Source organism: Miscanthus floridulus, chromosome 8 (assembly GCF_019320115.1).
Source record: "Miscanthus floridulus cultivar M001 chromosome 8, ASM1932011v1, whole genome shotgun sequence".
NCBI lineage: Eukaryota > Viridiplantae > Streptophyta > Magnoliopsida > Poales > Poaceae > Miscanthus > Miscanthus floridulus.
In genome coordinates, this window is record NC_089587.1 from 84,268,045 (window position 1) to 84,340,133 (window position 72,089).

Below are 72,089 nucleotides of genomic sequence, written 5' to 3' on the forward strand. Positions count from 1 at the left end.
ACTCATCGGTTGTCAGAGTTGACCGCTTCTTGGGGAGAGTTCACGACCTTTGCGACTTCTTTTGGAGAAAAACTCCGAGTAAGTTTTCTGAAGTTCTTTCTTTGGATGTCCATCTTTCTCCTATTCTTATGTCTTCTTTCTCTCTTTCTTTTTTGTTCAGTCCTTCTCTCAGGACCATACCAGCTTCTTCTTCTCGTCGGAAACCGAGAAGAAGTTGTCTTCTGAGTTGAGCACCCTGAAGGCAGAGCTGGATCTCTGCTAGGCTGAGATGGAGGCTGGGCGTAAAATGCATCAGAAGGAGGAATAAGGTCTCCATGCCCGGGTTGTTGAGGCTAAGAAATAGAGGGATGCCGCTATCTAGGAGGCTCTAAAGAATTCGGAGGCCATGAAGAACTTGGAGGCCATGAAGGAGTGCAACGGTATTGCAGGTTCTTTTTGTTTCCTTCTACATTCAAACTCTCCTTTCTGTTGACTTGTTGTTTGTTGTCTTGTCTAGCTCTTTGGGTTGAAAAGCAGAAGCTCTTGGAGGGCGTTGATGAAATAAAGACTCTTGTTCATACGAGTCACAACAAGGCTGAGGAGGTAATTACTCATGCTGAGGAGGAACTTGCGCTTGCTAAGTTGATTAGGTGTGGAGCTGATAGAGATCTTGTGCAGGCCCAAAAAACTATTGAAGACTTGTCTAGCAAGTTGGCAATGACTACTGAAAACTGGAAAGCTTTATGGAAATCCTTTCGTTCAGTAGCCGACGTTCTCCGAACTCTAGCGGATGATGGGCAATCTTGGGCTTAGTTAATTCCTCGAATTCCGACTCATTTCCAAGAGTTCATGAAGAGGTGTGCCTAACTGTGCACCAAGAATGTCCTGGCCTAGGTCCGGGTTCTTGCTCCGGTGGCTCCTTTGTCCAAGATAGCAGAGGAAGCTGATAGTCAAGAATACATTGATGTCGTTGAGAGGATGGAGCCTGAGGTTGAAGACTTAGCTAGTAGAATTGTGGATAATCTTAATATTGTTATCTCTTCTCCTGATGATGACGCTTGATGTATTTGACCTTTATGCCCGTGCCTTGTAATATGACATTATACTTCTTTTTGAATGAAGATTTTTGTTGATGTCTTCTTTGCTTGGATGCCTTGTTTATTCCTTGGATGATTTGTCCAATTGGTCAGAGTTACTTGACTTGCCGAGTACTTTGTCTTGCTTTCATCTTTGCCTTGTAAACAACTCTGCGCGCTATCTTGACAAACTTTCTTGATTTGTCGAGTACTTTTCTATCCCATGTAAACAACTTGTTATACATAGATCTTTGTGTTGACAACTTTTCTTGATCTGTCGAGTGCCTGTCTGGCCTTCTTTTGTTCCATGTAAACAACTCATTATATGTAGATTTTTGTGTTGACAACCTTTCTTGATCCGTTGAGTGCTTGTTTGGCTGCTTGTCTGGCCTAGCCTTCTTTTGTGCCATGTAAACAACTCATTATATGTAGATCTTTGTGTTCTTGGGTATCTCCAGTGTAGCCCCTGAGCCTCTTGCTATTTGGAACAAGTAGCTGGAGAGTCTTGTCTTGAAATTGATGGGTCTATGCTCAGACATATTTTTAGCCATTTTGCTTTTTATTTTGGGTGTTAGCTTGTTAGCTACCCTCATCGACAGGCTCAAGCGTCTTTTCAGCTATTTTGCTCTCGGTCGGGATGCTCAGGCGTCTTTTTCAGCCATTTTGCTTTTTATTTCGGGTGTTAGCTTGTTAGCTACCCTCATCGATGGGCTCAAACGTCTTTTCAGCTATTTTGCTCTTGGCCGGGATGCTCAGGCGTCTTTTCAGCCATTTTGCTTTTTATTTCGGGTGTTAGCTTGTTAGCTACCCTCATCGGTGGACTCAAGCATCTTTTCAGCTATTTTGCTCGCGGCCGGGATGCTTAGGCGTCTTTTTAGCCATTTTGCTTTTTAGAAACAACTCGGGATGAGACATATGTTTGTCGAGAAAGAATCATCTTTATTGATCATTAATATTGATATGTCATAATGATACATATGTTTTTGGTGGGCGCTATCTTTGTTGATCATGAACGTTGATCTCTCGTGTCTTGTATACATATTTTCCCTTGAGTTGTTTTCATGCATAGAATCTTCGTAGCTGACTGATGTGCCATGTATTGTTGACTTCTTTTCCGTCTTCAGTTATGAGCTTGTATGTGCCCGGTCTGATGACTTTTTTTTATGATAAAAGGACCTTCCCATGGACTGAGTAGTTTGTGGCGTCCGTCAGCTTTTTGTATTCTTCTTAGTACTAGGTCTCCGACTTATAATGATTGAGACTGGGTATTCTTGTTGTAGTGGCGCCTTAGTCCTTGGAGGTATCTTTCTAATTGCAGGGTAGCATTTATTCTAACTTCTTCTATACTATCGAGTTCTAATCTTCTGGTGTGTTCTGCTTCTCCTTCGTCATACTGTTCTATCCTTGGTGACATCTAGATTAAGTCAGCAGGTAGTACGGCTTCTGATCCGTAAACTAGGAAGAAGGGCGAGTATCCGGTGGCTCTACTTATTTGAGTTCGTAGCCCCCATACTACTTTGGGTAATTCTTCAATCCATTTTGATCCATAGTCTGCTAGCTCTTTATACAGTCTTAGTTTTAATCTGGCTAGTATGAGTCCATTAGCCCTTTCTACCTGTCCGTTGGCTTCTGGATGTGCGACTGATGCATAATCTATGCTAAAGCCACAATCATGTGCCCAACTTTTGAATTCTGTAGCTGTGAAGGGAGAACCCAAGTCTGTGATGATTCGATTGGGCATGCCGAAGCGGTGCATAATGTCTTGGATGAACTCGACTGCATTGGCTGCGCTGTATTTTGTGAGTGGTTTGTATTCGATCCACTTGGTGAACTTGTCAATTGCTACAAAGATGTACTCGAAACCGCCCTTTGCTTTCTTGAGAGGTCCTACTTGATCCAGCCCCCAGCAGGAGAAAGGCCAAGCGGGTGGGATCCAGATGAGGTTGTGGGCTGGCACATGAGCCTGTCTTGCAAACATCTAACAACTTTTGCATCTTCTAATGAGTTCTTCTGCGTCTTTCAAAGTGGTTGGCCAGTAGAAACCAGTGCGAAATGCTTTGCCAACTAGTGTCCTTGAAGTGGCGTGATTTCCACAGCAACCTGAGTGTATTTCGTCTAGGATTTGTTTGCCTTCTTCAAACGAGATGTATTTTAGGAGTACTCCTGATGATGCAGCTCTTCTATATAGCTTGTCTCCTGCTAGGACGTAATTCTTGCTTCTGCAAATGACTCGTGTGGCTTCCTGTTTTTCCGCTGGCAACTTATTCTCTTTGATGTAATCAATAAAACCTGAGTCCATGAAGTGGTGATTACCAACATCTGGGTGCCTTTTGCTGAGATTTGAGGGGTTATTTCACTGGGTTGTTTGATAGAGGGGGCTGATAACTCCTCTATGAACACACCGGGTGGGACCTCTGCCCTGTCTGATCCAAGCTTGGCAAGGACATCTGCTATAATGTTGGAATCCCATAGGACATGTAGTATTTCTAATCCTTGGAAATGTTTTTTGAGTTTTTGAATTTCAGCACAGTAAGCACCCATGTTTTCTTTGGTGCAATCCCAATCTTTATTGACTTGGTTGATGACTATTACCGAATCACCGTATATGAGTAATCGCTTGATTCCGAGAGTAATTGCCACTCATAGCCCGTGGATAAGAGCTTCGTATTCTGCTTCATTATTGGTAGCTTGCCATAATATCTAAAGGACATACTTGAGTTGTTTTTCGTCTGGAGAAATTAGGAGGATGCCTACACCGGCTCCACCTAGCTTGAGTGATCCATCAAAGTACATCTTCCAATGATCAAGGATGGTGCTTGACATGGGTTGTTGAATTTCTGTCCATTCGGCAACAAAATCAGCAAGGGCTTGAGATTTAATTGCTTTCCGCAGGGTGAAATTGATGTTGAGAGCACCGAGTTCAACCGCCCACTTGGATATGCGCCCTGTTGCGTCTTTGTTGTGTAAGATGTCTCCTAGTGGGAAATCTGTCACCACGGTAATCTTGTGGCTTTCAAAATAGTGACAAAGCTTACGTGAAGTGATCAGTAGGGCGTAGAGTAGTTTTTGCACATGTGGGTACCAGATTTTTTATTCTGACAGTACTTCGCTGATGTAGTATACTAGGCATTATACTTTATACACGTGCCCTTCTTCTTCTCTTTCCACTACTATCGCCGTGCTGACTATAGTAGAAGTTGTTGCAATGTATAGCATCATGTCTTCGTCTTTCTTTGGAGGTGTGAGGATTGGTAAGGATGTGAGGTATGCCTTAAGTTTCTTGAAAGCTTCATTGGCTTCTTCCGTCCACTTGAACTTATCTGTCTTCTTTAGTAGTTTAAAGAAAGGTAATCCTTTTTCGCCGAGTCTTGAAATGAAATGATTGAGTGCCACCATGCAGCCTGTTAGTTTTTGTACATCTTTGACGCTTTGAGGAGGGCCCATCTCTGTTATGGCTCAAATTTGTTTGGCACTTGCTTCGATTCCACGATGACTGACCAAGAATCCGAGTAGTTGTCCTGAAGGAACTCCGAATACACACTTGTTTGGGTTCAATTTCCACCTCCACCTTTTCAGATTCTCGAAGGTTTGTTTTAAGTCTTCAATCAGTGCATCCAGGTTCTTTGTTTTTACAACCACGTCATCCACGTATGCTTCTACGTTTTCGTCGATCTGATCACCAAGGTATGTTTGGATAGCTCTTTGGTAAGTGGCTCTAGCATTCTTGAGTCCAAATGACATGGTCTTGTAGCAGTAGGCACCGAACGGAGTGATGAAAGATGTCTTACTTTGGTCCTGTTCTTTTAATGCGATCTAGTGATATCCGGAATAGCAGTCCAGAAAAGATAATAGGGCAGATCCTACTGTTGAATCAACTATCTAATCAATGCGTGGTAGCCCGAATAGATTTTTCGGGCAGTGTTTATTGAGATATGTGTAGTCGACACACATGTGCCACTCGTCCGTATTCTTTTTCTGTACTAGAACTGGGTTTGCTAGCCAATCTAGATGAAGGATTTCTCTGATGAATCTGGCTGCCATTAGTTTTGTAATTTCCTTTTTAATTGCTGCCTTCTTGTCGGGAGAGAATCGTCGTAGTCATTGTTTCACAGGCTTGGAGCCTTCATTGATATCAATTCTGTGCTCAGCCAACTCTCTTGGGACCCCTGGCATGTCGATTAGCTTCTAAGCGAAGATATCTTTGTTGTCCCGAAGAAAGTTGGTGAGCGCGAGTTCCTATTTTGCTGATAGGTGTGCACTTATGGTTGTTGTTTTTGAGGGATCATCAGTGCCTAGGTCGATTTGCTTGACGTCGGCTTCTTTTGGTGGTGCTAGGATGCTTGGCTTTTTAGCCAGTATCTCTAGTTCTTCTTGGCTTATTTCTACAGCAATAGTGGCTTTTTTTCTTCCATCGTTTGCCTGTGCTCTTGCTGCAATTTGAATAGCCTAAACATCACAGTCAAATGCGCGCTTTAAATCACTCTGAAGAGAAAGAACACCGTTAGGCCCTGGCATCTGAAGCAACAGGTACGGATAATGCGGTATTGTCATGAATTTTGCTAGTGCCGAGTGCCTGAGGATCACGTGATATGATGAATCGAAGTCTGCGACTTCAAACTTGATGAGCTCTGTACGGTAGTTCAAGGGAGTTCTAAAGGTAACCGGTAGAGTGATTTGTCCAAGTGGCATTGCTGCCTTGCTGGGTACTATGCCATAAAAAGGTGTGCTTGTTGGTGTGATCATCCTGGCGAGTTGTAGTCCCATCTTCCTTAGAGTTTCTAAAAAAATAATGTTGAGTCCATCTCCTCCGTCGATTAGTACTTTTGTAACAGTCATATCGGCAATGGTTGGATCTAGAACCAATGGGTAATGGCCTGCGTTTCCTACGCTGGTCCATTGGTCTTCTCTTGAAAATTGGATTGAATACTCTAACCAATTGAGATATCTTGGTGTAGCAGGTTCTGCTATCATGATGGTTCGTAACGCTAGTTTTTCTTGATGTCTGCTTCTGGAATCTAGAACCCTGGCAAAGATTACTGCCACTGTCCCTCTAGATTTTTGGAATCCCTTGTCTTCAAGGTTGTCTCCTTCTTTTTTCTGATTGTCTTCTTTATTGTTTCCCTTGCTATCTTTTCTAGTGTATCTTTCATTGAAGGTGTAGCAATTTCCGATGGTGTGCTTTCCATTGGGGTGCAAGGGGCAACGTATGTTCTCAATGTCATCATATCTTCTGGGCTTGGTAAATTTCTTTGATTTGTCAGCCATTGCTACTATGTTGTCTAGACCACACTTTCTCTCCTGATGTCTGCTGTTTCGAGGAATTTGCCTATCCAGGTTGTCTCTGTTGTTTCTATCCAGGAATCTTTCTCATGTCTTCTCTTCTACAATAATCATCTTTTCCACTGTTCTTCTGAATTTTTCATTGTTTCTTAGGTTTTCTTTGCAAAAGTCTTGAAATTGCCACCTAGCCATGATTTCATGAGAGAAGGCTTCGATTACTTCTCATTGTGTGATGTCATGTACTTGAGCTCGTAGTTCACCAAATCGTCGATAGTAGTTTCTGAGACTTTCACCTCCTTTCTGCTTGAGGCCTTTTAACTCTGCGTAGGTGATTGGATGTGTAATAATTCCTACGAAATTTTCATAGAAAGCCCTTTGCAAGTCTTCCCAATTTCTGATTGATCCTGGATTCAATTTGTCAAACCATTGAAGTGGCATGGTTTCTAGGGCCATGGGAAAGAACAAGGTTTTGATGTCATTGTCTCCTCTGGGCAATTCAATCGATTGTGAGTAAATCCTGAGCCATTGCTTTGGTTCGGTCTTGCCATCATACTTGGAGTGGTTGGACAGCTTGAACTTGTGAGGTAGTCGTATTGAAGCAAGTCTATTTGCAAAACAGGGGAATCTATCGTGCGTTCTGGCTTCTGTATATTCTGATTCTATGCCCCCTTCTTGCCAACTATCATCTTGGTGAGAGTAGTTCTACGTGGCCGTCCAAGTAGGTGCTCTACTTCTGGCCTTTCTTGGTTGTTCGACTCGGTTGTTTTGACTATGATTTCTTTGGCTCTCTCCATTGTGACTTCCACTTGGTCCAAGTCTTTTGAAAGAGGACTTCCTTTGATTTTGATCTTCCTATTCATGAGATGTTGCCCTTCCATTGTGTGTTCTAAGGACTGTTGATTGGAGGAAGTCTCGGACCTGTTCTTATTTTTCATTGGGATATGAAGTCGCCCTGAGTTCTTCTAATGCTTCTCGGATCTTGTCGTAGGGTGTATTCACCGCTCGTCCTTCTTTGACCTCTCGCTCTGATTTTCTTCTATTGTACTCGGCTAGATCTAACTCATATTTGATCCAAGTGTCCTTTCACTGCTTAGCACGGTGTTGACGTCCTTGTTTTAATTTGTTCTTTCTTTCTCTTGCTTGCCTTTGACCCTCAGTCTCACCATCATGCCCCTAGATAAATGGTGATATATTGGATTCAAATTCATCTGAAGACCTCACGTCGGGTACTTCTAGAGGGATCAATGGTGATCGAGGATGGTGAATCATGAATACTTCTCTAGCGTGAGTTGTTCTATCATCGTTGTTGATTTCCGTACTGCCAGAGCTATTGATAACTTTAGTAGAGGTTTCAAGGTCATAGATCGAATATCCTTCTTGGTAGGGTAGAGTTGCTGTTGTCGTATTGTCGACTAGTTGGGTGCCATCATCTTTAGGAACGGTACCTGGCCAGTGAATGATGCAGTCTTGAGATGTTATAGTTAAAACAGGGCCTTCCTGGGCTCCCTTCAGTGGCATTCTAAGCACTGGATCGAGGAATCCTTCGGGCCATGTCTGATAAGGTGTTGCCATGTTGTGGAGTCCGAATGGAAGAGGGTCCGACTTCTTTGAAGTACTCTGAGTGTACTCTGAGTAGTATTCTTGATAGGTTGATGTCATGTTCCGGAGCCTTGTTAGAAAAGAACTCGGTTTTTCGAAAGAACTCGGAAAAGACTTTGTCTCAGAAGCAGAACTTGAGTTTGAATCGGATGCGTGAAGTCATGGAATCTGAGTTGGATTGGATATTACGAGCTGCATGAATCTTCTAGCAAGCTGATCTGTCGTTGTCACCGAAATGGAAAAGTCCTGATGATGATCTAAATCTTTGAGGAGATGGCCTTAGAGCTTGCCCTCATCGTTCGCCTCGTAGATCCATGAGCCAAAGATGAAAGTTGATCCCGTCGAGAAGATCATGCTGTCGAGGTCCATCAAGCTCTCGGATGCAAATTCACTGAAAGCCCTACCTAGCGTGCTAGCTGTCGATGTTTGACCACCGATAGCCTGCCACGCGGGTACCCAGGGCAGTATGTTCGGGCTTTAGCGTATGCAAAACTCGATGGTAAACGCAAGGGATAGTCGATTTATCCTGGTTCGGACCCTCGATCTTTGATCGAGTAATAGCCCTATGTCCAGTCAGCGTTAGCCTTTACGTTGGATTGATTGTAAAGTGTTGTGTTGTACAATTGTTATCCAAACTCCCGATCTAAGGAGCTCTGCCCTCCTTTATATAGTCAGGAGGCTAGAGTCCTAGTTGGTTTACAATGAGAGTTCCTAGTAGGATTACAGAATAATACTACTACTAAGATTATAGGGGAAGAATCCTAGTTAGGCTAGTTCTTCTCCCTTCCTTGCGGGGTATCCTGTGGGTCCCGCACCGACAACTGCTCCGCTAATTCTAATAAGCATTATAGAAGTCCTCCTGCAGGGGTGTATAGAATCCCTCTGATGCTCTCTCATCCCTCCTAGGTGGAAACCACACCTCAAAGTCAACAAACCTCAGCTGTTGCACCTGCTTTGTCGTGGTGGCCCTCAGGTCAAGATGGGTCACTAGAGGCGGACCCTGTGGTCGAGGCGGTGGACGAGAACCCCTCCGCTGAGTGACTGGCCATGGTGAAACTAGGACACGAGTATGACCAGAGCGGCGTAACTATGGCTATGGTGCCTACTCTGTCTCCTCGACCTGCTAAATCTGCTCACCCTCCTGAGACTGCTGTGTTTGTTGTGCCTCCTATGTCTACTGAGCTGGCTAAGGCTTCTGAGTCTACTGTGTGGGCTGAGGCTGCTATTGTGGCTCCCCCTAAGGCTAAACCTCGTCAATGGAAACTTGCCATCCTCCAATCATGAGGGTCCCAGCTGGACCACCATGAAGACGCTCAACACGTTGAAGTGTAGCCATAGCCTCTGGTGAAAGCAGATTGGCAATCCGAACTCCATTGTGAGCGCCTCCTCTCTCGGCATGCTTGGTGGCCTCTGCAACTGCAGCGGCTCTCATTGTATCTGCATCTGGATACTTGCGCTTCCTAATTGCCAGATTCTTGGTCGCCTTGCCTTTAGGTTCTGTAGGCTGGTGAGGTGGGGGCCTCGGATCCTCGTCACTGGGACCACCTTCGGCATTCTTCACATGAGCCATATGACAAGAGCTGCTGCCTCTGACAAAGACCAACTGTCAATCTATCGCTTCCGAGGCTTGACCTCGATCCATACTCATAAGCTTGGCTCTGAGTTAACTGACAACTGTCGCTGACACCTCAATGGAACTAGCTCGCTGCACGATGGAATAGATAGGCTATACAAATAAATACAATATATCTAAAGATGCGAAACCCTAGGAAGCAAGAAATTTAGATACGAAATTAAAATGCGGGGCTTGCTACCTATCGAAACGGCAAAACGGCGAGAGGAGGAATGGATTGGGGGACACCAAATCGGCTAGGGTTGCTGATCGGTGAGGATCGGCAATGCGACATGGTGAATCGATGGCCGAGGGTAGCAGTAGCTAGGGCACAGGAATAGGGGCTCAGCGGTGGCATTAGGGTTATGCGGCAGTGGCGAGCAGAGAGGCATGGGGAGGCACTGTAGGCGGCGGCGAGGCACACGGCGGCTCTGGTGGCATAGCAAGGAGGCGCTGCAGGCGGCGATGGCGGTGGTGGCATGTGGGCTGTGGTGATGGCGCGCGGGTGAGCGGCGGCGACGCATGGGCTACGGTGACGGCGTGCGGGCGAGCAGTGGTGGCGTGCGGACGAGCGGCGATGGATACAAAGACTTGGCGGCTATTGTGACTCAGCAGCATAGGGAAGAGCAGCGGTGGCGACAAGGGCAAGGAGCTTGATGGATTAGGGCTCGATTAGGATGCGCACGTGGATTATATGAGGGTCCCCCAGTGGATCAGAAAAGGAAACGGGAAAAGGGATCGTAAGCCACACGAAATCTATTGACCAGACGCTCCGGTGGCAGCGACCGAACACTGCCACCCAGCGTCCTGTCAATTCCAGAGAGGTCCAATTCCTCTGGATTCATGACCGGACGCGTCCGGTGGACACCGACTAGACGTAGCCAAAGTCTGGTCACCTAGCCTTGATGTCTTCATGATCGACCGGACGTTGAAGCTCCTCCTGACTGGATGTTGGGAAAACATAGTTTCAGTGTCTGGTCACTCCTACTCGGCAGCTGTTCACCTCCTATGAACTGATCGGACGCTGGACATCAGAGTCCGGTGCAGCGTCCGGTCACTCTTTCTTCAACGAATCTTCAAAGTCCTTCGCGCTTCCTGTTCCCAATCAAGTCCCAACTCGAATAAGATCCAAATAAACACCAATTGGGACTAATATGAGTGACCTCTCTCAAACCCTTAAGTTTTTCAAAATATTTTGCCTTAGGCTATAATTCTTTTTAAGAAATTAGACAATAAGAGGGCAATTTGAAGACAAACGACAAACAACAATCATGCATATGCAATGCAATACTTGAAAGTAAATCTAGTTGCTTGTCAAGTTTGATCCAAGGTTAAGCTTCTTCACACACTTTTCAGCGGTTATTTTAACCATGTTAGACAAGCCCTATATACATTATAAAACATTAAACATGTTGTATATTACAATGCAATGCAAGGGATAACACAAGCTCAATTTTTAGTGAAGTTGCTAAAATCAAGCACATTGAGTTCATTCCGCAATCTACAAAATGTTGCCTCATCTAGCGGTTTAGTGAAGATATCCGCCAATTGATCCTCGGTCCTTACACCTTCTAATGAAATATCATTTTTAGCAACATGATCTCTAAGAAAGTGATGGCGAATATCTATGTGCTTGGTGCGAGAGTGTTGAACCGGATTATTTGCAAGTTTTACCGCACTTTTATTGTCGCACAAAAGAGGTACTTTATCTAGAACTACACCATAGTCTAGCAAAGTTTGTTTCATATAAAGTATTTGTGCACAACAAACACCCACGGCAATATATTCTGCTTCGGCGGTGGACAAAACCACACTATTTTGTTTCTTAGAGGACCAAGACACAAGTGATCTACTAAGCAAATAGCACCCTCCGGATGTGTTTTTTCTATTAACTTTGCAACCGGCATAATCCGAGTCGGAATAGCCAACTAACTCAAATATAGCTCCTTTAGGATACCAAAGGCCAATGCTTGGTGTGTGCTTAAGATACCTAAGGATTCTTTTTACGGCAATTAAATGAGTTTCTTTAGGATTAGCTTGAAACCTAGCACACATATATACACTAAACATGATGTCGGGCCTAGATGCGGTCAAATATAATAAGCTACTAATCATAGAGCGGTAGAGAGTTTGATCAACCGGGTTACCTCCCTCATCTAGGTCGAGATGTTCATTAGTTAGCATTGGAGTCTTGATTGGCTTACATTTATCCATCTTGAATCTCTTGAGAAGATCATTAGTATATTTCTCTTAAGAGATGAAAATCCCTTCTCTCATTTGCTTGATTTGAAAACCAAGAAAGAATGTAAGCTCTCCAATCATTGACATCTCGAACTCCTTCGACATCAATTCACCAAATTCTTTGCATGAATCTTCATTTGATGATCCAAAGATGATATCATCAACATACACTTGACAAATGAAGATATGCCCATCAAGCTTCTTGGTGAATAGTGTGGTGTTGACCTTCCCAATGGTGAAGCCCTTCTCAATGAGGAAGTCACGAAGGCGCTCATACCAAGCTCTTAGGGCTTGCTTGAGCCCATATAGTGCCTTGGACAACCTATAAACATGATTAGGATATCTAAGGTCTTTAAACCCAGGAGGTTGATCAACATAGACTGGTTCATTAATAAAGCCATTTAAAATACACTTTTCACATCCATTTGATAAAGTTTTATTTCATGATATAATGCATATGCAAGGAGGATACGAATGGCTTCTAATCTTGCAACCGGGGCAAAGGTCTCTCCAAAATCCAAACCTTCAACTTGAGAGAACCCCTTTGAAACTAGTCTTGCCTTGTTCCTCACAACAACACCTTGATCATCTTGCTTGTTTCAGAACACCCACTTTGTTCCAATGACTCTTGTACCTTTTAGCCACTCTTCAAGAGTCCAAACTTCATTGTGGGTGAAGTTGTTTAACTCTTTATGCATGGCATTTATCCAATCTAGATGTTGAAGAGCTTCTTCTACCTTAGTAGGCTCAAAGCAAGAGACAAAAGAGTGATGAGCAATAAATGAAGCAAGTTTTTGAGATCGAGTCATTACACCCTTTAATGGACTCCCTATGATGAGATCTTGTGGATAATCTTGAAGTAGAGGTGTATTTCTTCTATGGACCACTTAAGGGGGAGGTTGTGGAGCATCAATATCTTGTGCTTGTACCACCATTTGTTCATGGAAGACATGAGTATCTTTATTTTCTACTCTCCCATCTTTTTCACCATCTTATGGCACACTTGATGAAGAAGGTGGATCAATCACTTATACATCATCTTTAGGCTTGATGTCTCCAACCGGAATGTTCTTCATAGCCTCCCTCAATGGTTCATCACCTACATCATCAAGATTCTCATATGCTCCTTAGGAGCCATTAGATTTATCAAATTCTACATCATATGTTTCTTCAACCAAGCCCGTGGCATGATTAAATACTCTATATGCTTTAGACTTTGATGAGTAACCAACAAGAAAACCAATATCATAACATCTTTGGAACTTTCCTAGGTGTTGCCACTTCTTGTAGATGTAGCATTTGCAACCAAACACCCTAAAGAAGGAGACGTCCGACTTCTTCCCATTGAGCAACTCATAAGGTGTCTTGCCAAAGAACTTTTGAAGGAATAGGCGGTTGGATGCATAGCATGTAGTGTTGATTGCTTCCGCCCATAGAGCTTTGGGGGTGTTGTACTCATCAAGTATTATTCTTGCAAGAGTGATCAATGTCCAGTTCTTCCTCTCAACTATACCATTTTGTTGAGAAGTATATGTTGCGGAGACTTTATGTTTGATTCCAACTTCATCACAATAAGCTTCTATGTTTGTGTTGTTAAATTCTTTCCCATTGTCACTTCTTATCTTCTTGAGTTTCACTTCAAATTCATTTTGTGCTCTCTTGGCAAACTTCTTGAAGCAAGATGCAACTTCAGATTTGTCATGAAGGAAGAATACTCATGTATACCTTGAATAATCATCAACAATCACAAGCCAATAAAGATTTCCTCTCAAACTCTTGTATGTTGTTGGTCCAAATAAATCCATGTGAAGGAGTTCTAGTACTCTTACGGTTGACATAAAAGCTTTTGTTGGATGGGTATTTGCAACTTGCTTGCCGGTTTGACATGCACTACAAAGTTTGTCCTTCTCAAACTTCACATCCTTCAACCCTCTCACCAAATCATTCTTTATAAACTTCTTGAGTGAGCTCATTCCAACATGAGCAAGTCTTCTATGCCATAGCCACCCAAGTGTTGTTTTGGTGAATAGGCATGTCTTCAAGTGTGCATCTTTGGAGGTGAAGTCCACTAGATATAGGTTGTTGTATCTAAACCCTTTGAATATCACATGATCATCATCCTTCTTGGATACAACAACCTCCTTCTCGGTAAACAAGCATTGGAAGCCAAGGTCACACAATTGTCCAACGGATAGCAAGTTGAAGCTCAAAGAAGCAATATATAGCACATTGGAGATGGAATGATCATTTGATATTGCCACTTTGCCCAATCCTTTGACCTTGCATTTTGAGTTATCTCCAAATGTGATTCTTTCTTGCCCATCTACTTCTTCATCTAGTGAGGTGAACATACGAGGATCACCGGTCATATGTTGTGTGCAACCACTATCAATAACCCAATGACTTCCACCGGTCTTGTAGTTCACCTACACACAAGAGATCAAGCTTTAGGAACCCAAACTTGTTGAGGGCCACTCACCTTCTCAACAAGTGACTTTGCAACCTAAATTTTCTTAGGCCTATTCTTGTTGAGAGGACCTAAGAACATCACTTTCATCTTTCCACTAGAATCCTTTCTAAGCATGTAGTAAGCATTGAAGGCAAATGGTCTAGCATGCTTGGGCAAGATTGCGGTGGTGGAGTTTGGCACTCATGAGCAAAGTGGCCTTCTTGTCCACACTCAAAGCATCTCTTTAGCTTTGGCTTTGGCTTTGGCTTTGATTGTTGTTGTTGAGCTTGAGCCTTCTTCTCTTTGTTTGCCATGTATCCAATGCCATTTCTATTCATCTTCATGATGGTGTTCATTAGAAGTTCACTTTGAAGATACTTGCCTCTAGTGAACTTGCTCAATCCAATCTTGAGATGCTCTTTTTCCAACTTGAGCTTCTTGTTCTCTTCCTTGAGTGCATCACTACTTTTATCTTCCTTGAGTGCAACATTGTTTCTCTCTTCCTTGAGTTTCTTGTTTTCTTCTTTTAGCTTCTCATTCTCAAGAATCAAGTCACCATCATGATCAAGAGTTTCTAGCACAATGGTGTTGTTGATTTTGAACTCTTCAAACTCTTTCTTTAGCTTTTCATTATCATGCTTGAGCTTGACATACTCATCATAGTCATTGCACTCAACCACTTGCTTGCCTTTGCCACTAGATCCTTGCTCAATGCTCTCATCAATTAAATCATCACATGATGTAGCTATATCAATCTTAACAACATCGTTAGTAGCATCATGTGGCTCATTGGGTAAAAATTCTTGAGGAATAACAAGATTGTCATGATTAATCTTGAGAGTAGTGTATTCATCTTTTAGCTTGTAATGGCTAGTGACAAGCTCTTTGTGCACCCACTCAAGTTTATCATGTTTATCTTTAAGCTCTTTCTTAGAAGATTTGAGCTCCTTGAGTTTGGATGACATAGCATCATTTGCTTCTCTAAGCTCAACGCTAGCCTTTTTGGCTATCTCACGTTTAGGTAAAAGAGAATCATTCTTAATCTCAAGCTTTTATTTTTAGCTCTAGTCTTTATAATGATCTTAGTGTATTTCTTTAGTAATTTAGCAAGATCATCATAAGTAGGTGACTCATATTCATCATCGCTATCACTATCACTATCATCATTATGAGCATGATCATCACCACTACTATCATCATCATGTGATACCTTGCGTTTACCCTTGGCCATAAGACAGGTGTGTAGAGGATGATGGCAGTGGTGGCGGTGAAGATGATGAGTCAATAGCAATGGTGGCCACCTTCTCGTTGTCATTTTCATCATCGGATGATCCACTAGATGAATCAATGTCCATGAGCCAATCACCGACGATGTAAGCCTTTCCACTCTTCTTTTTATGGAAATCCTTCTTCTTGCAATCTCTCTTCTTGTATGGCTTGTTCTTTTTCTTCTCATCTTCATCTTCATTGCTTGAGTCATCTTTCTTGCCCTTGTTCTTGTTCTTGAACTTGTCTTTCTTGGGCTTTGTGCATTGGTGAGCTAGATGACCAGGTTCTCCACAATTGTAGCAATCCATCTCAGAGATTGGCTTCCTTCTAGAGCTAGTAAAGAACTTCTTCTTTTTGCCATCAAACTTGATGCCACTCTTGTTGAGCTTCTTTAGCATCTTGGTGGTCTTCTTCACTATGAGAGCAAGACTTTCATCATCAACTTCATCATCACTTGAGCTCTCATACTCAAGTCTTGTCTTGCCCTTCTCTTGACTAGCTTTGAATGCTAAGTCCTTATCTTTCTTCTTGGTAGAGGATGAGCCATCTTGTGGCATGATGTGCATGTACATCTCATGAGCATTGATCTTCCCCAAGATTTGTATCGGTGTAGCGGTGGAAAGATCACCTTGATGTAGCACAGTCACAATATGCCCATATTTGTTAATGGGGAGGACACTCAAGATCTTTCTTACAATATCAAATGATTGCATTTGAGTAAGTCCAAGCCCATTGACTTCCTCTACAAGAACATTCAAACGTGAATACATTTTATTAGCACATTCTTTAGGAAGCATTTCAAAAGAGTTGAGCTTCTTCATGACAACATGATAGCATTCCTCACTCTCACTCTTAGTTCCCTCATGGAGCGCACAAACGTCCGACCATAGTGCATGGGCGTCTTTGTGGTTCCTCACCCGATTGAACACATCTTTGCAAAGGCCTCTAAAGATGGTGTTTCGAGCCTTTGCATTCCACTTCTCATAATTCACCACATCGCCTTGTAGGTTAGTAACATCCTGAGGTTTTGGGAAGCCTTGAGAGGTGGTTCTAAGTATACCAACATCTAGAGCCTCTAGATACGCCTCCATACGAATTTTCTAATAAGGAAAGTCATCTCCCTTAAAGATAGGAGGAGGTCCATTCCCATGAGACATCTTGCTCTAGGCGGTTAAGCCTAAATACATGAGCACAAGGCTCTGATACTAATTGAAAGGATCAAGATGCCCAAGAGAGGGTGAATTGGGCTAATTCTAAATTAATTTACAATAATTAAATCCTATGGTTAGCCCAATTAACCCCTTGTGCCTAGAAAGTGTTCCTAATTGTTCTACCACACAAAAGACTTGCAACCTAAGTTCTAATCCTACTCTAGCATGGTAATTCTATGAATGTAAAGACATGAATTGAATTGCACAAAGTAAATGCTCAAAGTAAATACTCAAGGTAAATAGAGAGGAAAGAACGCGACGATGTTTTGCCGAGGTATCAGAGAGTCACCACTCCCCACTAGTCCTCGTTGGAGCACCCGTGCAAGGGTGTAGCTCCCCCTTGATCCGTGCAAGGATCAAGTGCTCTCTATGGGTTGATTCTTTGACACTCCGTCGCGGTGAATCACCCACAACCGCTCACAACATAAGTTGGGTCACCCACAAGCTCCGTCGGGTGATCACCAAACTCCCAATCACCACCAAGCCGTCTAGGTGATGGCGATCACCAAGAGTAATAAGCACGAACTCTCACTTGACCACGACAAGCCTAATGAGAAGGTGGATGCATACTTTGCTACTCTTGATCTTCACTAATGAGGGCTCTCTTTGGGATTCTCAAATCTTAATCACCTCACTAGGACCTTGCTCTTCTTGGCACTCTCTAAGGTGTTTCTCAGCTGTTGGAATGAGCAAAAGTACCCCCACACATGAGTGAAGGTTGTATTTATAACACCGGCTGAAAAACGAACCGTTATGTGCCTCTGTGGGGTGATCGGACGGTCTGATCAGTATACCCCGAACTCCAGTGTTTACAGTGTGACCGAACACTGGCCAGCGTCCGGTCAACACTTACCAGATGTGTCCGGTCATGATTTTCCCTCTCTGGAACCTTACTGGGGTCGACCGGACGCTGGCCCTCAACGTTCGATACCATGAACTCGCAGCGTCCGATCACTTCCAGACGCTTTCACCTTGGTCAAATGAACTGACCAGACTCTGAGCCAGCGTCTAGTCATACCGAAGCCAGCGTCCGGTTAGTATTTGACCCTCCATTCACTTCCAACTCTCGAACATATGTGAATGAAGTTTGCTCCATTGAATCAAAGGGTTGTTATGGAGCTACCTAGTGCTAGTTTTAACAAGTGTGCACCACACCTAACTCACTAGTCTCACCTAGGTCAAGCTACCCGTTCATAACCCCCTTAATAGTACGGCCAAAGTAAAAACAAAGTCCTAAACTACTCTAAGTGTCTCTCCAACTTCAATCGACACTTAGAACTAGTCCATCCTTAACCTTGTCGTCCATCCTTTGAAAACTGAAACGATTTCCATCATAGGGGAATGACAACCTTGATTGCTCAATCGATCTCTATTACCGTGACCTAACTCAATTGTTTCTGCAAAAACACACGTTAGTCACAGTAATCACGTATTGTCATTAATCACCGAAACCCAACTAGAGGCCTAGATGCTTTCACTCATGTCCTCTAGCTTGGTGAGGACCGGCTTCGTCTTCCTGACGTGGCCGATGTAGCCGAATGTTCGAAGGAAGGACATGCTTGGCTTGCGCCCATACCAAGCTTCGAACGATGTCTTGCTCTTCTGGGCCTTGGTGGATCCACAGTTGAGGATGAACACTGCCGTGGTCACCGCCTCACCCCAGAACCTTACCGCCATGCTCTTGGCCTTCATCATAGATCGAGCCATGCCGACCACCGTCTGGTTCCACTGCTCCACCACGTCATTCTGTTGTGGTGAATACGGCGCGGTGTGGTGTCGCACCACACCCTGATCTACGCAGAACGCAGCGAACTCCACCAAAGTGAATTCACCGCCGCAATCTATCCTCAGCACGTGCAGCTTCTTGCCGCTCTCGGCCTCTGCGCGCATCTTGAACTTCTTGATCGCCGTCACCGCTTCGTCCTTGCTCGTTAGGAGTTGCAGCCACATGTAGCGACTACAATCATCCACGAGCAGGAGGAAGTACTGCCGACCACAATTTGTGGCTGGCGTGATTAGCCCGCAGAAATCGCCATGGACGAGCTCGAGAGCGTCCATCGCGCGATATTTGGCCGCCTTTTGAAATGGCAGCCTCCTCTGCTTTTCTAGCTAGGTAGCTATCACACAGCTCATCTTCGTTCTCGATGTGGGGTAGCCCTCAGATGATCTTCTCCAGCCGACCAAGTGCGTCGAAGCTGAGATGTCCAAACCGGGGATGCCACAGCCATGGCTCCTCGTTGTGCCGTGCTGTCAGGCACACTGGCTGCTCCACCTTAAAGTCGAGCAGGTACAATCGGTTCCGGGACCTCTTCACCTTGGCAAGAAGTCGCTGCTCCTGGTCCTTGGTCCTTAGGACTCTGTCCTTGATCAGTACCTTGTTACCGCGCTCATCCAACTAGCTAATGCTGATGATGCTTGAACGCAGCTGTGGGATGTAATATATATCCGTTAGCGCGTGGTGCTCGCCGTTCTGGCATCGGAAGATGATGGTGTCGTGTCCTCGGATAGCCACCCTTAAGCCGTCACCGAACTTCACCGTGTCGGTCACGTTGTCGTCGAGCTCGGAGAAGGCTGCCTTGGAGCCCGTCATGTGGTTGCTGGCGCCGGAGTCCAGATACCACCGCTGCTCCTGCTCGCCGCCCACATGTCCGAGGTGGACTTGGATGCGTGTTTCGTCGATGTTTATAGCCTTCAAGGACTTCCCAAGCCCTGCCACCGCCATCACCTCTCCATTCTCCTCGGTCTCAACGTCGTGCAGTGCACAGAACGTTGCCATCAGAATAATGGCCTCATCATCATCATTAGCTTGCGCCAGATGAGCCTCAGCCTTCTTCTCCTATTTACGATTTGGGCACTCTCATGCCTAATGGCCCGTCTTCCCACAGCGTCGGCCGACGTTGGGGTCGACCTTCTTCTTCTTCAAAGAAAAAGCCTTGCCGCGGCACTTGCCATCGCCACCGCGGCTAGAGGAGACTACTCCGGAGTTCCTCCGAGCAGCACACTCTTGCTCTATCAGCAGCAGCTTGCTACTGTCCTTTGTTGCTATCGCCTGCTCCATGCGCTTGTCCACCGCTCACAGACAGCCTGTCACATCCTCAATGGTGAGGATGGACAAGTCCAGCATCGTCTCTATGGAGAGAGCGATCTGGATGTACTTCGCCGGCACGGAGTGAAGGTACTTGGAGACCACCTCCTCTTCGTCGATGATGACGCTGTGGCTCCTCAACTTGCTGATGAGCGTCTACAGACGGAGGGAGAAGTCCTCCACTGATCACCATTCTTGAACTTGAGGTTGACGTACTCCTGCTTCAGAAGTTGGGTCGTCGCCTTCTTTGCGCGGTCGAAACAGACGCGCATCGCCGCAATGGTCTCCCATGCCTCCTTAGCAGAGCTCTTCGCCCCCAACGGCTCTCTGTACTCCGCCGGTACAGCAGCGAGGATAGCCTCCAACGCTGACATATCGTCTTCTTCGTTGTCGGTGCCCTTGTTAACTGCATTCCAGAGCCGTCGGGGTCTGAGCTTAACCTTCATGGTCACCGCCCACTCTCCATAGTTGGTGCGAGTCAGCGTCGGCCAACTGGTGTCGCTGACCTCCCGTACCATGCACACAACGACCTCCTGTCGCGGCTGAGCAGCTACAGCAGCTCTGCTGCTGTCGCCCATCTCCAAACCGTCCGTCATCGCCAGCAGTTAATCCGGTGACGATGCTTGTACGACTCTGATACCACTTGTTAGTCTCTAGATCTCTGGCACGGAGTTATCCGACCACTCACTAGTGTTGCCGAAGCACACACTAGCGATATCGACCACGAACTGTCGTTGGTGACCACACACTATGGCTAGAGGTAGAAGACGGGAGGGAGAACAAAGTACACACACAGTACAAGCACCAGCGTTGGCCGAAGCTAAGATGGTAAACCGAACTCGCTCTGTGTACTAAGTTGCAGTGGCAAACTATTGATACAACTCTATCCATCTACTGTGCTCTGTCATGCTGCTACAGTGACTAGATATGACATCAGGACTGACTTTGACGCCTGTCTCTGCTATGGCTACAGTACGGTAGGAGAGCCGTTCGGCGCTTGCCCCTGCTATGGTTACAATACTACATTAGGGTACCTTTTCGACGTCACCTTCCCTTATCTGTTCAAAGAAAAAAAAAGCGATAGATTATTCAACACTACTCACAAGCACTCGCAATTCAGATCATGATGGCTACGCTGCTCTTCATAATTCCAAGCGGTAAGAACGAGGGCGAGAAACTGATGGACTGGAACAAGTGTAGGAAGCTCCATTGGGACATTATCCTCCTCCTGGGGGCAGGGTTCGCCATTGCCGAAGGCTTCAGGTCAAGCGGCCTGACTGATATCCTCTCCGACGGGCTCCGGTTCCTGAAGGGTGCAGAGACGGCGGTCATTGTACCTGTGGCCTGCATCGTCAGTGGTGTCATCACGTTGTTCACGTCTGACGATGCGACCACAACGCTGGTGCTCCCTCTGTTCGTTGAATTAGCGAAGGCGATCAATGTGCACCCAGCGTTGCTTATGGTTTCTGGAGCAGTTGGGGCTCAGCTTTCGTACTTGTTACCTACTGGATCGCCGTCAAATGTAATTGGGTTCAGTACTGGCCACATTACCATCAAGGATCATGTGATCACAGGACTGCCCCTGAAAGTTGTCGGAATCGCAGCGCTGACAATCTTGATGCCAACTCTAGGTAACAGCTGCACAAATCACGACTAAGAGCTAGTCAGTAAATTCAGAACTGGTTTCATCTGATACTCTTCTTTCTTGAATGATTATATGCAGGATCACAGGTTTTTAGCACAGACAGCAAGTTCTAGGAGTGGAATGCAAATTTTGGACCGTTCATTCCTCCAATCCAGTTGTATATCTGCACAGTACTTTCCTTCTCTCGTATCTATGCCCTAGGCAAGGCTATGTTGTTATACTCTTTGATCTGTACAAGGTTAAACAGTGAGATTTGTATGCAATCTCTGTGTGAAAAATAGCTATAGAAATGCACCTTGAGAGCTGAGAGCAATTTAAAATTCAAGATGAACTTGTCAGCCCATCCTAACATGGAAGCTCAATCCTATTCCAAAACTTCAGCACACAAAGGACAATGGATTTAAAAGGGAGGAATTTTCAGATCAAATGTTGGAAATATCAATATCCTACTAGTTCTTCTCTACACGATATATATGAGTAAATACTTTGTAAAGCTAGCGGGTTTCACACTTTTGTAGCAGCTCCAGGGATATGTAAGTCCTGTCTTAAGCTGAAATTTCTGTATTCTGAAACGTGACTCATGGTGACTGCTGTTGACCTATCAAATCCAGTAGACCATCCTACAGAGATTGTGTTGACATTTGCGGAGATTTTAGTTCTCTCGCCATAAAATTCACCAAACACAGGATGTCCCAAACATCCCATTCATACGTGTTCTTCAGGCTTCAGCCGTGCAAGCAAATGAAAATTGTTTCTCTTCCCTTTTCTGCAAGCAGCAGAAAACTCTATGCAACTTGAGTAAAAATACACTGAGGAGCAGTGGAGTTGGCACTAACACACGAACTGGAGGTGACTCACCGCCGGCCCACTGGGGCTACTAGTTGAACGACCAATGCGGCGGCTCGGGCGATAGAGAATTAGAGATGGCCGGCCGGCACCGTGGCTTGACTCGCACCCTTGACCAGGTCAGGTACGCCCGCCGCGCTGCAACTGCTGCCAATTGCGAGCACCATCCCGCCTCGATCGTCAAGCGGATGCCAGCGATCCCATCCCACCCACAACGTGACGATTCCACCGGCGGGCGGCGGCCACCTCGGCGAGATCGGCGACGACTCCCTCGCTTTGCAGTTGCAGGGGAGAAGAAGACGAGGAGTGAGGGTCAGGGACAGAGCATCTGAGCCGTCCACAGTACAACAACCCGAGATGCCAACCGTCCGATCCGACCAACCAAGCACACCGGCTACTTTCCCAATCCGACCAACCAAGCACACCGGCTACTTTCCCCGCCGCGACCTCTGCCCAGTGAGAGGCCCACGCGGCGACGCCCCCTCGATCTGCGCGAGAGCCCCAGCGGCTCGCCGGTCGCCGGCGATGATGGTGGGCCCAGGCCGAGCTCATGGCCACAGAAACCGCCTCCGCCGCCTCATGCCGCGGCTCCTCCTCCTCGTCTTCGCCGTCTACGCCGCCTCCTTCGCGATCTACCTCCTCCAGTCCCAGTCCCACCACGAGTCGCCGCCCGACCCCACCCCGAGGACTGAAGCCCGTGACGGCGTCGGGATGCCGCCGTCCTCGCAAAAGCCGTGGCCGCGCCTCCCCTCCTTCCTACCCTGGGTGTCCAGCCGAGCGCCGCCGCCGCACACCTGCGAGGCCTACTTCGGCAACGGCTTCTCCCGCCGCGTGGACGTCCTCCCCGCGGGCCGCGGGGGCGGCGGCGGCTGGTTCCGATGCCACCACAGCGAGACGCTGGGAAGCTCGATCTGCGAGGGCGCCAGGGTGCGGCTTGACCCGGCGCTCATCGCGATGTCCCGCGGCGGGGAGCCGCTGGAGCAGGTGATGGGCCGCGCCGAGGAGGAGGAGCTGCCCAAGTACGAGCCCGGCGCGCTGCAGGTTGAGGGGCCGGCGGCGGGTAGGACGGCGCCCCTGGTGGACGCGGGGTTCCTCAACGACTACGTGCCCACCGGCGGGATCGGGATGCACACTATGAGGGCGCTGCTCGAGTCGGCGCGCGTTGTGCCTCCCGGTGAGCTGCACTGCTCCCAGGTATTCTTTGCCTTGCTATCTACTAGTAGTAGTTGATTTGCTCATTGATGACAAGTAGTTTGTTAATTAATTTCTGAAATCCAATAATTAGGAAGAGTAGAGTCAGCTCAGTTTTTGATATAGGAGTATTTAATGAAAGTCTGTTTGATCCAGCCCTCATGCTGGATATACTGAGCAGTCGTATAAATATTTATTTGTGTAAAGAAGACGAGGAGCAGAAATAGGATCTTCGAATGAAGTCTGCATCCAATTTATATCCAAAATAGAACATCATGGGAGTATAGCACTAGTATATAGATTCTGCTTTTGGTGATTTGGTTTAGTTTGAATTTGTTCAATTAATGCTGTGCGGTTTTCTGATGATTCTATCATATAACTTATGCTTATTATTTCAGTTGCTTTGGAATGTGAGTTGATTGCAATGTAGCAGTTTCATAATATAATAGATAGATTTCAGTTACTTTGGAATGTGAGTTGATTGCAATGTAGCAGTTTCATAATATAATAGATAGATATATTCTAACTGTCATTGAACAAAATGAGTGGCCTTGATTATACCTTTTGAACACTCAAAAGAGTAGCTTTGTTAGGCTCTTATTGGATTAGAGTTTTTTTTTATTCAATTTTGAATCGATGTTTTCTTCTAACATTCCTTTATAACTGGAATTCAGCAGTCCCTTCTTAACTGTATTATCACACTTGTTATTGCAGTGGGTTGAAGAACCGACACTTTTGGTCACTCGTTTTGAATATGCGAACCTTTTCCACACAATTACGGACTGGTACAGTGCATATGTTAGTTCCAGAGTCACGAATTTACCAAACCGTCCTAATGTTATATTCGTGGATGGGCATTGCAAGGTATGTGATGCACTGTGTATTTTGTTATTGGTTCAGTTCATTCTATTTGTTGCTTGAGTTATGACCAACAAGTCTGTTTCTTCAGCTACTACTGTGGTAAACAACATTAGTCACATTTTGTATGCTTGATCTTGGTTTGTATCGTGCAATGATAACACACCATGGTGATCTTCCTGTTTTTTCCTCATTTATTCTGCCATGTCTGTTGCTCATGTCTGGAGGACAATTGCAATCAGAGGCAGTTCTCAATTGTATCCCAATCTGTCAGTTTGTTTGTTCTACATTTGAGGCAAATAGCACCCATGCTATATTTTTGGCAGCTTGCCCTGATGCCTCATCCAAAACTTTCGCCAGTAGTACCCATGCTTCCATGTATGCCTAGCTTCCAGATTATATTGTTCCTCTATTATGCCATTTTCTTTCAGATTTAGCATGACTTAATATGACATTCTATTGCTAGGTAGCAACCAACTTATTTGTCTACACAATGATTTATGTTTCTTTTCCCTCTCTTGTGTATTCTTGTCAAGTGACAGATGTGACCTGATTTCCACAGGCACAATTGGAGGAAACATGGGAAGCACTTTTCTCAAGTGTGACATATGCTAAGAACTTCTCTGGTCCTGTTTGTTTCCGACATGCCATTCTTTCACCATTGGGCTATGAGACTGCCATGTTTAAGGGCCTTAGCGAGAGCTTCAGCTGTGGAGGTGCCTCCGCAGAGTCCCTCCGAGAAAAACCAGACTATGAGAAAACTGCACGGTTATCTGAATTCGGGGAAATGATTGTAGCTTCTTTTGGTCTTCTGCAGGATGACATCATGTCATCCAAAAAATCAAATGGACTCAATGTTCTCTTTGTTCGGCGAGAAGACTACCTGGCCCACCCACGCCACAGTGGTAAGGTTGAATCGAGACTAAGCAATGAGCGGGAGGTGTATGATGCAATTGACAAGTGGGCACAAGGCCTGAAATGCAAAGTGAATGTCGTGAACGGTCTTTTCGCCCACATGAGCATGAAGGAGCAACTCCGTGCTATCCTGGAAGCTTCAGTGGTAATAGGTGCTCATGGGGCCGGTCTAACACACTTAGTTTCAGCAACTCCTGATACAAAGGTTCTTGAGATTATCAGCAGCATGTACCGGCGCCCACATTTTGCACTGATCTCACACTGGAAGTCTTTAGAGTACCATGCCATAAATCTCCCTGGGTCATATGCAAGCATCACAGATGTCATCAGTAAGTTGAGAAAAATACTGGAAGGTCTCGGATGCTGACACCACAAGCCATGCAGAATGGATAACGTGTCTACTTCATCATACATACCTGGTTACATTAACTTCACCGATGCATATGAGTTTTAATTCGAGGGGAGTGTTTCACAGATTATTTCGACCACTGTGCCAATAACCGAATCATTCCCAGTTCCCAGCCAAGAATTTTATTATGCTGCCAAATGCAGAAAGCCAAGAAAGCAATCCGCTGTCTGGTTTCTGACAGCAAATGTTAACACGTAATCCAACCTTAGGTTGTCCACTCTATTCTTGGACATGATTCTAGGACCACAATCTTCACCAAACTGTATTCTTTTCTGGTTTATAGATTAGCATATCTTTTGTATGTTACGTGTTGAGTACTTTCGCATTGTTCAGCTGTTGAGAACTGCCTGATAGAAATAGGTTCTTCCTTTGTGCATGCTGTATGATTTACTCAGTTTTGTGAACCCACGGAAGCGAGGTCGCCAAGTCCAAGGGCAGCAACATTATGCCGCCGGCCTGATCACTCTGTAACATGAATGAAATAGTATTGGAGGGGGAAAATGAAATGAAATGCCGCGTGCACTTTGCACTAGCGTACTATGCATCTTTTGTCTCCTATATATGAGTATTACCGTACGTAGCCATAATAACTATGTTTCTTTTGTCTCTTATACATGGGAAGTAATGAAGTATTACCGTAGCCATATAACACTTTGACGTGCAACAGATCAAACTTCGTACATATGGCAATGATGCGAAAGGGAGAAAACAAACTGTCATCAGTCTCTCAACACAACAGGGTGTGAACACTTCGACGTGTTACAGTTATAGATCAAACTTTGTACATATGGCTCGCCTACTGCGCTGAATAATTGTGCTTCCAGCTAAGCACACACATCACAACAACGCCTATGATGCGAGAGGAAGAAAACAAATTGTCATCTGCCTCTATAAAGAGAGGCATCAGAGGGCGTGAACTTTGATGTGCTATAGATCAATATTTGTATATATGGCTCACCGACTGGCTACTGCGCTGAGTAATTCCGCTTCCAGCTAAGCGCACACATCACAACAGGTTTATGTTGCGAAAGTAGGAAAGCAATTTGTCATCAGTCTATGAACAGAGGCATCAGAAGTCTATTTACTTGGACCTTTTCCTACCAAAACTTGAACAGCAAAAGTAACCTAATGCCTTTTCCGTTTCCTCGAACTCGATTCTGGTTCCATCTCATTCTGAATATCCTGCGCAATAAAGTTTTCTATAAGTACATTGTTCTCAGAAGTTAACACTATTCTCAAAAGTGATAGCACATCACGATTTAACTTTATTGCAGACACAACTTCATCCATGGATGGACGCTCATTAGGGTCCCCTTTGATGTATCTATCTGAGAGAAGAGTTCTAGGACACTTTGTCGGGCTCCACCGATCCTTTTCTCTTAGCACTAGTTCAGGGGCCTGCACTAGTTGTCTCAGGATGTTTCCAAAACAGAAAACATCGAACTTCTCCTTCGCCTCCTCTGTTAAGTTGCATAATCCATTTATTATTAATGATAAAACGATTTGGGCAAACTGAAGGTAAAAAAAAAAATGTACTTGGAGATAGGCGTACGTGGAAGCATGGGTAATCAAACTAGCGTGGCGGGGTACGGTGCCAAATGGTCATACAAAACCATCCTGAGGTGGTTTGTATACGTTTATGTAGACTTAGGTTGTGCTGCCTAATGCAGGCTAAGACTAGTGCAAGTAACCAAAGTATATGTAATTAAGTACCTGCTACCTGTTTCTCCTAACGACGTTTAAGTTTTTTTCCTGTTAGCGCTATTACTCCACTCTCATGCTATTCTGCCATTATACCATTACCTTACTATAAATTTGACGGACATGTGTCCAATTTCACACTAGGAAAGATTGGTCTAGTGGTGATCATGATCAAAAGGTGTTTGACACAATGTCTGCCAGCGCATTACGTGCTAATAGGTTTGAGAAAGCGTTTGGTTATGGGCCAACTTCATTTCATAATTGCAGCATGCTATCAAATACCAGGGTCGTATAGGCTGCAGAATCTGGATGACCACTGCATAATACTTGCTGATGGCACCAATCTCATAGTACCTATAGACTGGGCACCATAGTACCTATAGTCTGGGCACTGCTTGTATGAATGGATGTTCATGGAGTATGATCATTTTTGTCAATTGCTCGATATAACTGATGATGTTCACTGTTATCTATTCTACAACAAACTATGAGAGTTTTGAGTTAGTGACTGTTGTAGAAAAGTTTGGGGATGAAACTTGTTGGTTTAACCAACAAAAGAGGGGGCAAAGAGTGAGAGAGAGAGCTGATTTAGTGATTCTGCCAAAGGGTGCGTCTCCACCTCCCCTTTCCTCTTTTTATAGGGGAGGTGGGAAAGGAGATTCTCTTTATGCCCTTTGGTGGGGTTTGTATTTATAGAAATGCCACTAGGGCTACAAATGGACCCTGGTGCGGTTTGTATTTACAAAATAACACTAAAGGTCACAAATAGCCCCCCCCCCCCCCCCCCCCAAATATTATTTTGTAAGCCCTAAGCTATATAATTGGGCCCTAAACATGATAGTGGGGTTCCCCAACATATAATGTACCCCCCAATAGTAGCCCCACGGCTATTCGGTTTTGATTAAAAGTTCAAAACCCAATAACTGAATATAACAAGGTGTGGTCTGAATTACAACTCAGATTCAATACACAATTTTCATCTATACATAGATACTCTAGGGACTAGCTAGTCTTCAACTAGTCTTTGATTGTGCCCCTTGCTCGCACCTCCGTGGCTAGGTCTTCGGCGGCTTGCTCCTCGCAACGTAGTTGAAGAAGGCGAAGCGGCTGACGCAGGCAAAATAGTCGTAGATGACCACGACATGCCTTCAAATCTCCACTCACGGGCGCGAGGCAAAGCTTCTGTCTTCGGGCAAATTGCTTGTCCAATGCTCTCCGCGCCAACCCGTCTTGGCTGGCGCTTGTGAGAAGTTCTTTCGAAGATGGCAATGGCAATCGCTTCGCTCCAACTTACATAGATGAAAATGGCTCCATTTGTTCTGTGCTGAAAGGTGATCCTGCAATGGTAAGCAATCTATCTGGTCCATAAAAAAAAGAAACAGATGTAGAAACCTCGCCTCTTATACCACATCACCAGTTTACATTGTCTCGCTCTAGCTTACATGACCTGCTGATCCAAATCATAGCACCTCCCAGTTTGTTCTCTAAACAAAAGTGTAAGTAGGTTCCTATGCATGCGTGGGCCCATAATTAGGCTGTTACTCTCTATGAGAATTTTGATCTATGCCGTATTTACAGCATCGTATGGATGGATTTTTTCAGTTATCTTCTTTTCTTGGCGCAGTTTCTCGGTAGCGGAGAAGCCACATAGCATATACTCACACAAATTGACAAGCTTGGTCTTGACGGGTATAAATGTATTGCTGTTGGGCGTTCTGTTAACTGTCGTTTGGACATCGTTGGTCTTCTACCTTTCATAGATGAACTCAGAAGTGATAGCGCAAAAACTGTTGATAATCTTATTGATATGGGTCAAAAGCTGTTGATAATCTTATCGATGTCTGAGTGTAATAGTACTCACAGGTGATCTCAGTCATCACCCCCATCCTCCCATCTAGTTTGATTTTCATATCAACTTTTTTTTTTAAAGAACGGCAAAAGCTTTGCCGCATTTTGTATTAGACGATGAAAAGGAAAAAAAAAAAACTGTACAAAAAGATTTACAGATAAAGCAGTCCAAAAAGGACTACCGAAGCCACACCACCCCCCAACTCAACCTGTACAGAGAAATAAAAATGCAGAACCAGAACGACTCCAAGAGACAAATGAGAGAAGCACAACTGTAGGGGTGGGGCATAAAACTGGACAGCAAACACAACTGAAGAAAACTATTGAGAGCAGCTAGGTCTTTAGTCGACTTCAGAAAACTGTTGCCTTGGCGCCATTGCAATTCTATACTGCATGATGTCATCTTTGCATAGTGAAGCCACTATATGCATGTTATCTTACTGTATTCAGAAAGTCCAATGGCAATTACAAAGCACTTATGTAGAAGACCTGGGAAACTGGGATCGAATATGTTACATGCCAATTCGATGCGTGAATTGGTATGCAACAAAAATGAGACTTTCTTGAATATCAATGGTATTTCCAATCTCTTCATAGGTATGCTTCTTGTCTTGAGAGCTATGTCATAGGTACTGTGTCTGTCTCATGCAGGGATATCTTTTTGTAAATTGTTTGTTTATTACTGAGTTTCTCTTTCACTTTATTATTTCAGAGCGCAATCGTCATGTCATAAACAGTCTCAGAAACAAGTTTGGGCGTCGTTGTGCAATGGTTGGGTATGAATTCTTGGATGGTGAGTCTATCTGTGAAAGCAACATTGGAATTTCAGTCGCTGATGCCACTGATAGCACCAAAAGTGAATCTGATCTTGTTTTGACTGAGCATGGCTTGCTGTCTCTTTCTTCTGCTGTTCAAATCTGTCTTGAAATTTGCCAGATGATGAAAGGATGCATGGTAAGTCGTGCTTGGCCATTAACAATTCCTGTCCCCTGAGATTTCCAGGTTGTGCATGGGGCTAATCTGTTCATCTATTGCAGATTTATGTTGTTTCATCTACTCTCCATACTGTGAGTAGAAATTCAGTTTTCTTTTTTCCACACAGATTGTTTTAATCTTTTGATACTAATAAATCTGTTTATCTGTAGGAGTTTGCTGACCGTCTTATTTTACTTCTATGGAGAGTGGAGTTATCCTGTTTTGCAGTGCTGGTGATTGCTGCTTCACTACTGTGAGTTTGTAGCTTCATAATGTTGTCGTAGCCTTAGCTTTTCAACTTCTCAATATGTTATACTCCATTCCAAACTGTAAGTCGTTGTGGCTTTTCTAGGTACATAGCTTTTGCTACGTACCTAGATTATATTATGTCTAGATACGTAGTAAAAACATATATCTAGAAAAGCCAGAACGACTTACAATTTAGAATGGAGGGAGTACTCCATTACACTTTCATGATTTACTATCTTCCTTTTTTTTTAATTCCCATGCACATCAATTGTGATATTGTTTGAAGGGGCTAAATCATCCAAGTCACCGAATAGTTTGAAAGCAAAAAAGATTATAGCAATTGGTGCTGCTTCTGGAAGCTATATGGCCCTGAGCACAATTATTTTTTTTATAATCTCAACTAGGACCGACCCCATACCTGTGAGTACTTGTTGCCTTGAACTTTTAGTTGTGATTTTCTAGCACCAAATCTAATTGTAAGTATTTGACAGCACATATTCAAAGTACGGTCGCTGATGAGCCATGACGAGGAGATAAATCTGCCCTGTTCCTTCAAATGAGCATGGTTAACCATGCTATTGGACTTTTTGCACGTTCATTTGATGGCCACTTAATAGATTGCCCTGGATCTCTTGTAACGACTTCTTTTGTTGTATCTCAACTGGTCTGTTTCTACCGCTCTGTTATATGCATAGTTTTCTTCTGCATCCTTTTCAGTATATAAACAGTGATTTTCGTGTTGATTCTCAATCTCAAGTATACGCCTGTTCATTTGGCTGTGGCTTGTCGTAAACGATCTTAAATTTCCAGCCGAAACAATATTTTTCTCTCACACAAACCAGCCAGTAATACTTCTTCACGAACCAGCAACGGTACGAAACAGCCAACCGAACAGGCTGATGCATATTCTCTTTTTGGATTGTGGGCAAGGGAAATTGACAGGGAAGAGATAGGGAAATGCGGACCTCATTTGCCAGAGTGTTTGGATAGGGATGGGGATGGGGATGGGGATAGGGATAGGAGATATTCAATGCTAGCAATCCATTCTTACGCCTCGTTTAATCCTAGTCGTTCTTTCATTTCCATATCCCAATATCCAACCGCCTGTAGAGATCCTATCCCATCGAGAGAGGTGGGTTATGACCTGGATAGAAGCTTGCGCCGCCGCCGATGCCGTCGCGGACCTCCAGGAGCTGTAGCGCGGCTCCCTCGGTGGGACTAGGAGCCACCGCTCGCCTCAGTAGCACGGTCGCTGACAGCCGCCTCATCGCAGGCCTCCAGGAGCTGCTGCTCGCCTCGTCGCGCGGGCCTGCAGAGCCTCCCTCGCCTCGTTGCGCCTGCAGAGCCGCCGCTGAAGGCGCAACTCGCATCGCACCTAGAGAAGGCTGAGCGGAGCTTGTCCCGCCGCCGTGCCCAAGCCACGGGCCTCTGCTCGGCCCGGCCGCCCGCACAAGTGCCTACTCGCGTGCTGCTCCGGTGAAGCAGATCTGAAGCTACGGTGGACTACTCGTTCAAGGTCGATTTGGATTTTGGAACTAGCGTATTCCATTTTAAGCGAGATTGAGCACACGGTGGCAAGCAAGCAAGCAGCAGATGGGAGCATATGGATGACGAGTAAGTAGCATGGATGAGCAAAGAAACAACACGAGCAAGCAGGAAGAGAAAATATGCTCTGTTTTTTTTTTGACGTATCCCAAACCAATTGTCCAAACATGGGAATGGGATAAAAACTCTATAACCCTAACCCTAACCTACCCCATCATAACCCATCTCATTTCCTCAACCCAAACCCAGCAGCTTTCCAAACGCCACCAATAGGATATTGAAAGTTGTATTCTGTTAAACTTCTGATGTTTGTGCTCGTTGTTAATGTCTCAGACTTATATCATAATAATGTTGCGATGTTTTGGACATTAGATTGAATATTTAAGTCTTCTGTAATTAAAACCTACTGAGAGTCATTGTTACTGGGCCGGTGGCAGCCCTTGCTTTTTTATGCATATGAACAAATGACCAATACTCTTTATGTACAAAGCCAGTAAGTTATCATATCAAGTATAAATTTTAAGTTCAGTGCATGCATGGCTTACAAATTGTACTTCTTTTTAGGCAGCAACAGGAGTTGTTGTTTATGGTGACATGAATGCCGCTCCAAGGGGCATAGGTTGGGGTTGGGCTGGGTTCACCTGGCTCGACAACGTTATGCTTCTTTTTGCCCTTGCATTGATCTGTAAGTATTGGAGGGTCCATTTATTAATTTTTCTTCCTTCTCTTTTTGAGTAGGTGCATCACTGCGTAAAGCTATGGAGCCAACTATTTGGCTTTCATGTTACTCCCTGTGCATTTGACAACTTCAGTGTTTTCCTGTACAGTAGTTTCCACTTGCCCTCAAACGTGCTCACTTTTTACAATCACAATTCTGAAACATATAAGATGCACTTAAGATACTCGGCCAATCTAGCATAGCATTAGTAAGAAGAAATAGACATCCAATTGGAATATGGAGATGCATTTTTCAGAGTTTAATCAACACTATCTGATTAACTTTTGTTCTTTGGCAGGTGACAGTTCCAACCTTGCAAAGTTCATCTCACCTGAGACAACCTGCAAGAGGCTGTTCGCTACTTGGACCGAGTGGATGGAGAGGTGCAGAATGCTGCTCAACCGGTGTAAAATGGCCCCGTTCGCTTGAGGAATTCCGGAGAAATCTGGATGAATCTGGAGGAATTTGTGAGAAGAAAACACTATTCCGGATGAAAAAAGAAGCGGATCAAGCCGGGTTTAAGCAGATCAAGCCGGATGGAGATGTCCATGGTTTCTGCTATCTCATTCCTGATTCTTATCTGGGATTCAGCAGCAGTAGGTCCGAGGCAGCCTTGGGATTCGGCACTAATTTAGTTGTATATACTATATAGCATCTAGCAATATGTCTAGGATTAGCAGCTAAGCAAATGTATTTATTACTAATCTCCAATGTAAAAACGGGGACAAACCTGTTTTTTTCGTCGATGCGCTCCCTCTGTTCAATGTCCCTACCGAATCAGAGAAACTTTTGTTGCGGTGTTGGGTGCTTTTGCCTTTGCTCTCCTTGATATTTAGTAGTGGTAACATCTACTGGCTATCTTAAGGTCTCAATTTAGTGGCTAACCACTAACTAGTGATATATCTTTTTAACATGTACAGTGAATTTCGAACCAGTCACTTTTTTCCCATGTTCATCCTCTGCTCAGTTCTTATTATTATATTTAGAGAATCTCAGTTCTCCTTATTAGATTCAGAAAAGAATCCTTTTATTTGCTGAGTGTTGTATTTTTACCCGTTTGAGCTGTTGTAAACTGCCTCATGAAACACGGTTTATTCTCTCTCCTTTTTTTTTTCTTTGGTCATGATGCCTAAGCCAGTTCATGGATTCTGTTCGTTTGGGCTTGTTTTTGGCTTATTTCCAGCCAACGGACAGTATTTTTCTCTCACACCAAATCAGCCAAAAGTATTTTCAGTCATGGCTTATAAGCCAAACACGACCAAGCAAACAGGCTGATTCCAGGGTACAAGCGTACTTGTTCATTGCCTGTTGTCATTGTAGACCTTATATTATTGATGTACTTCCTATCCTAAAAAATGCATGTCTCAAAATGACTAGACTTATAAAAAATAGTATTAATTTTGGATCTCGAAATATATTTATAACAAATATATGTATCGTAATTAATAATATGATAATATTTATTATGTATCACAAATATTAGTACTTATATATATATATATATATATATATATATATATATTATCAGCTTTTTTAAGAAAATAGATTATCTCATAAAGTAAGATATATATATTTTTTTGAAGCGGAGTCAGATTGTAGCTTATTTTTTTGTCGGTGTAGTTTGTTGTGGGGAATATAATTCGCTGTGGTTCAATGTGTGAATGGCTCACCATCTAGTACTGCGCCTGCATCCTGGATTCCTGGAGAGGAGGAACAAAGCTTTGAATGTATTGGGCCGTGTTGTTCGTGGGCCCTCCTGTTTATGGGCGTGAGAATGGGCATAGCTGAAAGCAGCTCTCTCTCCCTTCACTAAAAAAAAAAATTGAAAGCAGCGCTCCCGGCCGATATCAAACTACAGTTGTTCGCAGATTGATTGAGACCGCCACTAGGAACTTCGGTGGCATTATATTTTGAGTCCTTTTACCATTCTTAGAACAGGAGCTTGCAAGATTTCACAGTAAATAAATATTTGAAATCACAAACGAATTATTATCCGGTCCACTGCATTAGTACCATTATGGATTTATGGTCTTATTTGATATAGTCGGATTCGCATCACTCCATATATGGTGGGGTGGACTGGAGTAGAACTTAAACTAAATTTTATCCCAATCCACACCAACCCATGTGAATTAAGGTGAATTCGACAACATCCAAACAAGACCTATAGTGGATCAGGATCCCCGTCGCACATTGTAAACTTTTGGCCAGCACATTAATAGTTGCGTCTTTTGCGGTTTTGCCTCACCAAGTTGGACTAGTGTATCATGCCCTCAGTGTTTAGTGGTGGGGAATGTAGAGCAAATTAGAGGAGGCGTATTTGCTTTGTGAATACATAGGCATGTGCCTCAGAAATGTATATAAACACTGAAATTTCAATTAGGGACTCAGTGTCATTGTTATACATATTTAAGAGGTGCATTTGCACCTCTAAGAGCATCTCCAGCGGTATCTAATATCTCTCTCTATCTCCATAAAAATCGTCATATTAGAGATAACTAATTTTTTTCTTGCTCTGATAATTTATTTCGAGTAACTCTTCCTTTTATTGGTGGCCACCAGTATTTTCTACATCTCGCCTCAAATAAAGGGGGAGTTGTACCTCCTCCAATAACATGGGATCATCCGACTACCACTTTTAGCCACCTTTTCTTCTACATATATAATGAAAATAGATTATTGAAAAATTGGTGGAGATGCTCTAACTAATATATAGCTTCATCTCGTGGTGTCGACATGTTAATTGGTTTCGGTCATTGGGCTCAGTTTGCTTTTTTTTGCGAATTACACAAGTATAGACGTAGACGCTCAACATGCATGCACACTCACCCGGTACGCACACACACATCCTGTCCATATAAGCACATTTAAAAGACTGAAATGATAAATCTATAAAATTGACAAAATTACTATAGGAGTTTTGTCGTCGACGGCATGTCACGACGTTACAAACGAGACATGCATGTCACGACGTGCACTAGGAAGGCCGGGTGGTCCGGTACTCGGGTGAACATGGCATGAATGAACCTTTTGCAGACCAGAAGAAATGGCAGGAACTATACAGCTCGCTGTTGGTTTCTGGACTGATAAGCTCGGCTGATACTGGTTTATTGTGAGAGAAAAATACTTTTGGTTAGCTGATAAACCCTATCTAAAACCAACAAACGAACAGGCTGATAGTTTGATGAACCTTTTGCAGACTAGAAACGGTAGTATGAAGATTTTGCAGACTAGAATCGATAGTATGAACCTTTTGCAGAATAGGAACGTTCTACGTAAAAACGATTTTTAGCAACGGTTCGATTTTTTTTAGGGGCAGCGGGTGATGGAGCCGCCCCTACAGTGGCGTGCTCGGGTGCCCAGACACCAGCCGTCCCTACAAATGGAATAGTAGAGGCGGCTGGTGTTACGAGCCGCCCCTACAAATGGGGTCTGATTTGTAGGGCGGCTCAATCACCAGCTGCCCCTGGAAATGGTATTTGTAGGGGCGGCTGGTGATTGAGCCACCCCTACAAATGACCCCATATTTATAGCTCCGATTTGTAGGGGCGGCTCAATCACCAGCCTATACCCCCATATAAAACAGATGCAGCACCTTCTTTCTCCTCGGGTCACTCACTTCAACCCGTGAAAGAAAGGTGGGGAGACCTTGGGCACCTCCCAAAAATTGCTCTACTAAGGGGGAAGGTCTTGATCTCAAATCCTTTGGTGGAGAGGTTGTAGAAGGTAAGAAAATGTTATTCCATACTTTTTTTTGAAGTTTTAATGGTTGGTTAGTGAGTAATTAGAGTTTTGTTTTTCTCTCTCTTCTATGATGCTTGAACTATTTATGAAGCAAATTAGACCTAAGTTTTAAATGTACTAGGGTAAATTAGGGAGGGGAACAAGATCATACCCTTATTTGGTCCATGTTTCTTGATTTTAGTGAACAATTAGTTAGTTTTATAGATGTTTCATGTGCATGTGGATCTAGATCTAGGGTTTGGTTTTTTATTAATTTTGTTTTTATAAATTTATGTTTGATAAAATTGGACTAGGGTTTGTATGAAAGATATTGGGTAAAGTATAATTGTTGCTAATTGTTGTCTTTGAAATTATTTATTGTAGTCAATAAATATGTATTTTAATTATTTATGGATAAATGGGCTATTAATTAATTTTTCTTTACCATGGTGTGTTTGTATGCTTCATGTAATTATATTAGATTTATATTCATATATATCTGAAGTATATACAATTATTCTCAAGTAATTATTAATTTGTTTCATTTTTATATATATCTGAATAAGTAGTCCTTTAATGTTTGTTTTGTTGTTGTTATAAAAGATGGAGTACAGGAACTCTTGGATGTATGGTTCGTTAAGGTTTAAGGCAGGTTTCCGTGAAAAGGTGGATAAATTTATTAAAGCCGCAAAGAAGCATGCAACGACATTGAAAGAGAATAAGGATACAATTATTTGCCCATGTAAAGATTGCAAGAATCGTATGGCATGGACATATGTGACTATCATCATATCATATTTGATTATGCGAGGATTTGTTGAGGACTACACAGTGTGGATTCATCATGGTGAAACGGTTATTGTTAACGACGAGGATGAGGAGGAATACGACGACAAAACCATAGATTCCCTATCCCAATATTCAGTAGAGCTTGATGCACGAATGGATTTCGAGTTTGGCAATGAACAAGGTGATGATGCTGGTGGTTGGGATGGTAACGACGAAGGTGGTGCCAATAATAATGGTGGAGCACGTGTCGGGGATGAAGATGATTTGGAGGACATGATTCGAGCCCTTGGACCAGAGATTTTACTAAATAGCCCGAAAGGTCTAGAAATTTTGGAAAGGGTGACAAAAACATTAAAGGAGACTGTGTATGGTGTTGAAAAGGGTTGTCCGACACATTGAACATTGCTACGTTTTATGCTTGAGCTGCTCATCCTGAAGGCTAAGTACGGCTGGTCAGACTGTAGTTTCAATAATCTATTGCATCTTCTATCATGGGTGCTGCCACAACCAAACTCAGTTCCCACCAACACATACCAAGCGAAGAAGGTCATAAGTCCATTGATAATGGGGGTTGAAATATCCATGCATGCCCCGAAGGAGAGGCTGCTGAAGGCGAAGAAGAAGAGGATGATGATGATGATGACTCAGAAGAGGGATATGAAACTCCCGAAGATCCTTTCCCACATGAAGCCAGAAGGAGGCCAACAGAGGAAGATTTGGACAAGGATTTTGACCCGAACGAGGAGGTAGGAAAAAAGCCTTAGCTTGTAAATTTTGCTAAAGCTTTGGCTGTGTTACCTCTGCTAACACTTTGACATGTCGTATGTATAGGTCCCTCCTAAAACTTAAAAAAGACGACATCGATGTCCGTGACATCTCGCTGTACAAGACGGAGTAGAGGAAAGAAGAGCAGAGGCAACAGCCATAGAGACGGATCACGATGCCTCTGCTCCATAAACTCAAGACACAACCTCGACTACCAAGCCTAAGAGGAAACGAGGAGATAGAAAAAGAAATCTATATCCAGATAAGACATGCTATGTGATAACGGAGGTTGGGCCAGCAGAGGAGATCCTTGAGCTAAAGGAATTAAGAGGAAAATTCCGTAATACGATCGGGGCCCTAGTAAGAGATAAATTGAACCTAGCAATCCCTAACTAGAAAGAGGTACCAGTGAACACAAAAAATGCACTATGGGATAGGCAACTGAAGGTCGATTTTAGATTTCTAGAGGGTAAGCACGAATTGGTAAAAAAATGCTATCAGGATGATGGGAGAGTCATTCCGATGTTGGAGGTCGAAGCTCAACACAAAGTATATCCAAAAGGGGTTAACTCCCTTCAATGAGTTTGGCAAAATAACTCCTAGTCAATGGGAGGAGCTCGTGGCTCATAAGACTTCACCGGAGGCATTGAAGCTCAGTGCCAGTAACACCGAGCTAGCGAAGAGGAACAAACACCACCATCATCTAGGCCACGGTGGCTACTATGCCAAAGAAGAGCAGTTTAGGAAGATGGATGAAGAGGCCGCAGCTGCTGGGAATATCGATGTGACGATTTTGAAGGTACGCTCAAGGAACTAGATATATACGAGGAGTACAGAATCATTCAGCAGTAATCTTAAGTTTGATAAGCCAGAGACCCAAGAGGCGGTATCAAGGATATTGAAATATGCTGAAGACAAGGAGAATGGCTCATTCAATCCTTCCAGAGAGAGGGACGAGCTTAGCCTTGGCTTGGGAAACAAGGAGCACACATGCCGTACCAGGGGGCTAGGGAAAAGGACGACATGGAAGCAAGGATTTGAAGAGGACAGGCACATGTACAAGAAACATGGCCGAGACCGAGAGACTAGTCTTGAGCTCCAAGTGAAGGCTCTAGTTGTGAAGGCTCTGGAGGAGCAAGGACTGTCTACGGAGCCACGGATATTAGTGACGCCACCAGGAGAACTGGCATTAGTTGGTAGCCCTCCGAAAGTTCCTAGCAGCCAAGGTTCCACTACAGCCACAATCCTAGTCGATCGCATATGGGAACCAACTAGTTGCACCTTGGTGTTTCTCAGCGGCCGGCAGAACACTATGATGGAGGTGGCAACAGGTGTGGCACATCCTCCCAGTGGCTTACACCACAATAATAAGATACCACCAGACTACACTAGGGTTGAGGTGCATACAGTGAAGCCCGAGTTCATACAGTAGAGGATAGACTACGCAACTCCCGAGGGGTTGGTGTTACTCGGAGACGTTATGGGGCAGTTCATCTTCTGGCACAAACGGGACATTATATTGACTGCTTCTTCGCCGCCCCCCTCTCCCAAATTTAGAGCGAGTTGTTAAGGTTGGGGAGATATTTTCACTGCCTCATGACCCCCACATTCCTGAGATGCCACATTCTTCCCCGCCTCCTAGCGAGCATGTGCCTGATAAGATGCCACAACCTTCTCTAGCTCGTACCGAGCAAGTGCATCATAAGATACCACAGTCTTCTCAACAAGCACAGCCGATACATGAACAATGAGTGCCTCCTAAAGAAGCTACAGCACAAGAAGATGAGGACGTGCCTGAATGGGAACTTCAAAAGAAGCATCCAATCACTATAAGGCCAGTTTATGTTCTGATCAAAGACGTCTTGTCGGTGTCCAAGTGGTATTCCCATGACCAGTTCAAGCCTGAGAACCAAGTTAAAAAAAGTCCCATCACGGGGTTCTGAGGAGGCCATCACTAGCAAACTCCACCAAATTGCAAAGCAGTATCTAAATGTTGATGCCATCAAATGGTCAAAGGATTGCCCGAAAACATATGAAAGAGGCAAGCCCTTTCTACCAAACCAGGACATCCAGCGCCTACCACTTGGAATGAGAAGGTTCCATGATTGGTACTTGCGTGTTCTTCCAACGAGCATAGATATCATACAAGCATGCTTCCCCACGAGCACATTTGGAAGCACAGCTGGGAAAATTGTCTTTGACTTCAATGACATGTAAACATGCTTTCACTTGGGAGAAATGGAGATGAATCTAATTCGCACGTGGTGCCTGTAAGTCCTTGTCCTCCCGATATGATATGAATGTAATCTTTGAATTTTGTTGTAACTAATCCACGCCATGATTTGTAGAATGCAAGTGCACATTGTCAAACAAATGCCAAGTGTGAAAGCCGGGTATGTGGACCCTCAAGCTATAGCCCAAACAAATTTTAATTACCCTAAATGGTAGACACTGGATGCCAAAGAGCTAGCTGCTGCAAAGACTCTTCGGGAGAAAGAGCACATCCGTACGGCGAAACTAAGGGAAGAGTCCCTTAAGGTTGCGGCATACATTGCTCTGGCTTTCAAAAATCTCCAACAACACTCTACTATATGGCTACCATACAACTTCGAGTAAGCTCAACTCTATACTTTGTTCGATATATTTTATTCGATGCAAAAGAGCTTATCTAGTTCTATGATTAAATCCATACAGCAACCACTGGATTTGTATAGCCGTCGATGTCGGGAGGAGCATGGTATGGGTCTTTGATTCATTAGATAAGGACACCGTGACATACAAAGACTTCATATCGATTCTCAAGATGTATACATATCGACAATCCTCATTAGCTTATATGTTTGTATACATACTTGTAACATTCACTTTTGGATACTAACAAGTTGTATTTGCTAAAATAATTCAAACAGGGCATTTAGGTTCTATGTCATTAATCATCATAGAAGGCATGATCTAGCAAGGAAGGAAAAGCTGGCTATAAAAACACTATATGCGGTAAGTGTAACTTACTTCTTCAGTACTCCGTTACATGGCTGTCAAAAGCATTACTTAACATTTTCATATGCAAAACACACAGTTACCCAAGTAGAAGCCTGGGAGTGTACATTGTGGATACTATATATGTTCTATAATGAGTAACACCGGTGGCTACAGGAGACACCCCTTAAGGGTAAGTTTGAACCTCTTCACCCGTAGTATAAAAACTTCGTAAATGGTATGAAATACTAAACCGAAACTTGTTCTCTTCTAGTGGAGAGAAGAGAAAGGAATGAAAAGAGACCCATACAAGGATGACCAACTCTTAGAGCTCATCGACGACCTTTGCAACTTCATATTGGACCAGATTGAACACGTCGGAGGCGCCTAGGTACAAATCCTCAGTACCAACACCTTCGTGAGACTGAAAGGCTAGCTCTAGGACGTTGATAACAATGTGTATGGAATTTGTATATTTAATGATGGATTGTATATATTCTTGTGAATTGGACTTGTAATTGTAATTTATAGAATACTCTTGTGCTTGTAGTCGCGGGGCGTTCGGCAACGTGAACGCTGGTCGCGGGTCGTTCAGCAACGCGAACGCGGTTCGGAACGTTGGTCGTGGGGCGTTTGGCAATGCGAACGTGGTTCGGAATGTTGGTCGCGGGGCGTTCGGCAACGCGAACGCGGTTCGGAACATTGGTCGTGGGACGTTCGGCAACGCGATCTTGAATTGTAAATTTGAATTTTTTTACGGAAAAACGTACTGTAGGGGCGGTTCAATCTAGAACCGCCCCTATAAATACCTGTTTGTAGGGGCGGCTGGTACTACAGCCGCCCCTACAAATCGATTTGTAGGGGCGGCGGTCATACGAACCGCTCCTACAAATCGATTTGTAGGGGCGGCTCAATCACCAGCCGCCCCAACCGCCCCTTGTAGAGGCGGCTCAATCACCGGCCGCCCCAACCGCCCCTACAAATCGATTTGTAGGGGCGGCTCAATCACCAGCCGCCCCTACAAATCGATTTGTAGGGGCGGCCTGAAAACCGCTCCTACAAATGTATGAATTGTAGAGACCCTTACGTAGAGGCGGCTGGAGAAACCGCCCCTACAAAAGGTTACAAGCCGTCTCTAAAAATACTTTTTGTAGTAATAAACGACAGATGCTCACCTCACAACAGACTTATGCGGTACACCCTGACCATGAGACAGGACAAGGAGTCTCAACCCTGAGCTTGAAGCGCGGCAACCGGCGAGTAAGCTGCTGCATCTGCAATGCATTCCCCACGCACACGAATTCAATTCTGGGATCAGTCGGTACTGTAGAGAAATTGGAGTTTGATGAAGCAAATTATTTAATATTCCCTCTATATTCGTTTTATACGAGGCGCGATAATTTAACAATGACACGACTATTTATTAATTTTATATTTTAATTAAACATTTAATTAGAAACCTAATTATATCAAGTTTTTATTACAATAATAAAAATTGTTAGATAAATTATTAGTTAAAGATTTTAAAATTTGAATCTTAATATGTCGTGTGTGCCTTCTGAACCGAAAGAGTAGGAGAGGAATTAATAAACATGCCGAAAAGGGCAGCTGACAGCCCACTTGTAGTGAGTTTGAGAGACTGAGAGAGGCTTAAACGAACTGTTTGATTTATTTGTACTCCCTCTATTGGATCAGTGTTTTTTTTTGTTTCTATCATAAATTGAACTTCTCCAATTTTGTTCAAGTCTACAGAAAAAATGTACAAACATACAAGAAAACTGGGCATTTTCGATGGCAAATAATCGTTGTAATTGGGTTAAAATCAGTGGTTGGTGTTCATAGAGGGTTTCTTCTTCCTCTCTTATCCTCCTCTTCCCCCATTGCTTCCAATAAAAATCTTGAACGGAAGGAGGGCTAGAGCTCCAGTGCCTATATATATATATATATATATATATATATATATATATATATATATATATATATATATATATATATATATATATATATATTGAATGCCTCAATACTTTAAGTAGAAGATGTAGTATCTGAACTTAAGCACATACTCACACACCCTGTGTGTAAGCTAGAACTACACCTATACTTAAAGATACACATGGGGCCGAGAGGTACTTGAAGATCATCAGACTCCAAGCATGACGGGCACGACACCTTGACCATTGTGGAGCATTAGCACTTGAGGCTGCAATTCCTATAATGGAAACTAGAGAAAAAACCCGGTGCGAAAACCCACGTCGAGCAGTGCTCGAACACCCACCCCTAGATATTGGTGTGGCAATAAAAGTTAACCAACTTATATGTGGCAACACTATTTGTGGCAATATAATATAACTGGCAATTTTTTGAATCATGGCAATATCACCTATTTATCGTAACAATTTATATGTTGTTGCAATACATCATGTTATAAAAGCTTTTTTTATGGTTTCATTAAAATTCTCGTGAAATATATCTTGATGATGTATATTTATTTAGTAATTATCTATATATGTTAATATAGTTTTATAAGACAGTTAAAATTATTTTTATGAAGTTAACTTAGGAAAAAAAAAACCTAAAACGGCCTTGCATTCTCTATCATGCATGGGCTTCTATATAAAAGTTATTATTATAAATGCCATCGCCGTCCAGTCTGCCTCTTGTCCTGCCGTGCAACCACAACACTATGTGTGCATCACGTCACCAGTGCCTTGTTCTCTGGCCACTATTCACAATTCAATGGCTTCACTGTTTCGAGTTTATGATTATACCTTGAACCCCACTCTGTCTGCCCGGACATCCATTATTCCCAATTCAATGCATGTGTGTGTATATCCTTCTCTTGGCACTCCCATATCACCGAGTTATTATTACAATGATTATGTGGACTGTCTCCTAGCATGTGGGTCCACCAATGCCAAACGATCATTTGGACGACATTGCTTTCAGTGGAAACAAAATGATAAGGCCTGCTATTAAATGCTTAGAAAGATTTCTAGAAGGCATATACTATTCAAATTTCGGATGTGGGTTCACCGGCAATTTCGGATTTTTCTTTCGGCAACCACCGAATTTCGCGAAATTTCATCGAAATTTTAAACCCTGTTCACAGCACCATTCAAATTCTGTGGTCACTATTTAAATTCATGGCACTATTTAAAATACTCACTACTATTCAAATTCAAAATATGAACAGTGCACGAGCACTCACCAGAGAGTGGCTCAGGCACCCAAATTCTTTTGCAACTATTTAGGCACTATTTGGAGCACTTATATTGGAGGGTGGATGCGTGAGTGATTACTTATGCGTGCGATTAGTGAATATGCAGATTAATATTTCTCAGGATCTTTTGCAGGCTGACGAGACCAATGTTTTAGCCGGTCGTGCGACTATGCTTGTGTCAGTCCTACTCAGTACTCACCGTATGTATCACTAGCTCGCTTCGGAACGAGGCTAGCCCGGTCTACTCCCTCGCTATCCCCAGCCACGCACACACAGGACTCAGGCTCTATCGTCTCCCCAAGCAGTTCCATCTGAAGGGAACACTTCTCTACGCACACAGGGTTTTCTACAAATGCCGTTAATAGGGCTAACACGAGAACAACACACGCAGAGGTTTCTTCTCTAGGGTCTCTAGCATAAAGACATCGCCTCATATGAACGAACTTAAAGGAAGACAGGGATTAAAATAGGAAAGCTTAATTCATTTCCACAGAGCAAGCTTACATACGGCTTTCCCTTTCAGAAAACATCAAGCACTTAACACAAACCTTAGGGATTACCTTACAAGCGCAGGAAGATCATAGGGACCTCCTTTATTATCTAATTTATAAAGGTGGAGTGATACAGTGGTAGTGGATGATTACTACTAATGGTGGATGATTCTCAGAGTCGTTCTGAGATCATGTCTTCATGGTGTATGCGTGAGTGGAGAGTTGGTGGAGTAGGTGGTGGATGAGAGTGCGTGTCTGAGGCTGGTGATTCTTGGCTCTTGCTTCTTCGGTTGATGCTAGGTTCTTCGATGATCACTGAATGCGCCCGACGTCTCGCTTTATAGCACGAAGGGAGTGTCCTTCATGCTTATCGTTTGAAGGAGCCTTCGAGGCGAAGTCTTCAATTATTTCTTTTTACTGTTGCCTGGACAGCTAAACGGAGAATAATTATCCTGGCTACAGTAGAGTGACTGTATATTCCTTTTGCGCTGTCCTCCATCGCGTACGGTCTTATCCTTCTATGGAATGATATTCTTTGGTATAGTCTTCCACGCCCGAATGATTGATGTTGCAAACATCAAATCAAGGATGATGGCATGTAGTATTACCTCTTTCCCCAGCTAAATTGTTGATAACACCTTATCAACATAGGGAGTATGTTTCTTATATATATATATTGATATTAAACTGAGTCTATATTGATTCTTCAATATTTTCTTCGTTGTCCACTTCTTTAGGTTGCCATATTTCATACTAGGACAACAATTCACGATATTCTTTTTGTAATTGACATTCTTTGCCATAACTAGACTTTATTAGCCTACCAACTTCTCTCTGTATTATACTATATCTTCCATAGTATTCTCGTAAGAATACTTTTATTATTTTATTTTGATACATCATGTAATATTCAGAAGTAAATTTGGTATTTCCTTCTAATTCTTTTGCTTCACTGAAAATTCTCCAATTGTCATGGTTCGTGTCTTTTACGAACAACTCTTCATAATTTTGCCACAAGTCTGAAGTCCATGTAGTAGGAAATTTGTATGATTCCTTTGTGATATATATATCATGGCATGCTGGTCTTATTGGTTGTGTAAATTTTGGTGGATTAGAGCAAAACTTAATTTTGTATTTCCCTTGAATACATGCTAATTTCTTACAAGCTTCTTTGATAGCTATTCTAAGTTCTGATTGGAAAATTTCTTCAAGTGTACCATATATATCATGGACTAATAGTTTGTAGGGAGATATCATCTCCAATATTTCTTTGTATGCTTCTAAAATATTTTAAATTTATATCAGTCCTCAATATTAAGAATTTTTTATGAGGCTTAATAATTAATTTATCATCGAGATGAAGTAAAGGAAAAATATTTGCATTCGTAATTATTCCTAGATGCCTTTCTTTACCTTGGTATAATTTTGTAAAGTAGTTTTGTGTATCATGAAAGGTTTTTAATGCCTTTCAGCATATTTCTTTCAAATTATATCTATAACATCACGAGTAAAGTATGACAAAGTTTGTTCAGTCTTAAAACTTAATCTAGGAATGAGAAACTCTTGTGGAATATTGTTTAAATATTTTTTTCCTTTTTCCTCTAGAAATACTTCTTTTTCTGATTGCACTTTATTTTCCTCATTAGTATTTCAGCTTCTGAGTCATTTTCATATCGCTTTGCTATTTTAGACATAACATACAAGTTTGTCTTAAACATAGTCTACATGTTGCTCTTTTTGCTAGATCTTGATAATATATGCAAAAAACATATTTTATATTGGAATCACTTTTTTATGATCCCACTTGTGTTCGTAGTTTATTTGATCCATCATTTCTATCTTTAATCCTGCTAACTCATCAATTAAGTCTAACTCTTCATCACTTGATTCTTTTTCTTCGTCATATTCTATTTCATCTGTCTCTATAATTGAGTATATCGATTCATCATCCATTATATCATCATCACATACTAAAATATTTTCATTCACACTATCTATTATTTGAACCTTTTCTTGTTCTTCTTGCTTATTGAAATACCTTTTTTTGTCTTTGTTAGGACATGTTTTGCTTAAATGATCTGGCGAGTTGCAAATAAAGCATCTACATGTACTATCATAATTTTTTTCTAGGATTATATCTTCTTATATTCCTTTTATGGAGGAATGAAGCTCTATTGTCTGATCTTCTAAGAAAATAACGTCTCTTTGTCCTTACATTTCCTTTCTTATAATTCTTAGGATATTTCTTGTTTCTAGATCTTTCTTCTTCATATGTCAATGGTATTTGGACTATTTTATTGCAAAAATTATAATATGATTGCTTCATTGATCTTTGGGCTTGTATGTTCGTGCATATTTTTCTTCACTGTTTGAAAACGAATGTCATAGCCTGAGAAATATTATATTCTTTACCAATGGTTTCTTTTTTATATTCTTCAAATATCATAGAACCTAAGGGATATGGTAATTTATTAAAATATCTTTCAATTATACCTTGATTATAGCCTTGCTTAGCCGTCATAGCATTATACAAATAGTGTTGAGAAAATTATTTTATTCCTTTCCAGCTTGTTAGTGACAAATTTTCTATTTCTTTTAATCTTTCATTCTGTAAAATAGTAAATCCTAATTCAAGATCTTCACCTATCACAATGCTTGATATAATATTTGCAAAATTATATGGGTTACTACCAGCCATTTTTAATTGGGCATAATGGTTAGGGAAAGCTTCTACCCATTGTTCCCATAAAACTTTGACTGATTCACCTAAAAATATTTCTAAATATGTAATCATATCTTCAACTCTATTTCCAATATTATGCTGATTTTATATATACTTTTGGACTATCAATCCTTTCCATATGCTAATTATATTTGACCAATCTATAGGATCATATGCTGCTAAATTTAATATAGCACCATCGCTTCTATAATTCTGAAATTGTACCTTCTTTTCAAATTCTCTTTTTTTTGAACCCATATGCTTATATTGTCCAGGTATATATCTATATGCAGGTTCTTCTTTTTCTGGTGGCCAAGTTCCTAATTTTCTAGTTGGTCTCTCACTTTCTCCTTCTATCTTTATTTCAGGACCTCGCCTTCTTTTTGATGTACTTGGATCTATTTCCATTGCTTCTATAGCATTATTTTTATGCAACTCTTTATTTTCTAAGGGGTTTATGAGAGTTACTGAGTTACTGCATATCTCAATTGTGTCTTCATCCTCTTCTTCATAGCTTTCTAGTAACAACTTGTTATTGATTTTTCATTGCTCTTCTTCGCTTATATCATTATCTTCTATGTCTTTCATCTTATCCTTGCTATGTTCTAATTCTTTTTGGGCTTCTCTTACCCTGTTATCTATTTGTCTTGACACAAATTCATTTTTCTTTATTGGATTGTTGAATTTCTTAGCATTTAACTCTCTATATTTCTTAATGTTATTCAGTCTATATAACTCTCGTCTAAAGTAGAGTTCTTTTTCTCTTATAGCAGTCCATTGATATAGCATAGACATTTTGTATTCGTCATGAATTTTGCTTAACTTTTGCTCATAATGTTTTATTTCATTATCTATATCTAATTTTTCCATAAATTCACATATGCTATGCCTTCTATTTTCTTCTAATTTTGCCTCTGAACTAGATGCTTCTAAATCATCTAAACTTTGTTCTTTATAATCTACAAACCTAATACTAGTCAACCCTCTATTATTTTCATAGCTTATGCAATCTTTAGGCTGTTTTAAAATTTTTGGCTCTATTAATGAGCTTATATTCCATTCTTCTCCTGCTCTTTCTTCAGAACTTATTTTTAGAGGACTCATAAATTTTATTCCTTTAGATTGCATACTTTCTACAACATTGTTCATATTTACCTTATATCTGGTTCCACTTCTATTGGTTAACCTTCCTATAAATTCTATGCTTACTAATAGATTCGTTCCTTTAAATTCTTCGTATCCTTTAGTCTGAAATTCAAATGCCATCTTATCTATAAATTCTTTTACTAGCATTATTAAGTCTGGAGCTATATATGTTATTAACATATTTTCATTCATATCACCTTCTAGAAATCCTAATGCTGCTTTATTTATTGAATCCCATCTTTTGTCCAATAGAGTTATTAAAACTTTTGTTCCTAATTTTTTCCTTGTCATACCTTTAATTCCAATGATATACATTCCTTGATGTATATATTTATACCCTGAATATTTTAAAGCATTCTCAAATTGTTTACTAACAATTCTTAGCAGAACTGGTTCTGTCAATACACTTAATTCTACTTCTTTAGATATTCTATATAATCCATTTTTATTTTTAAACCAACCCATTTGATATATTTGTTGAGGCCTTATTTTTCTTAAAGTATCTTTCTGATATCTTTTAAGATCTCTTTCTACGTCTATCATTTCTTCTAAGGTTTTAATATCATCACATCCCTTTTTTAGTTTATCTTTAAAACCTAGAGGTCTTATGTCTTTATTAACTAAATGGAGTGACTTGTCTCTTCTAGAGAGGCTCTTAGATACTTCCATCTTTCTGAATTTAAAGATCTAGTGGACTCAACTATTCCTGCTGATGACAACACAATTTCTTTGTTATGCTCAATAATATTATCAGTCTTCTTATATAGATAAGTTATATCTTTTTTAATATAATCACTATTGTGGCTAATTTTTCCTAGAGAAACTTTACTCTCTTCTAAAATTTGTAAAGCTAATTCTAATTTATTATTGGTAGCTAAATATTGCTCTTCAAGGTGCTTATGTTCCTTTTGCAGTCTATCAATATATATATTATTTTCTACTATCAGGGAGTAGTTACTTCCATGTGTATATCTCTAGATTTAGGATGTATATGGCCCGACGAAGTATATGTAGATGGAGTATATCATCATACTAGACCATCTAGGATACTATGTATGACAAGTATGTATGTATACTTAGAGTATATGGTTATACTTATTTTATATGCTACTATCGTAGTATTATAAAATATATTAAAAATATGTGCTCTTTTGAAAAAAAAATTCACATAGCAAAGATCTGGAGTATCTTAATATTAGTATGTCAACATACTCAAACTGATAAATGAGTATGTACATATACGCAACATAATTTATTGATTATGGGAGTAACTACTCCTGGGAGTATATAAAATGCACCATATATATATATATATATATATATATATATATATATATATATATATATATATATATATATATATATTCTTTTGCACCCAAATCTAGGCCAAGATTAAAGGACTCAAATATTCATATCATTTTTAAAGTACTAGCCACAAATAAATGATGTTCTGGAGTTATTAATTTAAGTCAGTAGTTCATAACTCCGATTACATGTGCTTTTGATGCATGCATCAATTAGTTTGGATATTTAAAAATACTCATGTGGTTTTAGTCTGGTTTTCCAAAATTAACTGGATAAAAGGGTTTTCCAATATGATTCAGGTAAGGATTCTCTCATCCTGCTGATAGTTAAAAAAACAAATCACATTTTTATTATGTTTGACAAATATTTGGTAACAAATCCACAACATTAATGTCTAAAATAGCACTTCATCCGTTGAAAATAAGTGTTGTTCTCGCTTCCCAAGGAGTCAAACATTTTTAATTTTGATCAAATATATACAAAAAAATATTAATATTTATAGTACATAATTAGTATCATTAGATAGATTATTGAATCTATTTTTTATAATAAACTTATTTGGATATATAAATATTCCTAATATTTCCTTTAAAACTACTCAAACTTAAGAAAGTTTGACCGGCATGAAAATCATAACGACACTTATTTTGGGATGGAGGGAATAGTTGCAACTGAAGTGGGTAGTAGGCTTGTCCCTAGCACGGCGGCATATTAGGATCTCTGTTGGCTGGACCACTGGCGCGGCCTGCTAGCTAAGAGCAAGGCTGCCATGTTCGCTTGAACTACTTCAACAGCACTTTTCAGTGAACGAATAATGTTTTTCTCTCACGATAAATCAGCATAAGCCAAATTTTAGCGAACGAACAGTGTTTTTCTCTCACGACAAATCAACATAAACTTATCTTTGTAGCCCATCTCTTAGCCCACACATATAATAGTTAGCTCTTTACTATTAATATGTGGTCCATTTGTCTCTCTCACAAAGTTTTTTAGTTCTTATGTCTAAACCGGCTCGTCCTCTATCTGCTCCACCTCAGCATACAACGCCCACTTATGGTCCCTCACTATACTTGCTCTAAGTACTCCACCTTCATCTCAAAATGATGTGAAAATGTTAAGCAGTGTACTCCCTTTACCCATAAAAAATGCAATTCTCACTTTTTGAGTCAAATGATTTAAAGTTTGATCAAAGCTATATAAAAGTACTAATATTTATTATTCAAGATAAGTATCATTAAATTTATTATGAAATATATTTTCACAATAAATAACCTAGTTGGAGATATAAATGTTAATATCATCTATTGTAAACATGGTTAAAGTTAAACTAGATTAACGGACACAAATCTCATAGTTACAACCATTTATGAATGGATGGAATAGTAGAAATTCGGTCGGCGATAGATTTTAACTACTTCCTCTGTTCTAAATTATAAGATGTTTTATTTTTTTCTAGATACATTGCTCTTACTATGTATTTAGAAATATTGTATATCTAAGTGCATAATAAAAACTACGTATCTAGAAAAGCCAAAACATCTTATAATTTAGAACAAAGAGAGTACTATTTTACCATATAACAAAGGCCCGCTGCGTGGTCGGGCCAAGAGTTGTTGGTGAGCTAAGCCCTCCCCCCTACCACCGGTGGCCACTCCGGCCCCAGCGTCCACCACAGCCACCACCATCGGTCCCTCTGACGACGACGTCCACCCTAGCCATCACTGTTGGTTCCTCTAACCATGTCGACCACCCTAGCCATGGAGCATGGCTCTTGCTCCCATCGTTCTTGGGTGGATGAGGTCGAGCAGGTGGAGGCCGCCCATAGCACGGGTAGATCTACCTTCTAGAGCCTCCCCCCACTGGCCGTGGCTACACATGCCAGCCTCGTCCTCCGTGCGAGCTCCCTGGACCTCGACGTAGAGCCTTTCGTTGCTTCTCTAGGAGGGTATGAGGGGAGGGTACACTTCACTGACTCAGAGGCATCGTTTAGGGACTCCATTGATGCGCCCTCCTCCCGCCATGGGAAGGTTGTTCTTTGTTTGAGGTGGCATTATCGCCGCCCTGCTTGACGTGGGAGCTTCATGGGCGACGCCAGGCGTGTGGATGCACGGGAGCCACCCCCATCGATGAGGCTCACCTCTGTTGTCATGCATCTGCCGTGCATGTCGGTCAAGCCAGACACTGACGGGTTCAGGTAGGTCCAGAGTAGGCAGCACTAGTGGCGTGTCACTGTTCCTCGACATCCGGTGCCTTCCTTCCTAGAAGGTAAATGCTTCAACTGCCTCACCACTAATCATGTCAGGGTAGCATGCACCTTTCCCTCCAAGTGCTTCAACTGTGAGCAGGTCGGGCACTAGGTGTGGGATTGCCCCCTGTCGCCGGTTTGTGGGTACGCTGTGGGCAAACATGGACGTTCACCGGTGTAGACCTTGGGTCAGTTGAAAGGTCCTTGTATGGTTTTGGTAATTCAGTGACAACCTAGGTGGACTAATTGTGTTTATGTGAGATACACAGGTGATTAGTCCATAGGTACATGTGTGTGAGCAACTTGGAGATGTTGCAAAGCTCACACATGTGATGATGAAGGAGCTCATTGCAAACGAGACAAGACATTGAGTCATGGGATCAAGGTGGAGAAGATCAAGACATGACTTGGCTTGATGGACCAGTTGCAAGCATGAAGGGCAAGTTGGAGGCTTTGGAGCGATGGACCGCGTGGTGGTGAAACTTAAGCAAGACTCGACGCCGATGGACGAAGGCAACAGTGAAAAGCAAGTGAAGTCAAGATCGATGAACCAATATGATCACGTGATGATATGAAGTGGATCATATCATTATTGATCGTGTTGGTGCATGTGTTGCATCGACATTAGAGGAGATGGAATGGAATGCGCAAGGCAAAGGTATAACCTAGGGCATTTCATTTCACCAATCATAGGTGTGTAGAGACGTTTATGACCGGGTTTAGGATAGATGGACATACTATCAAAAGGGGCAAACTTGTTTGCATCTCAGTCATCTAGTGCCACTCGAGTGATCTAACTTTGCATCTTCGCTAGGATTGAGTGGCGTGGCAAGTTGAGTGGCTAATCCTTTGGAAAATATTTGTGAAAAGCTAACACACATTCACATGGTGGTGTACACTTGGTGGTGTTGGCACATTTTCAAAGGAGAAGAAGTTAGAGTTGATGTGGATCAACTCAGTGAAGGAACGAAGGCAAGGGTTCGAAACTCCACCGGTACCCTATACATAAAAGACAGGGTCTCACAGAGTGGACCAGACGCTAGTCACATGGTGACCGGACATTGGGGTCCCACGTTCGGTCAGTGGTAGTAGAGAGCGCACAGGCATCGGTCTTTGATCGGATACTGGCACTAAAAGTGATCGGATGCTAGCAGGGTGTGTCCGGTCAGGCTGACGTACGGTGACGTAGGTGATGTAGAAAAGTTGGAGAAGGATCAGACACTGACGTTGCATCCGGTCATGGTGGACCAGACGCGTCCAGTCGCAAAACAGAGGCTTGGGGAGCTCTCTAGAAACGACCGGACTTAGGCGCAGCAGCGTCCGGTCATTCGCTGTGCAGCGTTTGGTCACAACTTAACCATTGTCATCAGGCAGCTCCGGTTGAACGCAGAGCAACATGTGGATGGCGTAGAGCGATCGAATGCTGGCAGGGTGTGTCCGGTCGATCTGACCGGAGCGTCCGGTCGTCCCGAGTTTTGCCTAGTGAAGGGGTAACGGCTAGTTTAGCCCGTGGGGCTATAAATAGAAAAGGGTCTTAGCCATGGCTGGCGCTGAGCAACTCAGGAGACTTTGTGCCCATGCTTGTGAGTGCTTGGGAGCCCTCCATCTCACATATACTTGATAGTGATCATCCGATTGTGTGAGAGAGCGATTCTAGTGCGATTGCATAGTGAGGTTACACCGAGTGGCACTAGGTGATCGAGTTGCAAGCAGGTGGTGCTTGTTAGTCTTAGAGGTTGCCACCTCCTAGATGGCTTGGTGGTGGTCTTCGTCGAAGCCCGCAAGAAGCTTGTGCGGTGCTCCAGAGAAGAGCTTTGTGAGGGGCATTGTGCTCGCCCCACGGGAGCCACGAAGAGAAACTCTAGTTGAGCGTGTCATTGAGCTATCATCACTTTTAGGGTAGGTTCTTGTAGTGCCCGACGTGTGGGCTTGGCGGGTGATGCTAATTATCCGCCGAACCACCAAGTGAGCGGTCGACACAACGGGGACGTAGTGTGTTGGTAAGCACGTGATCCTTGGGAGAAAATCACTATGTCAACCTTATTCTTCCTGTTGGTTTGCAATCCCCTTACACAAGCTTGTGATTACTTTTATATACATTGTTCTTATATAGTTGCTCTTGTAATTAGTTAGCTTGTGTAGCTCACTAGTTAACTTCTAGCTTGTGTAGCATAGAAGTAGCTCTCTTGCGTGGCTAATTTGGTTTGTGTAACCTTGTTAGTCACATTGCTTAGTTTGTGTAGCTAAGTATTTGCGCTCTCTAATTTGGCATTGGTTGCCTTGTTATTGAGCATTGCTAGTGAGCTTAGTTGGCTTTGTGCTTTTGCTTACTAGCATGTGTAGGAGCACCCTCATTGCTTAAAGTACTAGTAACATAGGTTTGTGTGACCTTGCTCCTAGAATTAGTTAGGTGAGCTCTAGCTAGCCCGACACCTTTGTTGGTTAATTAGAATCTTTGTAAGGTGCTAGAGAACATAGATAGAGGGGTGTAGACTTGGCTAGACCGATAGTTTTAATTCTGCACTTGTTTCGGTTAGCTGATGCGATTAAGTTTTAGAAACAACTATTCACGCTCTCTCTAGTCGCCATCTCGACCCTACAAGTGGTATCGGAGCTAGGTCTCTCATTTGTGTTCTTCACCGACCCGAGAGGATGGCGACTTATGGGCTAGATGTTGAGTGTCCATACACTTTTGATGGCACACACTTTGCACGGTGGAAAAATTGGATGACTTGCAATTTTAAGTTCATTTCCCCCAAATGTGGTGGATCATAGATGTGGGCTTTTCTTATGCGTTGGATGAAAAGAACGCAACTAAAGCGCAAAAGAAATGCCTACATCTCGATTACCAAGCTACTAACATTTTCTATCAATCCATGAAAGATAAAGTATTTGGGGAGATTATGTACATGAAGACCGCCCATAATATTTGGTTGTACCTCAACTTAATATATGGGAGTGTCTCCAATGATGATGATGAGACCAAGGAGGCACATGAGTATGTCGAGCATGACCACAATTTGGTGATTGTGGAAGATTGCTTCACCCCATGGTCAAGTGATGATGATGACCTTTCTACCACAAGATCACTTGACAAGATTGATGATGATGCCTCAAGTGATGCACATGATGATACTACTTCATGCACACTTGATGGTGATGATGATGATGTCTCATGCTTTGATGATGATTGTGATGCCACTACAAGCCCATCACCACATTGCTTCATGTCACAAGGTGACTCTAAGGTATCAAATGATAGTGTGGTTGACCATGTTGATTCATATGATGAGCTTGAGAGTAGACTTGCTAGCATGACCATGTCTTTATAAAACAAGAAAGCTAAAATCGAGAAATTGAAAAATAAAAACTCTTTTCTAAAGAACACATGTGAACAACAAAAGCATCTACTTTATGTTACTACTTGTTCACATGAGGAGCTAAAATTGGCTCATGAGGAACTTAGTGTTGCTCATGATAACCTAGTAGTAGACCATGCTTTTCTCACTAAGGAGCTTTCCAATAGAAAAACTAAAACTGGTGAGAGCTCATCACATAGGTCAATTGTTCAATCACATATTGTTGCTAACCCTTGTCATATAGGCAAGAAGCATGTATCCACCTCTAGTGATGATTTATTAGAAATGCCATGTTCTTCACAATTAGTTGCTTGTTCTACTTCTATGTCTTGTGAGACTAACCTTTTGAAGGAGAACAATGAGCTCAATGAACAAGTGAAGAAATTGAGCAACAAGTTAGAGAGGTGCTACAACTCTCAAGTCACCTTTGAGCATATGTTGAAGACTCAAAGAAACTTTGGTGACAAGAGTGGCGTCGGCTTCAAGACTAGCAAAGTCAATCATCAAGAAAGCCACAATGACATAAGTGGCATTGGCTTCAACAAGAGCAAGATCAAGGGCAAAAGATGGGGCAAAAGAAGATATGAAAGAGAGATGAAGAAGCAAGAACAAGAGAAGCTCTCTCATTTCATGTGCTTCAAGTACCATGAAGTGGGACATCTTGCAAATGGTTGCCCCAATGAAGAAAAGCTCAAGTTGAAGAAAGAAGAAGAGAGGCTAAGGCATGTTAAGTGTTTCAAGTGCCGCACATAGGGTCATCTCATCTCTATGTGCCCAACCAAGCAATTGGTGAAGCAACTAGAAGAGCCTCAACCAAAGCCACAAGTTGAGCAAGAGAAGACACCCTAAGAGCAAATCATGATCAACCATGAAGATGGTGGTGATTTGATGAAAAAGAAGAAGAAAACTAGAAGGGGTGAAAAAGCAAGAGAAAGAGCAATGCGTCCAAGGATGAATCAAGATGCAAAGCAAGTGAGCAAGAACAAAGAAGAGAAAATGGAAAAGATTGCTCACATGAGATGCTATAGTTGTGACACATTGGGCCACCTAGCTTTGGGTTGTACAAACAAGCTTGAGAAGAAGGCTCAAGCAAACAAGGAGAAGCAAGGCAATGAGAAGCACAACATGAGCAAGGAAGAAAAGGCTCAAGCAAAGAGAAAGTGCTACTCATGCCGAAAAAGAGGACACATGGCACATTCATGTCTCCTAGGTATCATCAATATTGGAGACTTGATTCAATTGATTTCATATTGATCATCATATGTTGAGTCAAGATATGAAGTTTAGTGCACATCCAAACATAATGCCATGATAATTGAGTAAAGTCCAAATATGCTACATCATACAAGTGCTATAATTCAAGTTGCTGGTGATTTATTGGATATATTTGATGGTTTGCAAATAATTGAGTTGAAGCTTGCAAGTTGGATGATCATGAGCTAACCAAGGTATATCTCTTGTTGATCATTTTATTTGGGTGCATATGAGTTTATTGAATTGGACAAATATGCAAAGTTGCTTGCTATAAGTTGATTGAATGGATAATTGATTAGTAATCAAGTTTGAATTGATTTGTGTTGGATAGGTTCATAAGATAACATTTAGTAAGTGGATTGAATGGATTTATGTCTTATGAAAGTATTCAAACAAGTTGGCTTCAAGTTTGATTCACATTTGATGATATAGCTCAAGTGATTGAAATCTGTCCTATATTGAAAAATTGAGCTAGCTGTGATCTTAGCCATGTTTGAGTAATCAAAACTTATTGGATTGGTATAAAAATTGGTGTACATGCTCTAGACTTATGGTGTAAGATGCTGTACAATTTTGATGAGAATTGGATAAGAAATGCTTCAGTTTTGGAGTGGATCTTGTCAGCTATAGTGCAGCAGTTTTCACCATGTAGCAGTGGTGAAAGAATTGAAATCTGGTAGCAATCTAGAAGTCAAATGAAGTTCAAATTTTTACAGCTGCTAGATACCTTAGTGAATCACAACTCTACCAAATTTTGTGGTATTTGGATCTGTACTTTAAGAGATATGCATTGTTCTTTGAAGAGTACAGAATCCGTCAGGAAAGTGACAATTATTGGATTTATTTCGAGTCACTTTGATTGAAAGGTCCTCAAGTTGAAAACATATTTATAAGTAATTGAGGCACCTAAGTTTGGTTTTAAGATGATCTAAAAGCATGACAAGCAAAGAGTACAAGGACATTTGATTGTGGAGTGTACTTTGCACACATTTGGTACTCAAATTGGAAGATCAAGATCAAAGTCAAGATGAAGATAAAGTTTAAGTTCTAGATATTATTGAAGATCATTTGGTAGAAAGAAAAGGACTTAAACAAGTAGAAAGAAAAGAACTTAAAGAAGGAATCAATGTTACTCATCAAGTCAAGTCCTTCACTTAGATCAATCAATCAAGATATTTCAAGTGAGTGTCAAGAATGGTTCTTGGAGAGAGGTCACTTCTCCCTAGTGTAGGGGCTTACCGCCTATGTATAGGTAAACCAAGTATGGTACTTGGAAGGCTAACATGGAAGTGGTGATCCGAGGGACATTTGAGATGCTTAGTTGAAGCAATCAAAATGTTTGATCAAGAAAAGCAAGCAACACCCAAAAGAGAGTCAATCATGATTTTTCAAGTGGTATTCTCACTTTGATGCTCTCTAGCAAGCATTGATCAAAAGATGAAGTAAGCCAACCACAACAAGAAAGTGCACTTGATCATAAGTGGTATTCATTTCATGTGGGTGAAGAATGTAATTCAAAATGGTATCTATTGATCTTCACCAAGCTTATAATTGGACTTCACATTGCTATTAGAGTAATGAATTGAGTGGCTATCCCCTACTCCAATATAGCAAATGTATCATTGTAATATGCATGATCATTTCATCCCTTACTAGTATGTGGTTAGTGCATATAGTACATGCTTCATAGGATCATGCATAACAAATGAATGTTTATAGCCTACCCCTATTGCTTGAATAATTAGTTGATCTAGTGGTTAGTATATGAATTTATTCATAAGCTAGTAAACCCAATTACTTGACTTAATTTGGATTGCTAATAAGTGACAAGTACAACATTGGCAAGATAACCCTTGCAAGAGGTGTGAAGAAGCTTGTCATTGGTTTAAACCGGACTTGGAAGCTTAAGCAAATCAATTTAGTTGAAGTCAACCATAAAAGCTTATGATAATGATAAAAATACAAGCACAAGACAATAATACAAATGGATATCTAGTTTGTTACAAGTGGTATCTCAACTCAAGTATTTCATCAAGAATCTACAGGTGATGTCTAGATCAACTCACAAGCGATATCCTATAAGTGGTACTCATAAAGATAGCAAATGTTCAAGAAATGGGTTTTATTGATAAATCCAACAAGTGGTTCCATACTAGAAGATTCTTTCAAATGGTATCACATCTACACATGGTATCAATCATGCAAGACAATGGTTGCACAAGTGATCATCAACTTTAAGTGATCATCAAATGAAGAATGCATCCCTCACCTACAAGAGCTCAAGTGTATCAAATGGATGACCCCATGCTATCACATAGGGGGAGGTGTCACACAAATTGATATCAAGATCAAAGATCCTATGTGTGGTATCTCAAGAAGCCCTACACAAGATACAAGTGGTACAAGTTACAAGTGGTATCTACAAGTGGTGTCATTCCAACAATCAAGTGATGTCCATCAAAAATGCAAGATTCAAGTCTCAACCATCTACCACAAATGCATACCTTTGCATCAATGAGAAGCACACCTTTTATGGAAATTGATGACAAAGGGGGAAAGATTGTACAAAGATGTGAAAGCTTTGAGATTATCATTGTACAAGGGGGAGAGATAAGATATGAAAGCTTTGGGAGATTGAAACAAACAAGTAGAGGTTGGACATGAACATAGACAAAGAGGGAGCAACATTGAAGAAAAGAGATGGATCAAAATTCTTGGACAAGAGAAGCACACAAGTAGGGGGAGCAAGCTCATGAACTTTGATTGATTGCATTTGATATGTGCATATTCATGTGCTTGCTTGCATTGCATAAGTTCTTAAATTTCAATATGCATGCTTGTGTGAGGTATGCTAGTTGTAGAATTTGATTGATGAAATAAAAACTAGCATGCATAGGATGATAGCTAGACACTTGGTATGCTTTTCAAGTAATGCTAGTACCGTGGGTTTAATGTTGATCTCATGAGGTATCTAGTGATTTTATTTCCAAGTGATATCTAGCTAACCATGGTGCTAAGGATGAACTTAAAGGTGCAACTCCGATTGGTATCACGCTTCAAAGGTTTACTCTATACACCTTAGCATCATTTGGTAGTAATTACTCTCCCACAATTCCAATCTATGCATATGTGCGAGCTTCAAACCAAACACTCTAGCACATATGTAGGGGGAGCTAATACTACCGTTTTAGGTTTGTGTTACTTGTCCAAAATCATTTTCACATGGTAAAATTGCTTGGGCAAGCAACATGAATCCAAAAGAGCTTAATTTCCATATCTTTGTAAAGTTGTCATCAATTACCAAAAAGGGGGAGATTGAAAGGTCCTTGTGTGGTTTTGGTAATTGAGTGACAACCTAGGTGGACTAATTGTGTTTATGTGAGATACACAGGTGATTAGCCCATAGGTACATGTGTGTGAGCAACAAATGCCATGAAGGTGAAAATGGCTTGAAGATGTTGCAAAGCTCACACATGTGATGATGAAGGAGCTCATTGAAAATGAGATAGGACATTAAGTCATGTGATCAAGGTGGAGAAGATCAAGACATGACTTGGCTTGATGGACCGGTTGCAAGCGTGAAGGGCAAGTTGGAGGCTTTGGAGCGATGGACCGCGTGGCGGTGAAACTTGAGCAAGACTTGGCATCGATGGACGAAGGCAACGGTGAAAAGCAAGTGAAGTCAAGATTGATGAACCAATATGATCACGTGATGATATGAAATGGATCATATCATTGTTGATCGTGTTGGTGCATGTGTTGCATCGACATTGGAGGAGATGGAATGGAATGCGCAAGGCAAAGATATAACCTAGGGCATTTCATTTCACCTGTCATAGGTGTGTAGAGAAGTTTATGACCGGGGTTAGGATAGATGGCCGTACTATCAAGAGGGGCAAACTTGTTTGTATATTAGTCATCTAGTGCCACTCAAGTGATCTAACTTTGCATCATTGCTAGGATTGAGTGGCGTGGCAAGTTGAGTGGCTAATCCTTTGGAAAATGTTTGTGAAAAGCTAACACACATTTACATGGTGGTGTACACTTGGTGGTGTTGGCACATTTTTAAAGGAGAAGTTGGAGTTGATATGGATCAACTCGGTGAAGGAACAAAGGCAAGGGTTTGAAACTCCACCGACGGGCAGTCTGATGGTGCCACCGATGCCCTATACATAAAAGATAGGGTCTCACAGAGTGGACCAGACGCTGGTCACATGGTGACTGGACACTAGGGTCCTACGTCTAGACAGTGGCAGTAGAGAGCGCGCAGGCATCGGTCTTTGACCGGACGTTGGCGCTGAAAGTGATTAGACGCTGGCGCTGAAAGTGATCGGATGCTGTCAAGGTGCGTCCGGTCAGGCTAACGTACGGTGATGTAGGCGACGTAGAGAAGTTGGAGAAGGACTGGATGCTGATGCTACATCCAGTCATGGTGGACCGGACGCGTCTAGTCACAAAACAGAGGCTCAGGGAGCTCTCTAGAAACGACCGGACTCAGGCGCAACAGCGCCTGGTCATTCACTATGCAGCGTTCGGTCGCAACTTAACCGTTGAGATTAGGCGGCTCTGGTTGAACACAGAGCAACACGTGGATGGCGTAGAGCGATCGGACGTTGGCAGGGTGTGTTCGGTCGATCTGACCAGAGCGTCCGGTCATCCCGAGTTTTGCTAGTGAAGGGGTAACGACTAGTTTAGCCTGTGGGGCCATAAATAGAAGGGGGTCTCGACCATGGCTAGCGCTGAGCACCTCAGGGGACTTTGTGTCCATGCTTGTGAGTGCTTGGAAGCCCTCCATCTCACATATACTTGATAGTGATCATCCGATTGTGTGAGAGAGCGATTCTAGTGTGATTGCATAATGAGGTTGCATCGAGTGGCACTAGGTGATCGAGTTGCAAGCTAGTGGTGCTTGTTACTCTTGGAGGTTGCCACCTCCTAGATGGCTTGGTGGTGGTCTCTGTAGAAGCCCGCAAGAAGCTTATGCGGTGCTCCGGAGAAGAGCTTTGTGAGGGGCATTGTGCTCACCCCACGGGAGCCACGAAGAGCAACTCTAGTTGAGCGTGTCATTGAGCTACCCTCACTTTCGGGGTACATTCTTGCAGTGCCCGATGTGTGGGCTTGGCGGGTGATGCCAATTAGCCACCGAACCACCAAGTGAGCGGTCGACACAATGGGGACGTAGCGTGTTGGCAAGCACATGAACCTCAGGTGAAAATCACCGTGTCAACCTTGTTCTTCCTGTTGGTTTGCAATCCCCTTACACAAGCTTGTGATTACTTTTATATACCTTGTGCTTGCGTAGTTGCTCTTGTAATTAGTTAGCTTGTGTAGCTCACTAGTTACCTTCTTGCTTGTGTAGCATAGAAGTAGCTCCCTTGCATGCCTAATTTGGTTTGTGTAACCTTGTTAGTCACATTGCTTAGTTTATGTAGCTAAGTATTTGCACTCTCTAATTTGGCATTGGTTGCCTTGTTATTGAGCATTGCTAGTGAGCTTAGTTGGCTTTGTGCTTTTGCTTACTAGCATGTGTAGAAGCTCCCTCATTGCTTAAAGTACTAGTGGCATAGGTTTGTGTGACCTTGCTCCTAGAATTAGTTAGGTGAGCTCTAGCTAGCCCTGCACCTTCATTGGTTAATTAGGATCTTTGCAAGGTGCTAGAGAACATAGATAGAGGTGTGTAGTCTTGGCTAAACCGATAGTTTTAATTCCGCACTTGTTTTGGTTAGCTGACATGATTAAGTTTTAGAAATGACTATTCACCCCCTCTAGTCGTCATCTCGACCCTACATTAGTGCTGAGGTGCCCCTCATCATCGCTCATCCCCTAGTCGTGATTCATCACCTGGGGACACTGTCTCTATGCGCTCGGCCTCCACTTGGCGGGAGTCGTCCATCCCGCCGATGTGTGACCCATCGACCCCGGAGCCGAATACTATGCCCCTCGACGGTGAGACTACGACAAGGCCATCATTGGGATAGCTGCATTAGGGCAACATGGTGAGCAATGACAATGTCGTCGATGGGGCCACTGGCGTGGGTCATGATCGCCCCCTGGTGTCACCGGAGTGCCCGTGTCGCTACATGCGCTCCCTTTTTCGATGGGTGGAGGAACCGCTGGTGTCGCCAAGGACACGTGCTAGGACACCTCTACTAGAGCTCGTCGTGGTGCCATGGACACCCACGCTGTAGGCAATGAAGGATGCATTGTGGCTTGCCTTGCTCGCCCTGGTCGTGGGCACCAGGGCATCGGTTTCTCCGACGATGATGCTCGCTCATCGTAGGGAGTACTTTGGCATCATGGAGGACAAGGCTTCTGTGCGCCATACCACCCTGAATGATTTCATTGTGCGGTTCAGTAGTAGTGAGGACCTGAAGAGGGTTCTTGGGGCTCCATCGGCGGTGAGGGGCCCCTTCATGCTACGGTGGCATAGGTGGAACTGCCTCATCAATGGCTCGGAGGGCGTGTTCTGCTATCATGTCCTTGTGGGCATGAAGGGGATTCCATCACAAGCATGCTCGTCGAAGACGGCGTGTGCCATTCTTGGCTCCTCTAGCGCCATGGTCGACATTGCTGATCCTGATGCCCTGTCTGATCCGGATGACGAGCGGGAGCTCTTTATTGCGGCTTGGTGTGCTCACCCTGACCTAATCCCTAATGAGAAGATAATGGTGGTGCCTGAGCTAGAGGAGGTGCATGACAGTGGGTCACTAATGTACCTCAGGCCGCATGAGATCATCCATGGTGAGGTCCCCATGCTGAGATACTTGGTCCGCAGATGGATTGTTGAGTTCTAGGATTGGCACACACCGTCGACGTCATCTGGTGAGTGGATGGGCACCAAAGACAATGATGACAGCGGCGATAGTAATTACAATGGGTACCACCTGAGCTTCGGCGGCGGCGGTGGCCGTGTGTGGTCACGAACGACCAGGTTCGAGCCTGCTTTTTGGTCATGGGAATCGAGGCAATCCATTATCGTGGGCGACGTGCTCTGTCCACTGCGGGCACCACGCATCGTCATGTCCTATCTTGGGCATGTCAACGCAAAACCCGCCACGCTTGCGTCATGTGTCGAGGCACGGGAGGCCCAGGAAGTTGACTTCGCCCCTTCACCATACTGCTCACCCACTCCTGTCAAGTCGACAATGGGAGACCCAATGCTCGTTGAGGTGCTACTATGCACGCCTAAGCCAGATGTCAGGACAGGCACCTGCGCCATGGCTATGGCTACCCACTACATTGATGTCTACCCGTGCGGCGGGCGTGTGTCGCTCAGTGATCACGTGGATTTGTGGGGGCTGCCCTAGATTAGCAGCTTGAGCTCCTCTCGGGACACAACATCTTTGTTGCTGATGGACCATGTGATGGGCCGGAATTCATGTTTAGGGCCTATGGCAGAACTGCGCGAAATAACACACCTTCGGAGGCGCTCGTCTTCCACCAGACACTAAGCACCCCGAAAGCTAGCTACATTGGCCAGATTCCGTCGAGCACACCCCATGGGAGAACTCAAATAATCCACATTTTTCCTCTAGGATCCAATAATGAGAATGAGTTTACAATACTTAATCCATTTCATACAACCAGAGTTTTTAGAAATACATTATTACAGTACCAAGTTCAGAGTGCGGAATTTAAATAGCGGAATTAAAATGAACGTCTATCGGTAATATACAATGATCCATCTATGCCCACTAGAAGAATCCTTCACACAACAGCTACTCCTCAAGCTGCACCTGCAACAGGGGTAAATAAACCCTAAGTACACAATGTACTCACAAGACTTATCTGACTAGTGGGAATAATTTCCTAACTCTAAAGGATATGTAAGCTTTATAGGTTGCTGGGTTTCCTTTTTGTGGAAAGCAGTACTAGCAGTGAATCCTTATATATGTTTCTTATTAGCAGTCATGACTAGTTCATTTTCTAACCATTCTCGGTAAGCACTTGTTCTGCTTTCAAGCAAGAGTTGAGCAAATAGATCAATTTCACCATCTTGCATCTTCCAGTTCTTACTATGGTGCTAGATTGTAGACAAGCCATACCGGATTGCACGACGATTCATGAATCAATGTGCCCAGCTAGGTACCCCAAAACACATGCTCCGCTTGTACCCTAGGTACAAGCAGGACCAACCCACCACTCTCCTGTCAAGGGGTCTAGTTCCCCGTCCAAACTTGGACTCCAAGCCCCCACAGATGAGTCCCAGACTCAGTGCGGTGCTTAGACCTCTACCATCCCCACCTCCAATCAGTCGGTCTAGAAAGAGCCGAAACCCATGACAAGAGAGCAACTAGCCTTCCCTGCTCCCATAAACAAGTATGTGCTCGGGATAATAAGTCTGTGACTTGCCTAGAACCCAATGCAATGACCGGTTCTTAATCAACACGGATAAGGAAAACAGTGTAACCAAGCTATGCCCCGTTGGCTACGGGACACAACCTCTTACACCCACCAATACCCGTACTATATCCCTGCCTGGTCTCCATTTTTCCTTTCACCATTTTATCATAAGGGTGATAACAATAATAATCTATTATGAGTAACAACAGATTACTCATGCTATGGAAAATCCTAAGCATAGCAGCTACTGGCACCTATACTAGTAGGACTCATAGGATAGATATATTTATGCAGGTGGTTTCCATAAAATGACTGTAACGTAAATGCACCTCACAGATATATATATTCAGTGCTTATTCAAAATAGGGGTTATGCACCGGGGCTTACCTTGGGTAGGCAGGGTGTCAGCAAAGTCAGCAGCTGGCGGCTCCGGGGCTCCCTCCTGGACGAGGATCTTCTCCTCATACTCCTCAATTATCTCCTCATACTCTGGCTCGCCCAAGGTCACAAACTCTACTAACTCGTTATCTACATGCATGAAATGATGATGCAATACTTAGTAATATGGCAACAATAACTCTTAAAATAAGAATACATCTATCAAGCTACTAAGCTAGCTCTATTGACTAAGACGCTAAGTTACCAATTATTCCCACTAAACAGGTATGAAACATTTCATGTATTATCTTAGCAAATAAAGGCATCCTTATTCTCATTACATGTTTAATATATATACTAAAACAAGGAGTACTTAGCTACCCCATTTATCAACCTATCCTAAGGCTACAAAAATTTCAGTGAGTACATAATAATACAATCAACCTACTGTAAAAATTTAATGGTCAAAGGTATTACCAATTTGCCACAAAAATTCCAACAAATGTTAATCTAAATAATGCTAACCTTTCCTAAATGAATTAATGAACCTAACATTCTCATAGATAACTATAAACTAACTACACCAATAGATAGATCACATTTTGTGAACCTAACAAATTTTGTTTCACTATTTTTGGATACCTATAGAATTTACCATAATTTTCTAAAGATCAGCTCAAAACTAAATTAGAAAAACCTTTGCTAATTCGCAGGAAAAAGAAAACTGATTCTCGCGCGGCCCATCCGTGTGGCCCACACGCGCACAACGTGCGTGCACGCGCAACCCGCAGGCGCGGCCCATGCGAGACTCAGCCTATCCACGCGGAAATGACCCACGACGGGGAGGCCCGCGCGCGCCAGAACTTTTGCGAAAATGACCCCACTCTATCTTCTATTCACACGACTCCTATGCAGCCTATTCCTATAGTCGGCACTTAAGCAAAATAGCCCTCAGAGCAACTCTTCTTTACAATGGCTAGGTCCTTGGGCCACCCCCACAAGCACCGACGCGGCGGCGATGGCACTGGACAACCACGCCGGCCATTCGGGCCCCTCCCCGCCCCCTCTAAGGGACCGATGCTCACCTAGGTCTAGACGCGAATCGATGGACGGTGAAGAGATGAGCGGGGATGCGTCCAAGAGATCCCTCCATGGTGGTAGACACCCTACGACGACAGCCATGTTCCAGAGAGCCTAGTCACAACAGAGGTGATAGAACCAATGGGTGGGCATCAACAACTCACCCCCATAGTTACCTGTGGTGGTGGCTTGACTGGGGATGGACCAGGCATGTCTGGCCATGCACACACGGCAAGCTCAGCGACAGACTGTGGTGGCATGGCCATGTCAGCGATGCCGAGAAAGCAGTGGCGGTGCAAGTGGGGTGTGCGGGGTGACTTGGAGGGGAATACGAAGCTAATGGTGCAGCTGCCTGGCTCAATCGGTACTTGGGATTGGGTTAGTCATCTGCCTCAGCCGGAGGCGGCCTTAACAGCTTGGCTGCAAGGGAAACAGCCAAATGGGAGTTCGGCTAGGCTCAATTGAAGGCTGAAGAGGACTGGACGGTAGCAGGACTCCAGTACTAGCACCTAACGCGAGTAATTGCGTTGAAAATGACTAGGTGTTGAGAATTTTGCTTTGCGCGGCTCGGTCCCGCCTGCCCGTCCCTGGCGGCCACAACAGTGCGCGCGAGAGATGCCGAGAAGGGACAACACGATGCATCACGTAGCCATTCATTAGAAAAGAACAAGGCGAGAGGACGACACTCCACGTGCGGCATAGGGCAAGGCCAGTAGTGGCTTGGCACGATGTGCCACGCACGGGAGCTCCGTGCCACTTTGACAGGGCACGGTTGACCCCAAGCGGGGACAGGCACGTGTGCAAAAGGTAGCGACCTCGATTCCATACTGACGTAGTGCCACCAGAGCAGCGAAAGAGGCAGGTGCCATCGTGGCACCCATGTGCATGGCGGTGTGCGCGCAACGGCGCAACAGCGACGGCGGGTGGCGGAGCAGAGCCAAGCAACAGAGCAAACGTGGGTGGCCCCAGGGGCACCAATAGCGGTGCCAGCGGTAGCGCGCATCGCGACAGTGAGGAGGGACAACTTCACGCTAGGGCTGTCGGCCATAGTGGCCAGCCAAGCGTGGCCAAACACACGGGCGTGCGCGTGGCCAGCGCACCGACGATGGCTAAGGAGAGCGGTGACCGCGCCTACGCGAGGAACCCGACCCAGAACGTGCCATGCACACTTTTTAAAGCATCCAATTCACACAATCGGTTGACCCAACATCCAAACCAGCTTTGCTATACCTAAGAGGGCATAAGAGGCTACTAAAACAAGCCATAATGCAACTCCACTCCTTAACCCAATTCCTCTACAAAAATCACCAAACATAGCTTTGTCATCCTGTTTTCTGACTTAAGAAATCGACTAAATCTTGGGTTGGATTTGCTTCAAATTCGATTTCCAAGCTATTAGAAATGTTAGCTAGTGATATCATTTTTCGACCGTAGGTATTTCATCGTCATCAACAAAGTTTGTACTTAAAACTTTATTCAAGTATCACATACATGTTCTATAGCATTTTTGCTTAATAAAAATTGATTTTAAACCCTAAGTGATATAACATGACTATGGAATTTAACTTTCGTTTCGCGCTTCCGTTGATCGTTTTAAGTTACGGAAATTGATCTACACTCTTTATTACATGCATTAACACATAAACATGATGCTCATGACATGTTTTAGTAAATGATTTACGGTGTAATACCGAGGGTGTTAAATGGCCCATGATGGCAAAGCGGGCAGGGAGCCCTCTAGAGGGCTTGTTGAAGCCGTCGACCTGTGCCTCTCTGGTTCGAACGACTACAAACTGGGCTGCGCCTCACCCATGCTCAACAACACTTCCTTCTCAGCCCAAGACTTATAGGGCATGCCAGATGGTGAACAGGTCCTCGTGTCGTCCCTTGTTGTCGACAATGAGGCCGAGCCTCTTATCCCTATGTCACAGCCGCTGAAGCCCGATGAGTTCATCAACATCTTCAAGAAAAACCTACCACAACCACTTCTCTCGGCGCAGCGGCGCCCACACGTCACCAGGGCGGCAAGGGCGAGGGAGGGCCATCATGACGACGAGGAGCTCACCCAAAGAGAAGTGCCCGTCTAGCGGCGAAGAGCAAGAACAAGGCGCAGAAACCGAAGGCTGTCGACAAAAGATGCTCGGCAATCCACCGAGGGGTATCCCATGATGGTAGATTTGTTGTAGAGGTGAGCAAGATTAGGAGCAAGATGGTAATACAAGCACCAAGACACAAGATTTAGACATGTTTGACTGTCAGTATGACGTAATACCTACATCATGTGTTTTGATGTATTGCATTGAGATGTATCAATTGTGTCCACTAGGGGACCCCTGCCTCTCCTTATATACTCTAGAGGGGTAGGGTTACAAGGAAAATAGCCTATTTGGTACTATATAATATCTTGCGGTGCACGTCGAGCAGCGTCATGCACGCTTTGATCTTATGGGCTGGGCCACCTCTGATGGTGCGGCCCATGTCTTGTCTTGTGGATACCAGAGGCCATACTCCCACAGCTAGTCCCTGAGCCTGACAGTAGGTGACGTAGTCACGTGGTGCTAGGGTCAGAAAGCAAAAGACTAGCCGAGCAGGCAGCTAGTCCCCAGGCATAGCCACGAGATGAGAAAAATGCACATTCACCGTAAGGTGAAGTGTGTCCACTTAGTCCCCAAGCTCGCTGGAAGATGAAGAATGAATCTTGTAGCAGGGTCAAAGAAAAAGAAGTCTAAAAGCTTGTCGATGTCGTCTGACATGCGCGTATCAAGACTCCACATGTGCTGCCCAAGATCAGCACCCTGATCCAAACAGCATGGAGCAACTTGATAGCACACCGATGAGACATAGCAAGATCCAAGCACCGAGGAGTCCTCGGTGTAGCTGGCGATGTCCGAGCACCGAGGAGTCCCGACGTCGCTAGCGATGTCCGAGCATCGAGGAGCGAGGAGTCCTCGATGTCGCTGGCGATGTCCGAGCACCGAAGAGCGAGGAGTCCCCAGCGTGACTGGTGATGATCGAGCACCGAGGAGCGAGGAGTCCCTGGTGTCCTTGGCGAGCACCGAGGAGCGAGGAGTCCCTGGTGTCGCTAGCGATGTCCGAGCACCGAGGAGCGAGAAGTCCCCAGCGTCGCTGGCGATGACCGAGCACCTTGGAGCGAGGAGTCCTCGGCATCGCTGATGATGTCCGAGCACCAAGGAGGGAGGAGTCCTCGGCGTCGCTGGCGATGTCCAAGCACCAAGGAGCGAGGAGTCCCCGGTGTCACTAGCAATGATCAAGCACCGAGGAGCGAGGAGTCCCCGGCGTCGCTGGCGACGATAGAGCACCGAGAAGCAAGGAGTCCCCGACGTCGCTGGCGATGTCCGAGCACCAAGGAGCGAGGAGTCCCCAACGTCCCTGGCAATGACCGAGCACCGAGTAGCGAGGAGTCCCAACGTCGCTGGCGATGTCCGGGCACCGAGGAGCAAGGAGTCCCCGGCGTCGCTGGCGATGACCGAGCACCGAGGAGCGAGGAGTCCCCGACGTCCCTAGCGATGACCGAGCACCGAGGAGCGAGGAGTCCCAACGTCGCTGGCGATGTTCGAGCACCGAGGAGTGAGGAGTCCCCGATGTCGCTAGCGATGACTGAGCACCGAGGAGTGAGGAGCCCCCGGTGTCGCTGGCGATGTCTGAGCACTGAGGAGGGAGGAGTCCCCAGCGTCGCTGGCGATGTCCGAGCACCGAGGAGCGAGGAGTCCTCGACAACGACCGAGCACCGAGGAGCGAGGAGTCCCCAGCATCGCTAGCAATGACTGAGGAGCGAGGAGTCCCCTGCATCGCTGGCGATGTCCGAGCACCGAGGAGCGAGGAGTCCCGACGTCGCTAGCGATGTCTGCATGGTGAAGTGTGCCAACTTAGTCTTCGAGCACGAAGAATCCGAGCGCCGAGGAGTAACCGACGTATTTGGCGATGAAGCACGAGCGATGAAGAGCCTGGTCAACTGATCGGTGGCGAAGTGAGCATTGAGCAGAAGCGACCGGCGAACAGTCCGATCAACTGGTCGGCGATGAAGTCGATGATCCTAGCGGTCCGACTAGTTGATCGGTGGTGAAGTCCGAGCACCAGGTGATCCGATCACCTGGACGATGATCCTGCAATACAAATATATAGAACGGGTAGTACATGATGTACAAATATATGAACTCTAGAGAAAAATCAGCAATGGCGATGAAATGGCGTAAGTAGCTCGGCGATTAGTTGGTGTGAAGATGTATTTAATATAAACCGCCCGAATAGTTAGTGTGTAGCTAAGTCTCTAGCCCTAGGTAGCATGTTAACCATAACGCAGAGCGCAGAGCCCGTGCACGTGTAGGAGGAACAGGCGTCGCTAAAGAGCCGCTACCGACCACCCATAATGCAGAGGGCAGACGCTCGTGCACGTGTAGGGAGGAGCCGGAGACAGGGCCATCTCTGGAGGCGTTCGAGCATCAACAGGACTATTCGGGGGTTCGAAAAATCGTTTGGAGAGCAAACATGGAGAAAACAGCTTGGAGAAACATCATGGCGATTAACGAAGATTGAAGAATATTAAAGCGTGACTTAGCTTTAGACAGAAAGTCTGGTCGGCAACATATAGCGTTATTTGGTCGGCGTTGACGGTGAGCACCTGGCGGGCGGTGAGTTGTTGGTGAAGGCGACCTCGGAGGTGGATCCGAGATCGGATCTGCTGTCGTGGGGGCTGATGTAACCAGCGATGAATCGTCGTCGTGGACCGGTATGGATCTCTACGAGATTGATGACGAGAACGCGCTGTTGATTTGAGGTCCATTTGGCTTGCCATGGATCAAGCGCACACCCCTACTTGGCGCGCCAACTGTCGACAAAAGATGTTCGGCAGCCCACCGAGGGGTATCCCACGATGGTAGATTTGTCGTAGAGGTGAGTGAAATCAGGAGCGAGATGGTAATACAAGCACCAAGACACAAGATTTAGATAAGTTCGGCCGTCAGTATGACGTAATACCTACGTCCTGTGTTCTGATGTATTGCATTGAGATGTATCGATCGTGTCCACTAGGGGACCCCTACCTCTCCTTATATACTCTGGAGGGATAGGATTACAAGAAAAGTAGCATATTTGATACTATACAATATTTTACGGTGCACGCCGAGCAGCGCCGTGCACGTCTTGATCTTGTGGGTTAGGCCACCTCTAATAATGCGACTCATGTCTTGTTTTATAGATACCGGAGGCCATACCCCTACAGAGGCTCAAGCACGCAAGGTCATGATGAAACGCCTTGGCATGGAGGTGGAGACGCAGCCTCCTGATGAAGCTTCTTTCGAGGAGTTCTAGAGATAGCCTTCAGGATGCCGCTATCACCATCGACTAGGGAGGCCATGGAGGTTCTCTCCCCCGGCAGGAAGCAGCGGGCCTGCCGGGCCGTTCGCGCCGCCTAGATTAGCTGTCCTAAGTCGTTTCTGTCCTAGCTTAACATGGTCGCAAAGATCGTTCCCTATGTAATTTCGGCTATGTAATTCCAGTAGTTAGGTGTCTTGATCGACGTCTGATGGCCGCTCGCCACCATTCGTGATCAAGGTTGTTTGTTATTCCAAAAAC

The 72,089-nt window shown here is 43.6% G+C and overlaps 2 protein-coding genes and 1 long non-coding RNA gene across 3 annotated transcripts; all 3 read left to right on the top strand.

Moving 5' to 3' along the window:
• The first annotated feature begins 22,663 nt into the window (after positions 1-22,663).
• On the top strand, positions 22,664-26,205 carry LOC136476855 (beta-1,2-xylosyltransferase RCN11-like). Its single transcript, XM_066474824.1, has 3 exons — positions 22,664-23,486; positions 24,198-24,347; positions 24,904-26,205. The coding sequence occupies exons 1-3, from the start codon at positions 22,818-22,820 to the stop codon at positions 25,621-25,623; spliced, it is 1,539 nt and encodes a 512-aa protein (XP_066330921.1). The 5' UTR covers positions 22,664-22,817; the 3' UTR covers positions 25,624-26,205.
• A 3,536-nt stretch (positions 26,206-29,741) lies between these two features.
• On the top strand, positions 29,742-30,446 carry LOC136469505 (ATPase 3, plasma membrane-type-like). Its single transcript, XM_066467675.1, has 4 exons — positions 29,742-29,811; positions 29,927-30,168; positions 30,252-30,281; positions 30,360-30,446. The coding sequence occupies exons 1-4, from the start codon at positions 29,742-29,744 to the stop codon at positions 30,444-30,446; spliced, it is 429 nt and encodes a 142-aa protein (XP_066323772.1).
• A 940-nt stretch (positions 30,447-31,386) lies between these two features.
• LOC136472804 (uncharacterized) lies at positions 31,387-33,500 on the top strand. Its single transcript, XR_010762429.1, has 3 exons — positions 31,387-32,052; positions 32,548-32,668; positions 33,000-33,500. It is a non-coding gene; the product is annotated as an uncharacterized lncRNA (long non-coding RNA).
• Positions 33,501-72,089: the final 38,589 nt, after the last annotated feature.

Bases quoted from the DNA above. Each gene is read 5' to 3' on its own strand.
- LOC136469505 (XM_066467675.1), top strand. From the start codon at position 29,742: ATGCGTGAATTGGTATGCAACAAAAATGAGACTTTCTTGAATATCAAT. The intron at 29,812-29,926 runs GTATGCTTCTTG...TTATTATTTCAG, and splicing joins TATTTCCAATCTCTTCATAG to AGCGCAATCGTCATGTCATA. The intron at 30,282-30,359 runs GTGAGTAGAAAT...GTTTATCTGTAG, and splicing joins TTTCATCTACTCTCCATACT to GAGTTTGCTGACCGTCTTAT.
- LOC136476855 (XM_066474824.1), top strand. From the start codon at position 22,818: ATGATGGTGGGCCCAGGCCGAGCTCATGGCCACAGAAACCGCCTCCGC. The intron at 23,487-24,197 runs GTATTCTTTGCC...TTGTTATTGCAG, and splicing joins GTGAGCTGCACTGCTCCCAG to TGGGTTGAAGAACCGACACT. The intron at 24,348-24,903 runs GTATGTGATGCA...TGATTTCCACAG, and splicing joins TCGTGGATGGGCATTGCAAG to GCACAATTGGAGGAAACATG.